This window comes from Colias croceus, chromosome 13 (assembly GCF_905220415.1).
Source record: "Colias croceus chromosome 13, ilColCroc2.1".
Classification (NCBI taxonomy): domain Eukaryota; kingdom Metazoa; phylum Arthropoda; class Insecta; order Lepidoptera; family Pieridae; genus Colias; species Colias croceus.
The window spans coordinates 8095814-8167902 of NC_059549.1; the positions used below are offsets into that span (position 1 = coordinate 8095814).

At 31.6% G+C, this 72089-nt stretch overlaps 2 protein-coding genes and 1 non-coding gene across 3 annotated transcripts; 2 read left to right on the forward strand and 1 right to left on the reverse strand.

Moving 5' to 3' along the window:
- Positions 1–5857: 5857 nt before the first annotated feature.
- Positions 5858–9483, reverse strand: LOC123697058. Its single transcript, XM_045643475.1, has 3 exons — positions 9463–9483; positions 6577–6730; positions 5858–6342 (listed from the first exon to the last, which is right to left on the reverse strand). The coding sequence occupies exons 1-3, from the start codon at positions 9481–9483 to the stop codon at positions 6071–6073; spliced, it is 447 nt and encodes a 148-aa protein (XP_045499431.1). The 3' UTR covers positions 5858–6070.
- A 1775-nt stretch (positions 9484–11258) lies between these two features.
- LOC123696743 (gustatory and odorant receptor 22) lies at positions 11259–18713 on the forward strand. Its single transcript, XM_045643105.1, has 9 exons — positions 11259–11361; positions 11758–11907; positions 13021–13119; positions 13541–13713; positions 14067–14266; positions 14983–15128; positions 16086–16282; positions 18009–18170; positions 18493–18713. Exons 1-9 carry the CDS (start codon positions 11259–11261, stop codon positions 18646–18648), a joined length of 1386 nt encoding a protein of 461 aa, XP_045499061.1. The 3' UTR covers positions 18649–18713.
- Positions 18714–48404: 29691 nt separating this feature from the next.
- On the forward strand, positions 48405–48477 carry Trnav-aac. Its single transcript has one exon. It is a non-coding gene; the product is annotated as a tRNA-Val (tRNA).
- Positions 48478–72089: the final 23612 nt, after the last annotated feature.

Sequence of the window (72089 nt, forward strand, 5' to 3'; positions counted from 1 at the left end):
AGTTATGAAGTAGATATGTGCCTATTTACATATTATACAATATAACTGTGACAGACGTTCTATTTCTCGTAGAGCATGAAACTGAATTTTTAAAAGTAACTTAACTAGGAACCTAGGTAGATAGTAGGTAATTATTCTGATATACAATTTTTTTTCATTCTTACAGTTTCGTTATAATAATACGTAGTTAATCTTTTATATTATACTTATATTAATTAAAGGTTATTGCTTTTAGTCAAAAATTCTAGTTCATGGTGAACTAGGATTTTGCCATATGTCAAATACATAATATTATGTGAAGAGTATTACCTATTCTGTGAGTATTTTCAAAGAACTAAGAATTTTCTAAGGAATTTTCATTATATTATGTACCTACCTTTTACTAGTTACCTACTAGAATTACTCCACCTACGTTACTAGTTACAACACCGCGTGGGTAAAATCAATTAAATATCACACTTGATGACAGTCTTGCTAATAATATGTGAAATTATTATATACTTAAACTACCAACTTTATGCAAAATAAGTAGTAATTTTACGAGATCCTATGCTTGGGGGTATAATTTTGCATGTCATTATGCGTTCGCGCATTGGCTGAGGCGATTGGGCGGCGCAGTGCCACTATTATGTGGCCACTATGGCGTCTAAGATAAAACAACACGAAAAATAAAGCTAATTTAAAACATTTCTTCTTCATTGTAAAGTAGTAATACAGTAATTGTATTTATTATTTTGCAATATTTTTTCAAATCAGTTGCTATGCGTTTTTGATGCTTCTTGTTTTTTTACAAAATTACCTATTCCTCACTCTTATTCGGATTTCAGAGATATAAAAGAAGTATCCGAATGCTATTTTTTATATAGGTAGGGTATGTAGTATGTAAGCTTAATAATTTATTGATCAATCCAACAAGTTGGATAAGGCGTCAACTTTTTCAATTTATTTAACTAAAATTACTGCGGATGATCTTTGTATGGCATTTATGAACCCAATATGTTTCCTTCATATTATCAACTATAAAAACAAAATTATTGTGTAACAATTGTGTGTGTTTTTTACCAAACTCGTCCCTAAGAGTTAACTGAATTTCATGAAATTAAGTACTTTTATATTCGGTGTTTCTGGGAATTATTTGTTGTGCCCCTATTAGGCAAAACATCATTTGAATGAATGAATTATTTTATTTCATAAGCATTAGAACCATATTAGAACCTAAACTGAAATAGGAATTTCATTATTTTTATATAGCATGAATTTCGATCAAAATATATTTTAAATAAAGAGCCATCTAGTGGAGAGTAGCAAAAGTTCATAAATTTTTATTTTTTTTCATGAATTATTAAAATAAATAAACTGATAATTTAATTAAAATTTCATTACTTTTTAACACTTTAATTAAAATTACGAATATTCATATTATTTTGTTTTATTTTCTATAGAAAAATCAAAAAAAGAAAACGACTTAAGCAAAATTAATTAAGACGCCATCTAGTGAACAACTTTTGAACTATTACTAGTATTTTAGTTTTCACTTAGTTAGATATTATTGAACTAGATGGCGCTTCTATGCACATAAATGCATATAATTAAATACATAAAAACATTTTTAAAGTATTAAATAATATTACAATAATAATTTAACGTTTCATTTTTAAGACAATAGCAAAATAACAAATTAACCAAAATTTTATTATACAATACTAACTGAAATTCAATTCAATTAATTCCAAAAATAATCTATGCCTGATGTAATATTAAAAAAAATATATATATTTTTTTCGCGAGATATCACCTTTTTTTTCTAATATGACAATTCTTTTAAATTTGAAAAAAAAAACGAAATGTCTATTTTTTGGTTAAAATTTATATTTACCTACCAACAATAATATATAATATATATTATTGGTGTGTGTTATGTTGTAGCCATAATAATAGAATATAATATCATCTATACCCATTGAGATTATAGTACTACGTATGGAGGGGATACCACGAACAAAATCTGTGCGCTATTTTTTTGCTCTAAGTTTTAAAAATTATTATCTAGTTAGGTACTTACCGATGAAAGTTATTCCTTTGCACTTTTCCGTATTATTTGTATTATTTGTGCAATATCGTAACACACACGAAGGCATATATTTTGATGCGTTTCACTTTAAAACAAATAAAAAATGAGCGTGCAGTTACGCCATATGGCGTATGTTCGACGGAACATAAGTGATGTAGGCGGTGTCGTCTCCATATGTATATCTCAATGTCTATACCTAAAAATAATAAATTAATATTTTCCCAATATGAATATTATAAAAATTGGAAAAACTTTCAACGATTATAGAGGTAATATTATATCATAATAATATTATATTCTGTCAAGTCACAAGTGCTCATTATATTAAGGTATTTTTTTATTAATTAGGTTTTTAAAACAAGTTTAAAACCTACTTATGTAATACATATTTATAATTTATATGACTGAAATTGCAATATAATTTTAAAAATTTAGAGCTTTTAGTGGAACTCTATTATCATCTTTAAAACGCTCTTGTTTGGTTAGAGAGTTTGAACAAAAACTAGCTTACCGCCCGCGGCTTAGCCCGCTGGGTCTAAAACCTAATAAATAATATACTAAAACCTTCCTATTGAATCACTCTATCTATTATAAAAACCGCATCAAAATCCGTTACGTATTTATAAAGATTAAAGCATACAATAGGGACAGAGAAAGCTACTTTGTTTTAAATACTATGTAGTGATGTAGTGATTGATAAAACAGTTTTAGTTCGTTGATTTTAGTACCTAAACAAACTTCGAGTGAACGTATTTTCCAGTAAAACTTCGTAAAACTTTAGTGCAGCTAACAATAAACGGGAAATCCACGTTATTGATACTTGGTAGTAGGTAATAGAAGCTGAATTTAATACACGTGTAACTCATGTAATACTAAAATAAAAGAAAATGAATAAATTCACTTATTTTATTTTCTTATACCTATCTAAAGGTAGGTACTACTATACATATACTAATATACATATTATAAAGCTGAAGAGTTTATTTGTTTGTTTGAACGCGCTAATCTCAGGAACTACCGGTCCGATTTGAAAAATTCTTTCGGTGTCAGATAGCCCATTTATCGAGGAAGGACAGGAGCGGAGCACTACGGGTAAAGCCGCGGGGCACAGCTAGTTATACAGTATATTTATAATAAAAATGTGCATTTGACCATTCTCTATCCATAGAAGAATTGCAAGGTCACGGCAGTAAAACTTCATTAATTGATTTAGCTTTCCTGAAAGCCAATTAACGGTTTTGTTGTGAAAGAACCGCGTTCATAATTCATATACTCGCTTCAAGTGATGTTTATTCATCAGGTACCTACGAGTCCACGGTGGATTGAATTACATGCACATATAAAAGCTATTTCATGCGTAAATCATAACACCTTTCTAATAATAAAAAAATATATCAAATGCTTCTGAATTTACGTTTTTTTTTTTCTTTTTATCTTGGCACTTTGTAGTGATAAAAGCGCAAGACGTAAGCTGAACGTCTAATGTGCATAGACATTACCAAAATTTGCATTTTTATTTGCGAAACAGGTAATATTTGCATTTTATTGGGGATAAAAGCACGAAACTAAAAAAGAATCAGACAATATTTTTAGTAACACTTAAACTGTTATGTTAATAGAATTTCAATGAGAAAGTTTAAAAATATGAGGGTTTTTATAATACTCAATGATAGGTACCTAGGTATACATAGCAAGAATCATTCCTTAATAATATTTCTGCATTCATTATTATAACTTACAAAGTAATATTATTGAGAAAAATAAAACGTTTATCATTTGCACAACTCCAACATTTATTGTGGCTCAAATACGAAATAAACAAAATACGTGCAAATCTATATAATCTTAAATATAAACTCTTAATACTTATAATAATATGAAAACGTCTGATTTTCGCCGGTATATTTGCGGTTCGTTTACGATATCCGCGTCTTTGTGCTACATAAGGGATATATGAATTATTCAAAATCTCAATACGACCTTTTTGTGTTACACTGGAAAAATAGTGTTCACAGAAAAAATAACACGCGATATACTTGATTTTGGATAAATATATTCGAAATCCCTGCAGGCGTATAAATAAGAATATTTCGTTTGGTAACGTAATTGTCCGGGGTGTGTTTTATTACAAAAATTTTCCGATGCTTTAAGGGCCTTTAAATGTCCTCGTTATAATTGTGAGATTTACAGATAAGAAAAACAAATTCGTTTTATAACGATTTTACAAAGTAATCTAATGTCCTTTTCCTTTATCTTCAAATGAGCGAATTTGATTTAAAAGCACTTATTCGTTTGTTAAGTTTATATTTATTAACATTGTTTGTTGCTCATTATCTGGTGTTTGGAATACCTAAAGGGTAATGATGAAAAACAGCACTTAACGAACGAGTAGTTTCCTTATAGTACCTACAAATACCTTACACATTTTATTTATAACGTTAAACTAAGAGAGTATCGGAATATTTATTATTTCTAATAAAGTATACAATTTCTGCCATCAATTTGCACGTGTTTCTAACCAATATATTGCTTTGTTTTAGCGAATAATAATATAGGTCTCCTGAGATTTCTCCTCTCCTAATACGAGATGCTTAGTGAGCCTTCACCGCCTTGGGGATAATCCGATATTTGGGACGGAATCGAATCAATCCTGAAATAATGGGATAAGGTTAGATATCTGATTTAAATTAGATACTCTTAATCTAATTAATGTCGAAATATAATATTATCATTATGGAAAAGCTTGCTGCTTAACTAGCATTAAAATAATTATGTTGCTTATTTGTAATTCATTTAGAAAGTACATATTGGAATAGGTATAATAATAACAAATAATATAGTAATAACAAAGTAAATTTTAGATAATAGTTTACAAGGATATTTCATGGAATAGGTAGTTCAAAGAGCTCAGGATAAAAGCTTTTAAATTAAATCCAGAATGGCAAAAAAACTTTAAAGGATAACTCATCTTGTTCTTAAAGAAAAACTTAGCTATATTCGCAAGAATTCTAGGAACCCTGTCGTGAACCTGTACAAAATGCTTTATCCTTAGTAATAATAACTTTGTAGATGTCTTCTGATGCAATTACGAAGTTAAAAAACATCAGCTTATAGCTTTAATGCTGAATTTAAAAGTTTAAAGCGCTTCAATTTATTTATTTAATAATGCTTCAATACTTTTGACACTTGACCGTGGTAGGTAGTAGTGACTTGGTGCCTTCCTGGTGGGACCACACTCCACTCACAAATTCAGCTTGAAAGTAGCATGTGAATGCTACCTGTATTTCCTTCGGTGAGTGGGGGAGCTGGAAGCCTTTATACTTTTCCTTAGCTTCCCTTGCCCTTTTCTTTAATCCTTTCGTGACTCCTTTCTTTATCCCTTTACCTTTAACGCAATCCATTTGAAGAAGTGGACACAAACTATTTACGCCTCTACAAATGTGCCTCTGCAGCGCTAAGTTCATCTGAAAACATAAAAGATGAATTTAAACTTTCAGAATAAATAGATGTTTATATAATACTTATTTTTTAGAATATGTCACAAATTATAGTACAAAAATGTAAGCAAACATAGAGAAGGGCTCTATCAATACCCTCCTAAGACCCAGATCGGAACTACCAAAGGTAGTCGTAAAAACCCACTGTACAAAATTATGCACAAATTAATTTATTGCTGTCAGACCCAGAGACGTAAAACGTCGTAATTTTGAAGCTATACTTCTATGGTTTCGAAAGTATTTTTACCGTAATACCAGGTGTCTATGGGACATTTTTGGTCACCTTCTGTAATTCTATCTTTTGTACAAAATTTTGTACAGTGGGTCTTAATGTAGCAGAGAAAATAATAAATCAAAATTACAAAAAATAAAGTTTATTATAGAAATTAAATAGAGAACAAAATTTTTCCATTTAAGATCTTTAGACTTAACTTCTATTAAGGCAATATTAAATTACGCGTCCTCGACTTCTTCTCCCACGACTACCTTCTTCCGCGAGTGCTTATAATATTTCTTCCACGACTACAATCACGTGTCCAACGTAGACGAATTCGTGTTCTGCTGCGACTTGATCCTCGCAAAAAGGAGAATCATCATTGTCATCTTCAATAAGCGGCTGTTCATCTTCACTAGAAGAACTTGAAGATGAAGATTCCTCTCTTCCATCTGGCATGTACTCGTCATCTGTCTTATTATATTCAAAAGGGTCCTCTTCAGCTTCTGACTCATATTCTAATTCATTTAGACACTGAAGAATCTCATTTTCATTAGAATCTAAAATAAAAACAAAAATACTCTCTATGAAAAGCAGATACCTAACGTTTAATACTGAGAACCAATGTACAATATATTGAACAAAATAATTGATGACTTTGTGAATCACCTTTATTCAATACAGCAACAAAAAATATTAATAGTGTGTAATATTTACACCTTATAGTATAAAATAACATTAAAAGTGACGTGGGAAAACTAGTGATTATATAAGTATTTTGAGATTAAACTTACTCTTAGCACGAGGGAGCGGCAGGTTTCGTCGTTCATCACAGCTAGTTTTGAAAATATACTTATTTTTTTGTTGGCAGCGTTGATAAGATAGACAATACAAACTATTTAAGTAATTTTGACATGTGAAACTATTCGCGGGAAGATTTGAAAAAAACTACAGTTGTTAAAAGAATAGGTAAGTACAAAAAATTGTACACTGGGCGGTTACTACTATAAACTATATGACAGAGCTGGGTCAGATAACACTATTTTATTTTGTACAAAATTTTGTACGCGGGGTCTTAGGAGGATACGGCTATTCATATGTTTCCGTTTAAAAGTCACATGGGATGTTGTTATTATGAGAAAATCGTAAAAATTATGAGGAAAATAGTAAAAACAACATTTTTCTTTCGCCCATACAGACCACTCTGTTCCCAGTTAAACAAAACAAACGCGCGTTAGGATAATCTTGGCTTAGGATAATGACTGATAAACATTTTAAAACTGACAACAAAAAACAGACCCAGACAGAGCCGTTGCGTGCAGCTAGTTAATAAGATAGGCGAATTAGAATCTGATATTGTATCCATCGATACTAATAATGCATATTTAAATAAGCATGAAAAGCATCCTATGTATTTTTTAAACCTATAAAATTGAAAGCACTAATTTATCCATAGGACAATATTGTATATTAATTTAATTATCGCTTGATGTAAGTAGACATAATGTATCCGGAGCACAGATTCGCGCGGATCAAGTGGCGTCACATGGCACGTTGAGCCGAGTGGAAATATTACAGTATTATGAGTATTTTGTGTTTATTTATTACCGCCCTTCGCAATTTGCTAGCAACATTTTTATAATACGTAACAATTACGTTAAATTTTTATGGGCAAGCGCCCGAAAATGCCTACGTCAAGTGGAGTTTCGAATGTGCGATATTTTATGAAGCAATAAACATCAAATAAGAAGTTGTTAAAGACATAAGAAAGTAAGAGTCAATAACTTTATACCTATATCGTTGGAGTATATATTATTTCCAAAATTATGAGGCAATAGATATTAAAACGCGTTTTGTCTGAAATAAATTTATGTGTTCAAAGTAAGAAAGACTATAGGTACATGTATCTAAAAACTGTTTAAAAACTACAGCTAGTGCATTAACAAGCAGCTTATCGTTTAATCTGTCTAAACCATGAAACTGAAGTTATAACTAATTTCTACAAAAGCATTGAAGCTTGATTGAAACTATAGCAACTATGTTGTAACTTTGTATGCGGTTTGCAATTAGTTTTAGAAGGTTCAGGCACAGTCGGTATTTGTATATGTACTAACATTATAGATACTGATATTCTGATTAATAAATACATGAATTAAATCATGGTGTTATAAAAGTTATGATAAGTAATGTAGGTTCTATCTATACTAATATTATAAAGCTGAAGAGTTTGTTTGTTTGTTTGTTTGTTTGTTTGTTTGTTTGAACGCGCTAATCTCGGGAACTACTGGTCCGATTTGAAAAATTCTTTCGCTGTTATATAGCCCATTTATCGAGGAAGGTTATAGGCTATGTGTCATCACGCTACGACCAACAGGGGTGGAGCCACGGGGATGAAACCGCGCGGAGCAGCTAGTTTCAAATGTATTTCGTCAAAAAAAGCACAAAGAAAATGTTTTCATATTTAGTCTATTGGAAAAAGTTATGACGACGAATATTTATTTTTTTTAATTATTAATTGACGCAGCACTGTTTAAATTCATGTGCTATTTAATGGTACTTATTCATATTATTAAAATAGTAAATGTCCAACGATCTTAATTAAGGCATTTATGCTTTTCTGCTATCGTAAATTTAATTATTTCGTCCTACATTTATAAAAACGTGCGATGAAAATTAATTATAATTATTTGAAAGCATCTTTCCGAACAATTTGTCTGTATCTCATAATTGCTTCCTCGAATCATCGACTGAATACAATATTGCAATATGCAACTAAACTTGTGCGGTATTGTGGAAACTTCTGTGTTCACCCCTTCGACTAATGGATCCCACTGTGTTCATTATTAAGTTTGCTTTCAGATGCTATGAAATATAATGGGAAAACTAGTTGGTTTTATTTTATAAAGACTGTTTATTAGTCGAGAATATAAATTAAAAGACTTGAAATTTTTAAGTGGTTGATTGAATTGTTATTGTCATATTACGTATATTATGTAATATGTAATATATAATATTATATATACAATAATATTATAAAGCTAATGAGTTTGTTTGTTTGTTTGAAAGCGCTCATCTCAGTAACTACTGGTCCGATTTGAAAAATCCATTCGTTGTTAGATAGCCCATTTATCGATGAAAGCTAGAGGCTAATGTCATCACGCTAAGACCCACAGGAGCGGAGCAACGTGGGTAAAATTGCGGGGCATAGCTAGTTAATAGATATTTATCTATTATTGAGATATTCCTATTTCAGTACAGTACAGGCAGTAACATATGCCTTGCAATACTAGATACACATTACACACGTGATAAATAGTTAATTGTAGCCCAACCGAAATGGGACATTAAACTGAATCACATAAATAATCGCAGCTGCAGACTTTAGTATATAAATCACAGTGACAAGACATTGCCGTGACATATGTTGGCCTGTTTACACGACGCCATATCCCAACCATATCCCTCCCAAAATGACAAGAGGCCCACTGAATATTATAATATATGATAGTAAAGTAATTTATGAGAAGTAGTAGATTTGTTAAAAAAGTTTTTAACTCATTGAAATTAAATCTATATTTAAAGTATTATGTCTTATGTTCATTGAAACAACACTTTGTATTTGCGCAGCAATAGCTGTCATATTAATAATGGAAACGTTGATTTGAGTCCCTAGTTCATACTGATGAACCTTTGTCACACATTTTAATTTTCTATATGGACTATTCTACCTCCTTCAGTAATAAAAAATAGGTTTTTAATAATCCATTTATATGTGCCCTGTAAAAAAGTGAATCTGAATAAATCTATTATTTCTAGGTATTGTTCAAAAAAACTCATCAATCATGTTAAACAAACAGATTATGTACGTAGGTACCTATATAATATTTGTTTTATTTCCCATGACATCCGATTTGTTTGCACCACATATAACACGAAATTCGTATGTATTTATGTGATAAAGGTATAATGCAAATAAGCGTGGCGTGTGTACATAAACATTACAAATTTATTGTTGCGGAATAAAGATTTAGGGCCTATTTATTTTGCTTTAGATAAACGTTGACGTGATAATCCTGCAGCTTACTATCTGGGAGGTATTTATTCGAAAACTGACGTAAAAATTAAATAGACATTGTATACCTCTCTCTTCTCCTATACTAGGTTCGTGAAAATCAAAGTGTGATAGTTTAAAAGATTTTATTCGAGTATTCACTCTGCTCTACTTTCACCTCCAAATAATATTTTTGTACTTTACAATCGATGTAATCTACTGGAAAAAAAATATATCTCAACTAATTCTAAAATCTCTAATACTATAATTGTATGAATAAATTATTTCGACTAATTTTAATACGCTAACTACATCGCAGAATAACATTCAATATAAAAATAATAATTGTATCCTACAGAGTTGTTTATAAGCAAGCTTAATTCCAATTCTGGTATGCCTATGAATAGTTAATTCTATGTGCTCGGGGTGAGGCCAACATCTCACTTAGTGGATCGTTAAGTGTTTTTGAAAGTCGCCATTAGTGTGAAATATGAATTAATGGCTGTGGAGCGACACTGCGGCGTCATCGATTCGCTTCAAGAGGTGTCACTGAATAGCAAATTGCATGGAGTGTGCTTCAAATTATTATGCTAAACTTTGTTGTTTGAAATGCTAAATTCTAATGAATGGACAGAATGTTCACGTTTTTCATGCGCTAATGAAATATTTTGTGCAAAGAAGATTTAGTTAGTAGTAGTTAGTTTGCTACTTTATTGCTAATGAAATTTTGCATATCCATACATATAATAAATCTGTAGAAGGGTCAATTCTGTACATTGAAAATATTGAAAAAATAAATAGCATGGGGTGTTACTGGATCGATACCAAACTCAAATATGTGATTAAAAAAAATTTTGTCTGTCTGTCTGTATGTTCAGGCATCACGTGAAAACTAACGGTTCGATTTCGATGAAACTTGGTATAATTATACCTTATTATCCTGGGCATAAAATAGGATACTTTTTATCCCGGAAAAATACGAAGAAAAAAAATAAATCAAATTTTTCTTAATTTTTCCGCGCGGACGGAGTCGCGGCCGAAAGCTAGTTCAGAATAATAAAATAATAAGAGTTCAATAAAATAATTTAGTATCGCTTTCAGGTCAACTTTCAAAAAAATATTTTGTAAATTGAAGCCAATATTTCTATGTACACTTATTTTTTTTTTCTTTAAAATATAAATAATGTAGAGCTCAGAACTAGGAAAAAATTCATTCATGCGATATTCCAATGTTTAGCAATACCGACTCCAATGTTTTTCAGCGGCAAACGCGCATAACTGAGTAAGTTGGGCGGGTACGGGGTAGGTTATGATTGATTATATGCTATTTTGTTATTTGAGCTGCTATAACGCAATTCACCTTTGAGCGTACGCTAGAAAGCATTTCAATTTGAAAATATTAAAAAATAAGCAAAAGATTTCAATATGAACGATTCCAGAAATGGATTTAAAATGTACAATCCAAATCGAATGGAACAAATGAGTAAACGCGATACGTTCAAGGAATTTAATGGAAAGGAAATAAAAGGTTATATGGCGATCAATCATTCGATTTGGCGGAATAGTTTCTAAAAGCTTGATCATAAACAACTACAAATATAATATTTAGTGTAACGTCAGCGGCAGTTGTTATTTTTTCTTTCCGTTGTTTTTTTTTTCGGCTTGTAAATTATGTTAATTGTGTTTAAAACTTTGTTTTCTGAAAACAACCTTAACAATTTTATTTCGTTTGACATATTAGACGCGGCGTCCATTTTTCTTTTACGTCGAGATTACTGAATAAATTTGTTTTATCTGTGAGCACAAATGGCTACATTTGCATTTTATAATTAAATCGTAGAAATTGAAATATTTTTTTAAGCACGTCTTATTTATTTGATACGTTTTCACTTTCAGACGAATTTATTATGATTTCTTTTTATAGAGTACGACGCGAAAGATGTCTACGGACCCCAGATTACTGACAAGGATGGTGAACTTTTGGACAAGCACGATAGTTTCTACATAACAACAAAAAGTCTTTTGGTACTGTTTCAAATAATGGGCGTAATGCCGATTATGAGAGTACCGAAACGTAAGTGCTTATTAGCAAATTGAACATGAATATTTTAAAACTAATCTACTAATCTACATTACTTGTATAATATCAAGTTTATATTTATGTACATTCTAATCTATTGAGCTTATCGGCTTTTACCGTGGAAATTTCATAAAATTTTTGCATGAAATTATATATATCTAAACCTTGCTTCAAATTTATAATATCGTAGATGTTATATTAATCATTTACATTTTAAGCACCAAACCTCAGCTATTAAAATATATCCGTTCAGCTTAAACATTAAAAGTTTGAACCTTAAACGCTTAAAACTTAGAAAATAACTACAAATTTTCAAAGTTAATACATTCCACGTATAGCTTATGAATTTCAGTAAACGTCAGTCAAGATTAAAACTTCGCCTATATAACTTTAATACTTTACGTAAGCGTAAGGTTTTATTCAAGTTATTGCGAAGTTAAATATTTCATTTCACGGAGGAACATTGTTTCTTTTGAGTACACAATAATCACCCCGTGTAAATTGTAAGACTTCACCGTGTAGAGATTATAATACTTTTAAATTATTTTTTTAAATTATTACAAGACAGCGTAATTTTGTGAGGGAAATTAATGTTTTCAAGGAATAATGGCACATCATGATAAATTATTACAAGTCTGAAGCGTTTCTTTTACTTCATCTAAAAGTAAAACAGCGTATCGAATAACTTTCTTTCAGATAACAAATAGCATCTATAACAAAAAGCAGGATAACATTTTTATCTAGCAGGATAGCAGAGTACTGCCTGCACTTTACCAATAAAGAGAAACGTAGAACTTTCTACTCGAAGCTCAAATAAAATCATTATAGAATTTATCTTCTATTTAGTTGAGGCATTTATCTACAGAGGAAAACTTTGTTTGTTTGTTTGATTGTAATGAATAGGCTCATAAACTACTGGACCGATTTTAAAAATTCTTTCACCATTCGAAAGCTACATTATCCACGAGTGATATAGGCTATAGGTATATTATCACGCTTAGACCAAAAGGAGCGGAGCCTCGCGGGTGAAACCGCGCGGAACAGCTAGTTCCATTATAAAATAGTTGTCATCCGCAATTTAATGCTTGTTGGTTTTATTATTAACAGATGCACGGACCACAAAGCGAACTACCTATAACTGGATCTCAAAAGCAACGCTTTGGGCTTATCTCGTCTGGAGCTTGGAGAGTATTATTGTGATCAAAGGTCAGCCGTGATTACGTAGCGAGCTTATGTTCAAGGCTTGAACTTTATCGAATTATTCAGTGTGTTCGTTACTAAGTGTATTATGGTATGGTTGATGCCTTTGAGCACGGAAAATAACATACAAACAATTTTAATCCTTGAATTTCGTAGATGCACTGCATATTAAAATGATGTTTAAAATTATATAATTATTTTTATCTCTTTTTAAATAATACACGTACATAAAGTCTACATTATAATACACATGGTTTATTACTTCTATTTTGACAGAAATATATCATGTTGTCAATTCAATTCAATTCAATTTCAATACCACGAAAAAAACATATTCATGGTTATTCTTTTCAGATAATATAGCTGTAGGAAGGCTGTAGGTACTTTCATCGGTTTTATTAGCTTCAGTTTTATCTTCATATTTCAGTGGGCAACGAGCGACTCGCGAATTTCCAACAAAATTCAAATAAACGATTCGACGAAGTTATATACAATATTATATTTCTGAGCATTCTCATTCCGCATTTTCTTATACCGGTGGCTTCGTGGCGACATGGACCACAAGTCGCTATATTTAAGAACATGTGGACTCATTACCAGGTTGTTTTCTATTTATGTTATAAATAAAACACATATTTGAATTTGAGACGAATTTATTAAAACATACAAAATACAATCAAATATATATGAGTTCCGATGGTTGATTGAATTGATTGAAATAATTAGTATTAGTACATGATAATAATGTAGAGTCATTGTGGTGCATAATATATTTTGTGAATATTTCGACTGCTAGCTTGTCTCGGCTATGTAAACAAAATAAATATAAATTCATGCAACCAGTAACGTCTCTTTGTTTCCAAATAAAACAATAACAAATAAATCCAAATCATTTATTCACATGAAAGTCCCCGCAAAACTTATTGTAGCGTATAAACAAGCGACATTTCCAGCTCAAATACCTCAAAATAACTGGAACTCCGATAATATTCCCGAACCTGTATTCCCTCACGTGGGGATTATGTATATTTTCCTGGGCTCTGAGTTTCGCGGTAATACTGTCGCAGCATTACTTACAAGACGACTTCGAGCTCTGGCATTCTTTCGCGTACTATCACATTATCGCTATGCTGGATGGCTTTTGTTCTTTGTGGTATGTGCCCTTAATTACTTTTGTTTTAATTGTATTAAATAAATTAAATTGTTCAAATTGCGCGTCAAACATTTTACACGAATCCCCCGTTTTGACGCAAAAGATATTTCATTTGCTTTATACAATGTTTCGGCGTTAAGTAGCACCCCCAAAAGTACCATTTCTTTTTATATCTTTCTATTGTTGCTTTAAATTTTGATCAATTCAGGGTTGGATTATTCTATTTTGTTCATTGTGAATATTCGAGCAATTTAGCTGATGAAGGCAAGACAGTATTACTCGTACGATTTAAACACTCTTGCTCATTTAACGCATCTGCGACTAATCTATCTTAGAATAGAAACGCCGACAAATGTAACACACTTCCTTAACGACCCATTTGTGTTAATCGTGCCATTACAATTTCGTGTCATATTCGCCTATTGTATATTTGTTTGTAATTAATCGTAATAAGTAGATTACTTTGTAGTAGATTCCAAATTTTATATGGTAATTTTGACCTACAACTGTAGAATATATAAGGCTTAAAAAAACTCAAGGCAAGGAGATAAGAAACATCAACATGATAAGTACCCCTTTTGACTCTCAAAATAAATTGTTCACGGCAAGAGGGTAACCGCATGTCATTACTAAACTTATAGTTGAGACTTGTATGAAAATGAAAATACATACATTTAAAACTAATTACTCTATTTACAGTGACGTTAAAATTACAGGTATATAAATTGCAATGCCTTTGGAACTGCATCAAAAGGATTAGCGACTAATTTACACAAGGCACTGGAAGCTGAACACCCGGCGCTCAAATTGGCTCAGTATCGCCACTTGTGGGTCGACTTGTCGCATATGATGCAACAATTAGGTAATATAAGATACGTAATTTTACAATAACCAGTATAAAATCTTGTAGAATAAATAGTTCATCATAATATCATGAAATATATTAATTTGATAATAATATTTCACTCCAAGGAAGCCACGAACTCACAAAAAAATAATAACACTTTTTTGTCTTTACGACACTTACTACAAAACCTTGAATGTTTATGTATTTTTTTTCACCCCTGTAAGATATATGAAGTGCCACCCCAGGCATAATGGAATCGTAAAAACGTTATTGTTATTGCACATTATCAAGGTATATTACCCGGTCACGTGTAACCTCCATAAGCCATCTTATTATCCACCCGATTATTGATATTGAATACTATTCAAATAGAACGCTGAATACATTTCGAACTTGGCCGAGTTTCGAGCGCGGGAATAAAAATTCTCATCACAAGTAAAATCCGTTTAAATCTGGAAATTTCGCCAAACGGCCAGGATAGCGGCGTAAAACATGTTTATGTTTATGACGAACGTGTCTCGATTCGACACTCCTAAAAATGGTAACTTTTTCAACCCCCAATGCTTAGGTGTATAATTATTTTTTCCCCACCAATTGCGTAGGCAAAGCGAATCTTTGAATGTTAATATGTATTATATGTACAGTGCAATTGTGTATTGCCTCGTTTCATGATATTACATTTTTCCATTCATTTTCTATAGTCTTGAAATAAATAAAAGCAACTTGTATTCAAAACGTTAATTTAACTGCGACTCTACCATCATACCTATTTGTGATAATATACAGATATTTTCAAACTTTACACGCACATATGTATTTCAATATAAGCAATGCCTGTCCAATAGAAATAAGCCATAAAATTGTTGTCCTCTCCAAAAGTAATAGTGTCCTTCCCTTTGTAAATTGACATTAGCCGAGTAGGTCTCGTGGAGGAAATGAACAGTGTCTAAAATATGACCCAATCGTCCACAGGAAGGGCGTATTCCAACATGTACGGTATATATTGCATGGTAATCTTCTTCACGACGACTATCTCGCTGTACGGCTCGCTATCAGAAATATTAGAACACGGGCTCAGTTATAAAGAAATGGGCCTCTTCGTTATAGTTGGTTACTGCATGACACTACTCTTCATCATTTGTAATGAGGCTTATCACGCCACGAGAAAGGTAAGGCGCAAGATATAATGGTTATCTATGGTTCTTCCATTTTCTTTGATTAACGTTTGCCTAGAGAATGAATGTTATTACAGTTAATGTTCTCTGAGGTAATATTCAGTGTTGTTACCGTCAAGAACTGACTATTTTTAATTAGTGCTATTATTTATATGACGTTTTATTTGGAAGTTGGTAGAGATAATTACGTTGCATTATAACCTGCAAAAGAAATATTGCATAAATTAAGAATTTGTCTTAAATATTTAAGGAGGTTTTAAAAATAATACTTTTCTCACATTTCCTTTCTATGGTAGATATTATATTCTGCTAATAACATAATATATAAAGATATTTCATTTAACATGAATAATTGTCACTTGCAATTGCATGTGGTCTCACAACACAACTCTATTTCCCCACCCCTAGTTACTAATTAACTATTGAATAATTTAATATAAACATCAAATATAACCAAATAATATGCTAATATGGGAAACAGAGCTTATGTAGTATGGATTGGATCCAATTTCGTGGAAAATGTAATGAGCCAGTCCGCAAAATTTCTTCAAAAGACTTTTGGGACCTATTACTGATACCTTGTCCACCTCTATGCGTCGAGAATATATTTTATTTTTTATTAACCGACTTCAAAAAAAGGAGGAGGTTATCAATTCCGCCGGTATGTTTTTTTTTTTTTATGTATGTACACCGATTACTCCGAGGTTTCTGAACCGATTTACGTGATTCTTTTTTTGTTCGATGCGGGATGGTGTCGAATTGGTCCCATAAAAATTTTATTCGGATAGGCCCAGTAGTTTTTATTTTATGAGCATTTTTGTCTGTATTTGTAAATGTTGCAAGTGCAAGTTTGAAGTCGGTTGTTTTTAACGCAGTTAAATAGACTTGTTTTTATAAGGACACACATGTTAGAAAATTCCATTAAAATATAGCACTTTTCCATTCAAATAACGCAAATATTTGATGGAATATACTCGAATAAACATTCTGTAATGTAAATGGACACACGTGTACTATATAAGTTTACTCAGACACAATTCCCCACTCCATCAACAAACACGTTACTAATTATTATGCCAGATTAACCAAAGTTAATCATGTAATATTATGCTACAGAGCACAGGCTTACATAACATATTACATTTTTTATTAAAATTTAAATTGTATATAAATAATCTTGATAGATCTAAATAGAAAATACAAAATGTAGCTGAAAGGTATACTTTATCAAAAGATTGACTAAAATAGATTCGAAATTATACAGCGACACATTTATTTAAATGTATAAACAAATTTTAGTTTATTTGGCAATTTATTTTTGAATTGTGAATTAAGTAGAGGTATTGTGCTCGCCTGTTGCCTGTTAACAAACATGTCAATTCCATAGATCAATTAAAAATATATAAAACTCAAAGGTGACTGATATAGTGATCTATCAACGCACAGCCCAAACCACTGGACGTATCGGGCTGAAATTTGGCATGCAGGTAGATGTCATAACGTAGGCGTCCCCTAAGAAAGAATTTTAGAAAATTCATCCCCTAAAGGGGTTATAGGAGATGAAAACTTATACCATGAAAATTTATCTTTTCCACGCAAGCGAAGCTGCGGGAAACAGCTAGTTAAAAATATAACTCACACTTTATAACATCTGAATTCTTGATAAAGTTAGGAAAATATGCAAATAGCAATGTGGAAGATAATGATGGCTCTTCATTAGGTCGGTCTAGAATTCCAAGTACGCCTGCTAAACGTAAATCTGGGTGCTATTGATCGCAGCGCCCAGCGTGAGGTTGAAATGTTCCTCGTCGCGATTGCCAAGAATCCGCCTATTATGAACTTGGATGGCTTCACTAATATTAATCGAGAGCTTTTTACTGCTGTGAGTTGGACGTTTTTACAATATGCTAATATTCTATTAATAAATTTGTGTTTGTAGTTTGTTTTTGATGAGAGTCAATTATTTAAGCAGGTTGCTTGATAGAGTAGCTTTTAGCCACAAAGTCACCTTTGCGCAATAATTATTAGTAACTTTTTTATTAAATATGTATTTTATTGTTGTTTAATAAACAATAATTAATAAGTAAAACTAAGCAGTTCGGATTTTTTATGAAATTTATACAAATTTTAACGAATATCTTGTAAAAATTTTCTAAATATAATATTAATTAGTACGTTACCTACTAATTTACTTCTTTTTCTAGAACATTTCATTCATGTCCACGTATTTGATCGTGCTCATGCAGTTCAAACTGACTTTACTGAGGCAGGGTTCAAGGAAGATATTGCGTGCTATCACAAGAGCTATATTCAATACTACCACTACAATGGCTGATGATGAAGAGGATGAAGAAGAATAATAAATTATAATTATTAGTATGCTTGTTATATTAGATCATTGCAATAAAAAATAATAGAATGACTAGTCAGCAGTCAAGAATGTTTATTTTAGTTTTATGGAAATAAATTTATGCACAAATATAACAAACCCTCTTTAATTTTAACAACCCACCTTACAGTGTTTACAACACATATTTTGAACAATAGTGCAGTGTAAATTTCAATGACATGCACAAAATATATGGAAACTTATCTAATATGACGTTAATCTGTTTGTATAAACTAGAAACAACAGAAATGCGGGTTGCTAAATCATTTTCATTTCAAGGTTTTATTATATAAGTCGAGTTTACAAGAGGAAATTTTACATCAAGTTTCGTTCATCGCTAATATTACGTATTCTTGGTAGATCCATAGTTTCAGGAATGCTATACCCGAGGCAATAAACTGATCGTAAACAAACGCTGCTGAGAGATTCATATTAATCCTTGTGAGATGCAAGAAACAAGTCATAGCAAACAGAAAAATTGAATACTGTAAAACCTCCGTAAAAATTGAATTTGGCAGACTACTTAGGTATATATTATTGATGATTGTACTCGATGCAATGGTTATCGAGTTGCCAAGCTTGCCAACTTGAAATGGAAAACGTTAATAGGGCATTTAAATTGAGAATGAAGGAATCTCGATTGTGGCTTTATAATAGTTATGCTGGCGGTTTTCTCATAAAAGGGAAACAGAGCACAAACGGTCGTAATTATGATCGGTCCTGCTTTGTCAGGAAGGTATAAACAATGTATCTCCACAAGATTGCAAGTGAACTGACGTTTTCAATAAATTTTATTGTCGCCACAAATGTTTCTATTTGTAGCATATCACAAGAGGAAGCAGACCACAATATCGTGAATACTATGTTGCTCCGGTAAATCAATCCTCATGTAAGTTATATAATACACTTGCCTAGTGTACTGTAGTCTGTATTATTGATGTTATTATCTATTTAAATGTTATGGTATAATGAATGTATATGCTCGCTTTTGACTTTGTTATAATTGTTTTGTTGTCATCGTTTTGTATCTGGGGGCACGGTAGTGCCCCCGCCAAGACGAGCCAAGCGAACAAGCGAAGCGCACGGGCACTACCTACCTTTTCTCGAAGCGCTTCGACGTTTTTTTGAACCCTCATAACTTGGGTTTGGATTATGCTAGATCAACAAAATTTTCGGGATATATTGTCAATAGCGGACTTATTGAATATATTAAGTTTTAATTACATTAGCTTTTATACTTCAGATTTTATTTATATCTAAAAAACGCTAATTTCGTCACTGACTCACTGATGATCATCAAAATTCTTAAGGTATTTCCTAATGTCCTAGAAAGCTGAAATTTTGTATGTAAGCTAGTATTAGCACACAAACAACAAAAAAATTATAAAACTTGTAACTTTCATCCCCCAACCCCCTAAACTAGTGGATGGGAGTTTGTATGAGACCTGTAATTTTAAATTAAATTTTGATGACGCTAGAGGTCTAATCTAATAATCTAAAACTTGGTTCCCCTAGATACATATATGTATAGGTACTCCTTGTTAAAAAAAATAAAAAATTAATCGACATATAAAATTTTGTTACAAACAACTTACAAAAAGAAATGAAATCCCACCAAAAACATTTTCATGTAAAATGTTGCCAAGACGAGACCATATGACTCGCACTGTCAAAAAGTTATCAGATCTCATGTAGAGCCAAGCTTCTAACACTACACGCCCTAACTCTACAAGGCCTAACTTCACAAACTCTACACCTTAGTCAAAATATGTGGCTTGGCCGTTCGTTACTACAAGAACTATTGTATAACACAAAAGTAATGAACAGTGAATTAATTTTTCACCTTACGCCGATGTAAATGTAGCGAAATGGCCAAATGGCCAAGCCACATATTTTGACTAAGGTGTAGAGTTTGTGAAGTTAGGCCTTGTAGAGTTAGGGCCTGTAGTCTTAGAAGCTTGGCTCTACATGAGATCTGATAACTTTTTGACAGTGCGAGTCATATGGTCTCGTCTTGGCAACATTTTACATGAAAATGTTTTTGGTGGGATCAGATATATTCAGTAAATAACTGAAAATTGGCAGATTTACATGGATGGTACCTATGCTCTACTGTATGTATTATATTTATCATTTTTTTTTATTTTTTTTTTATTATTATATTTATCTTATGTGTCTCTTCCTCAAGATAAACCTCCACATGTATTATACTTTATATTCCGAAAAATAAGAGTTTGTTATTTTGTTGAAAATTATTATTCCATAATACATTTTTTCGGACATGTTTTAAAGGATACAAAAATGAACATTCGGGATACATTAACACGAGGGATTACGCGAACAAATACTAGTTTTATGTACTTTTTACTTCCATCAGTCTCGAGTCTAGACTACTAATGCATTTGCTCTACTCTCGTCTAGAGCGAAATACAGTGGCAATTTACTAGAGCTAATTTAGTTTTCACTTCAATATAATTATCGTGAATAATAAAATTTCCCTCTTCTCGTGTTTTTACTCTAGGTTAATTTCTAAGTCTCTCGAATAAGCTGATGCACATTACTCTGCATTAGCGTACCTTCTCGTATAAATGTGGGAAAATAAAATGCACATTTCCAACAAAATCTCACAATTTATGGATTTGTTTGTCTCACATGTTAGATGACTACTTTAAAACGTTTTACTCTCCGTTGTCATGGTATGTATAAATGGATTATTTATGATTGTTTCAGTTTTAAGTTTCAGCTAAATTTTAGAGACTCGTGCTAAAAGGTGGTGCCAAATATTAAAAAAAGGATTGCTTTCCATTTTTGTGTTCAGTAAAAACATACTAAATGTCCAAGAAAAAAGGTGCACAATACAACATCACAAAAATCCAACATGTCAATTCTCAGAGGAACATTTATCTAACAAAATTCCATTATTTATTCAACAAATTCGCACAAATTTGCGAAAAAATTTGCACCAAATATATCAATCATAACGCTCAATAAATTCCAGGCTCATTTCAGTCTACGCTACACTTATAATTATCTAAATGGGTATTAATGATTTGTGGCCACCATTCTGTTGACCATTAATTATCCTGAAAGTGCACACCAGGTTCGCAGCTTCTAACAAATGACTTACCACTCCGCTTATTGTTCCCGTAACCAATATAGAAACTTTATTTTATTTCCAATTTCGTTCCCATTTGTTTTGATATGATTCTGTCTGGTTTGAGATTGAAAAATGTATTCAGATCTACGGTAATGTATTGGATAAAACGTATTTCAAATGCATTTTCATTCGAATTGTTTTAGTCTGCGTATTAGATCAACAAATTGTAATAATGTAAACTTGTCGTATTTATTGAGAAAACATGGTACCTAATGAAAAATAGGATTGCTGTTTACTTTATTTGTATGTGTTAACATAATGTTTAAATATTATTGAGTTTTTTTTCTTATTATTAATCAAAATTTCTTTGACTACTGAAGTTATAATATCTTCTCTACGGGCATTTTTTCTAATCATACATGCGCCGCTCTCGATCGTTGGATAAAAGTAAGTGGAAGTAAGAATGATAATAATACGGTGTACTGAATTTTCTTCGTAAAATGTTAAGTTAACGTCAAAACACTGAAGGCATAAATATGAAATTTCATATGAGGACTATCAAATAACATCTCACATGAAGCGATCCAGGCAATAACTCAGACGCGTCGCTCGAGAAGGCGGTAGGCGCTGGGGACTACTTGTTGCTATGGTAACGGATTAATAAAATATTGTTTCATATTATACTAGCGGTCCGCCCCGGCTTCGCCCGTGGTACATATTAACGTTTTCTCTACATAAGAACCATCCTCGTACTTCAAGGAATATAATAAAAAAAGAATTATCGAAATCGGTTCAGCCGTTCTCGAGTTATGGAATTACAACGAAAAGTGGCATTGATTTTTATATATTAGATAAGTTTTTGTTTATTTTTATCTTAGACTAGCGGTCCGCCCCGGCTTCGCCCGTGGCACATGTTTACGTTTTCTCTACATAAAAACCATCCTCGTACTTCAAGGAATATAATAAAAAAAGAATTATCGAAATCGGTTCACCCGTTCTCGAGTTATGCGCTTACCAACACATTTTGCGATTCATTTTTATATATAAGAAAGATATTTTTATGTAGAAAATAGCTTCGAACATTTAGGTACCTAGTATTAGTCACAAATAAATATGATACCGATTATAAATTTACCTAACATTTGCTTAGATAGTTTGGATAATTTTATGGTACAATTAAAGATCGTAAAGGATTCTGTTGCTAGTTAGCACCCGTGGAACAAGTTTCCTCAACACGTACTTCCTTGAAGTCGGCAACACAGCTTAATTACTATCCCTGTTCCGTATATAAACTTTACAGTTCCAATATACCAAAGTCGTAGCACTCTCTGTTTATCCCTTAACCGATTAGAATTTGACTTTGTGTAACTGAAATAATTAATGTGTTTTACAATGTAGAGTGTAGCGCAGGTAGAGATTATGTGAATAGAATTAATCTAATATATAAAAATCAATGCCACTTTTCGTTGTAATTCCATAACTCGAGAACGGCTGAACCGATTTCGATAATTCTTTTTTTATTATATTCCTTGAAGTACGAGGATGGTTCTTATGTAGAGAAAACGTTAATATGTACCACGGGCGAAGCCGGGGCGGACCGCTAGTTATGTTTATTTTAAAACGTCATATTTATTTTTATAAGGACATTTATTGAATAAAACATATTTATTTTAAAGTATTACCCAAAGTAGTAAGTTTATCAGTACATTATTAAAATTAAAGCTCCTAATTGCCAGTTTAATCCACAACGACATAAAATATGGCAAGCCAAATGCTGGATAGAACCGTGTTTTAATTAAAATACCCCTTCCTGATTGATGATACTGGAAGAGGACGGAATCAATTATAAAATAATTTGGAAATGTCTATGAGTTAATTTCGATGTGCATAAAGTGTTAAGAGTTCTTCACGGAACAGATAGGTGTACATTATAATATTGTTACTTACTTATGTGGAATTACATAATATTTAAGAAAATTTGCAATGAAAATAACTATGTTTAAGACATAGTGAATATTTAATTAAAAAAATCGCAAGTATTAATCAAATAAGATTTGACATAAATTACATTACAAGAGATCATGCTACATTATTGTATTACAATTACGACTGGTTTCATAAACTTAATCAGAGAAGGGTAGTCTAATTAAAACATGGTATTAACTAGCATTTTGCTTGCTACTCACTTTCATGCATATTTTAATATTCTAATTGCGATGATAAATAATGAGTTTGCCGGGACAAACTCCCCCTTTGATATTGCATAATGCGAGCTTCGGCTATCCTTATTTAATGCTCTTAGTTAAACAGTTTTATTACCTTGTAATGATAGTTATCAAAATTGTATAAAACATAGTCGCTTTCTCTGTCTCTATGTATGCTTAAATCTAAGCTTAAATCTTTAAAACTAGGCAACGGATTTTAATGCGATTTTTGGTAAAAGATAGAGTGATCCTCAAAATAGGTGTATAATTAATTCGGTTTTAGACAAAGCGGGCGAAGCCTCGGGCGGGTTAGTTATTATATACTGTTTAATTCAGCCCGAAAGAAAAGCATTATGACTAGTAAAAAATATATAAGTATATAAAAATATATGACATTTATTATCTTACTTTTGAGGTAAAAAATGTAGTTGAAGTTTTTATTAAAACTAAGAAGAAAGCATTCAATTTAATATCAATAGTTTTTAAAGGTGCCTTTACAATTATAACTAACAAAAACGTAAGTACCACCATGTACGAGTTACAAACATGCCCCATGCTACGACACTCCCGGGAAACATAAAGTTAATGTTTCCCATAGTAGAATGTGCAATCAGTCCTAAGAGGTCAGAAAATTACATACAATTTTCTTTAGGTCGCAAAAATTCTAACATTGAGTAGCAATGATAAAATAAATGAATGGGGTTCACAATTACACAAACCATTAATATTTTTTCCAAATTGTTAATATAAGTTATGAATATAAAAGTATTCAATTGCCATTAGTGTTACAAATATGTAGGTAGTCCTTGTATGTAGTCCTATTTATTTGCTAATGCGTGAGAAATAAAAAAAAAATTCGAAACATTTGAATATAGGTACTTACGACTATAATATTATACTTTAATTATCAAGAGACAAAATTAATGTGCATCTTAGTGCAAAATAAAGTAGGTAATAAAGAGCATGCTTAACGTTGTTAACAACTCAGATATGAGCATGTTGATAATCTGATAAGGCACGCTGGCATAACACCAAATCGCTCGTCTTAGTTACGATGCTATTGTGGATGTATCCGTTGATAAAGCTTCGAATATTTTAACATCTGTTTAATACTGTTATCATAAATAGAATTAATATTTTATGAATGCCGCATTTTGTTAGACACACGCATGACACACGTAACTATCTGTTTAATCCCTGTGTAATATTTATGAAAGTTCCTAGAGACCTATCTATTTAACCTATCTATTCAAACATTTCAGTTATGAATAAGGTGGAGACTGGAATGTTAGCCTATTTAAAAATATTGCTTAAAAATAACGTAAAGATTGTCTGATGCCGACTTACATGATAACATCGGCTGAAACTTTCGTAGTACGCATAAAATATTCTATAAAAAATGGAGGTTAAGATAATAGCGAAAGTTATTTACATGTAGGTACGTACTTTTAAGCGATTGAAAAAAGGGAGTTTTCATGCACGCTCACCGTTGAAACCACATGTTAAAAATTCAGCAATTTCCATTATAGCCATTGATTGGGGCTTAAAATTTATTAGTATTCGATTTTGTGATAAAATAATTTGACATTAATTTAAGTACATAGGTACCCTAGGTTCATTTCGTAGAAAAAATGTTTGTTTATAATATTTTTACACGTTATTTATCTAAGCCAGATACAAGACGCGTAATAACTTTGCTGCAAAGCAATTTGTCTCCAAAGTAAACACTCGGCGGCCAGAGACTCATCCTGTCGTCAAGAAATTCAATTAATTCAGGTAACTCCGTTGCAGGTCCTTGCCTTAAGACACATATACCGAGTGACATACAAATTTGGACTTTACTACTGTAACCAATAAGGTTAATTTTAAACGTAGCATAATATTATAAGATTGTTCATGTGATACTTAACATAGCTATATGTTATACACACATGTGTAGAATTCGTGTATCTGTGAGTATGTTCTTGTAATTAGAGCATTTACCTAATGACTTTGCGACCCATTATTTTAAACTTAAGAATTTTTTCTCACAGCGTATTTGAATTTAAATCTTTAGTTATAAAATAAATATTCTTCATGAAAACCTAGATAATTTTTTAACACCTGCACGGCTAGGTTTGGCTATTAGTCATTTATCAAAGATCCTTGGTGGATGTAAGTCGCAACAATAGATTTGTATTTTATTAAGCTTTGATTAACATACTCGTATTGTTGTTGTTCAAAATTGTAAAAGCTTTATCTGTAAAACAAAAGCTATTTCAAAACAACAATCAGGGATTATTCCTCGGTCGGAACATTGAGCACACATTGGCCTACGTAAACATAACTTTGGAGCCAGGCAGAATTTTGGAGAAAGCAACCAGGGCTACAGCGCCGGGGCCTCCAAAAAGGGACCACAATAAGGAATCGCAATGACAAAATCGAATGAAAGATGAAAAAGTATAAGTCAGAATATTCTACACTAGTAAATAACATTGTTTTTGATATTTTATTCGCATTTTTCCATAATTTACTATAGTAGATACTTATTATACCGTATTGCAGCATTGAATTTGGAAAATAATTTGGGTACAAGAGCTTTTGTTACCGTGAAGCCTCTAGACCTCCAAATCCGACATTGTTCAGAACCTTCGTCAACAAAGCCTGCGATCAATCAAACTTTCGATGCGCATCAATTTGTGCTAGACCTTGTTGAGTGGCACTAAAATAGAGTTGCTTATTAGTTTACTGGGTTACATAGTTATCTCTGTACCTATATGATAAAGCCTATATTAATTTTAGGTTGTGTAGGTAAGAGTTTTGAGATTGCTGTACATTGCGTGTGTTTGTCTAACGAGCGTATTAATGTTGTATTTTAAAATATCCTAATGTATTTAAATAATGGTAATAAATTTTAAACGTATAATAATTAAACATTCAGGAAACAGAATACTACCCGTATTTTTATTTCATAATTGTCAACTCAAATATGTCAGGTAATTCAGCTATTATTATTCGAAAGATGTTAACGCTAAATCTACCTTAACCAATGTAAACCTACATCCCACTAAAGGTCTTTGTATTTCGAAATTGCAAAAACCATAGGTAGAGAAAGTAGAGTTTTTCACATTTAATGTTATTGTCACAGAAGATTGAAATTAGGTGAAGTGAATCGAATGGCCCGAGATAAAACTGGATTGATTATCACTGAAGACCCTCTAGCCTAAGGGACTATAAACTGAAGATAACGTATTCTTATTTACTCTTTGAGAGAGATGAACATCTGAAGGATATGTGTAATTGGAAGTTAATCTATTACTTATCGTGAGTTAGCATATAATGTTTGTTAGATCGCAAAATAATATTTTTTTTTTATTTAATTTTTACAGAAGCTTTACTTTTAAGTACATTATTCTTATTAGGTAAATTCAATTTTTAACTTTATTAGAACAAACTTAAGTCACAAATATATTGAACAAATGCTCGAACTGTGGTAAATGTATTTATTATTCGTCATCGGATTTACTTATTATTTTTACGAGCATATAAATTGCATTAAAATGAAGGTTTACATGTATTAATTTTATTATAATTGAAAAGTTGATTGAACTGCTTTGGGTTCAACTTCAACCTTCACCCGCCCAACTATGAACTAGAGGGTAAGGTTAATTGACAAGTACGATAACAAACATTTTATGAGACCAACATTGCCACGAATCCATACAAATATAACTAAATTAAATAAAACAATTGGCAAAGGTCAATTACTCTGACCAACAAATAAGTTTGATCATGCCATAGAGATAGCTATTTATTAAACAAATTTAAATGAATAAATAAACTCTACATCTAAAATGAATAAAAGTAAAGAAATCTGATTCAAGAATCGATACAATCATGATAAATTCAAAATCGGTATTGATTACTCGACATCATAAAATCATAGTTCACAACTTCACAACATACATAAAAGATATTAAGCCACACATTTCACAACAAAATTGAATCGATGGGTATATTCATGCATGTTTACTAAGCTTTTAGAGCAATTTCAATTCGCACTATAAAGCGTAGCAAAATCGATCGAAATCTTATTGGAGTCCGTCAATTTGTTGAGAAAATACGTTTCACGTAACTGCGCAACAAAATTAGCTCTTATATGAATTAAATTATTATTATTTGTTTGTTGTTGTTATTAGGTGAGTAGTAAGACAGAGGAATGCTTTTAAGGGTTTGTATTTATGTATGTGCTATGTGCATGTAGGTATGTATTTATGAATATAATATTATGTGACCATGAATGTCAATTTCTTTGGTTCGCTTAAGCTCGCCCTACACAACCCAAAGGGCTGGACTGGGCTGGACGGATTTTGACGTATGAGATGTCATTGTAATAAATAGGTACAAAAAACTTTTTTAAATAATTCATTTATGCATAAAATGACTTTCGTTTATGAGTTCACTCGAGTTTTATGAAATCTTTTAAACTTTTATGAATTAAGTTATACATTTGCATAAAATAAACATTCAAGCGACTCTTAAACTCTTCTCAACTGCAACTGTTATTTTTCTCAAATTTATTACATTATCTATAATAATTTGATATTATGTATTGTATAATTAACTAGGCAAAACTACACAAATAAAACCAATTTGATTAAAATTATTCCTTTATTTCTTTCATTCACAATAAAATATCTTAAACAAGTCTGTGATTGGAATTACGAAACAAAAGAAATGCTTATGTCCGGAGGTTCCGCTCTCTATAGAAATAAAATAAAATAATTATACACAATACGAAGTTATGAAAGTCCTACAAAATATAGTCTGTTAGTATTTTCTAGGGTTTGATTTTACGCGAGTATTATACATTTAGAAATTAAAGACTTTTTAACGGATTTTAAACGCGATTTGTCTCCCCGTGACCACGCTCGCTGTAAAGTGTTCGAAACGTTGGGAAAATAATATAATGAATAAATCGCGTTTAAAATCCGTTAAAAAGTCTTTAATTTCTAAATAGTCTGTTAGCTTAACAATATATTACATATTACAGGTATATATAGGGTGCACAATGTATATCGAGATAGGATATTCGTATCAATGGGTTGGACAGATTTAGTTATTAGTTTACTCAAGTATAGTGAATGTCCGCATGGGTGGAAGGACTAGATTGCTAATCTATGTACAATATGTGTTGTTGCATTATGTACCTGATATAATGTATTAGTTAGTGGTTGGTTTCAACACTTACTCTTATGGCCTATTTAACACTTTTACACGTTAATTTTATTTTTTTTGCATTATTTGCCATTTTAACTGAGCTATATAAAGCTATGAAGACGGTCATAAGTTCAGATTTTGCATGGTAGAGTAAGTAAAGATTTCATTTTATTACCATTTAGACTTCAAATGACCACCGTATTGCAATATAACACTAGTAAGTAGTAGGTAAGAAAATCCAATTTTTCATGTAATGTAAAATCGTTTATCTAATCCAATTGTGTGGTTTACGTTTGAAGGTTAAACATCAGACAAGGTAATCTGGCCAGGCAATAATATCGAATTACCTTTATATACGATAAGTAATTGTGCATGGCTAATTATTTAAAGGACATAATGTACCTTAGTACTATTGTGCAAACTACATAAGTTAATATAACGTATAGTTTTCATTTCTTATGTGAAACAACAAAATAAATTATGTATTTGATACGATGGTTACGGATTATTTCTCTTTTCTTTTAAGTGATTGTATTAGAAAATTGTGTAATATAATATTATTATACATATCCATACATTATTATGTATATGAGTTGAGATCATAGCGTGGGAGACATTATTCTGACATATTCCGTATGCTTCATTGAATTAGCGGGTAAATGTTTATTTACATAGGGTTGAAGGATTCGCCCTCAGCGCATTTCCCGTCAAAACAACACTTTGAAATCCGAGATCAGCTTTAAAGCTGTAATCTAACGTAACTCAGAACATCTTAACATGTGCCTAATCCCACTATCAATCTCGAACACTTTCACTTAACGATGCCGATGCTGAAATTCATTCCCCTACTTCCTGACATTACTTAATTGATGGGCCGCGCCTGTACATTAGTACTTTTTTTGCCCACCATCGATTATTTGGCCCTTTCACGTTTTTGCGGCTTATTTGATAGCTTTTATGGGCTCTTAAACGTTTATTAATGCTGAAGGTTACGGGTACATCTTAAACACGGGAAATTGCGTAATTGACGCGTAATTTTAAATGCATTTTTATGGTTATTCTTGTAATTTTCGGAAGAATGAACTCATGAGATCGTTTAAGTTAAAAGAATAGTAGAGATTATACAGAGTGACAGTACCATTCCTACTTTTTATGTGGAGAGGAGGAGTTATTATTTAAGTAACAAATTGAATTTAATGCCTAGCATACGAAAATAATGTGAATAATCAGTTCAGAATGAAGAAAACAGAATAAAATATCTACATAAATAATAAGTAAGCGGTAACTCAATATTGTGCGTATTTATAGCTCTATCCCCAATCAAATACAATTACGTTAATAGAATCAAACTAGATTATCCAGAACAGAGTATTGTTCTTTGAAGAGGCAGGTACACAATAGACAATGACAAATGAAAGCGTCCAAGACTATCCTTGAACTAATTATCCTTGACAATAACTCGCTATAATATAATAACAATGAAACATACGCGAGCATTTCCTCGAACATAAAATTACGGCATAGTGCAAGGAAAGGCACTTACAAATCATAAATTGACGTGAGTAAAAAACATATCAACAACGTTTTATCAGGAAATAACTGAAGAGCTATTACCGACAGTGGCGTCTATACATAAAACTAGGTTGTTCGGCTCCACTTGTCTAGGGCGGCGGCCGATCTACTGAGGGTGGAAAATCGGGTGTCGTATCATAGCAACCGACAGCATCCCTGCCAGTGTGGTGCTGACTGTGGATTCGATCACACGTGTGTCACTTTCCCGCCCATCCCGAAGCGAACTTCGAAACGTGCTTAGTGACTGTTAAAAATGTTTATTTTGTTTATCCTCCTCACGGTGTATTTAATAACGTTGTGCCATTAGGCATGCGTGGATTGTAAAGGGTTGTTGGAGTGGTTATATTCAACGATTTTCTTTTGAAAATTAGAGTCGGTAAGTAATTTTTCTAAATGTAGGTATATTATTTATATAATAAATGATAATTGTTCTATTTATCAATAATATTTATAAATTGGATTCTTTTCGTCTCTATATATACCATGTATTTTTCGTAAAAGGATAATTTGATCGGGAATAGAATGTGGGTATTGCGTATTACGTTTTCTTATTTGCAACCGGTATTTATTTAGGCAATTATTTATCATTCTTACGTATATCACGTCTATTGAAAGTAAGTACATCCGGAACCAATAAAGGGATCTCATTACGATTCAAAAACTTTGCCCATAGTAATTACAAACTTTTCCATTGTGCGAAGTTAAGTCGTTGGGAAGGATCGGTTTAAGATGTGGCTTAACATTACTGGAGATTTGTTCTATGACGTCACTCAAGTGTGAATTTAATGAGATACTCGTTAAAACTTCATACTCTTTTGAATTGTCAGTTATATTATGATTTGTTGTTAAATAATGGGATTGTTTTCTTTGATTCTATATTCTCTCTTTACCTTTCTACTTTTACTCAAAATGCGGATTATTAAAATATGTAATAATGTTTTCTTTACACACCTCAATCAAGGTCTAATGTACGATCAATGTAGTCATAAATCTTATTATCTTATGGTATTAATACTCAAAAGCAATGGTACCTCTAAAAACGTTATTTTATTCATTTAACTTTATTTACTAGAGTTATTACTAGTGCCCTATGCTCATCTAGTGTTTTTATGGATAAAGTTAAGGATACGTTTCTTTACTTTCGTGAAAAGGGTTCAGTACTAGATCTGACTTTACTATCGTTGGTTTATTATTTATCTGGGAATAAACCATGAATAATAAGGAACTCCACGACGACTCATTGCCCTAAATAATATCGGAAACAACATTTTCTTATAGTGGCTCAGAATTATATCCTAACACTCATATATGTTCGTGAACGTGAGAATATATGGTGTGAATAAAGGAAATAAGCTTGGATGGTTGAGCACAAAAGGCCGATCTATGGATAGTGTGTTAGTGTGAATTATGTGTCTATTTAAATAAATAAATAATATTTGTATAGGTTAATGTAATCGTTCAATAAAAAGATTATGTACCTATCTCAAACAACAAGAAGGAATGGGACACGTTTTTAAGTATTCAAATATAAAGATCGGCATTAATCCTGGTAAAACCAACCTTTATATCAAATAAAATAGGTAAGTATCTTAAATATTATTAAATTTTTAATTTCATTGTTTAGGGGACGTAATTTTCACGTGATATGATCCGGTTCGGACACGGAAAGGTAGTAATATTGATTTCTTGATACAAATCTATTTAAAAACAGCATACTAGGTGTAAGTCAATTAGGCTGGTCATGTACTACCTACTTATAGCAGTCACCTTTAGATATTGCCTTTTATTATACGATTATTGCGTAAAGGGTTATTTATAACTGAGACTATTTTTCATTTCATAGGTTATTTAAGGTCAAAATATTTTAAATGTTATTAAAGATATCGAAAGTATTTGACAAATTTTAATATAGATTTAAGCAATAATCGCTATGCTTCAGCTCTGTGTGTTTTCGTTCTGATACTTTCGAGGCAAAAAGCATTTCTACCAATAAGACACATTTATCAATAAATAGTAAGAGATATATCTCAAGAGAACCATGCATTTTAGGACAAAAACAGTGTATGCTCTCTCCGGGCCATAAAATTGCTTTATGCTAAAAAAGATATCGACCAAATCCTTTACTCTAGTATTACTAAAAGGTCAAACCGATAAACAATACTTTTGTTCTTACAATATATCATCTAGAGGAGTTTCATGTTTATGTATTTACATTCCACGTCTCAGTCTTAACATCAAATTTTACGCGTAATGAAGTTAATTTGTGAACATGATTAATGACTTACTAATCTATACACATAGTAAATAAAAATCCAAAGCTTTGCATCAGGATTTTAAGCGGATGTAGAGTCAGTATGATAACTCATTTTAAGAAAATCGTTTTATTTAGTTTTGAGCAGTGCAACTACAGCTCAGCTTGTCTCAGAAGTAGGTGTTCTCAGTATATTTTATAGAGATAATAGTAAAATTATTATAAATATTTATTTCATTTGCAATCCTAGTAATTAGAATAGTTTTGTACTACTTGTTGGATTCGTTAGTAGTTATACTAGTTGCAATTGTTGTTGAGTGCTCCGGTAATATGTTTTTATATGGTTTTATATACACCATTCCATTATTAAATCAATTTTATATTCGAGGTATATTTGATGATAATTTTGCGGAAAACTGTTTTATGCAAATGCTAGCTGGCAGTATTTTATCGAACTTACATACATCTTTCTACAATATTTTTTTCCATTTACTTGTATAAAGCAACTATACTTCACGTTTCCCGTCTCACACCGCAGAACACTTGAATGCATTCACAGCAAGATACTCAACAATGATCAAAGACTTCCCTACGTATGTATACGTATTCTCAAGGGATACTACATCAGAAGCATTTGTAAAGGAAGCGTTATATTATGTTTTAATAATAATATGTAATTTTTTATTTAAATCAAAAGCTGAAAATGAGAATACTTAATAGCTTAACATTATTTTGAGAGCGATACAGCCTGCTGTAAAGTGTCCGAAACGGTAGATTAGGTACTTAATCTATATAATGAATAAATCGTATATAGGTACTAACGTGAAATCAAATTCAAAGAAATACTATATTCAAATTAAATTCAAATATATTATATTTCATACAAAAATATCAAAACCAGTAAAATATTATGTATTTTCCCACTCACATCCCCTTAGTGTGAGAAAAAAAATCTTGATATATTTTTCAAGATAATATTAATCGTCGAAAACGCGAAAAATTATACCTCCCGTGTGTTCTTGCAAATTATGTTTACGAGAAACAAACACGAGCTTACGTAAATAACAATTTGAACGAAAAAATAATAATTCCATTGAACAAACAGAACCGAGCGAAATCAGCCAAGTCCGTCAGCCTGGATTAAAACTGTGATGAAGTTGTTATTCACAATTTCATTTCGACGTTGTCGCGAAGCCTTTAGGCGATTAACACACGGTGCCGCGTGCCGCCGCGGTTGGCGGTGAAGCGGTTCTCAAGTTGCATTGGCTTCTATTAAATCCGTTGATACCAAACACACATACACCGCCCGACCGCGCGGTCGAACAGTCCGTTCCTCGTAGGGATTCACTGCCAACCGCCGCGGTGCGCGGTGCCGTGTGTTAATCGCCTTAATCGTGTATTTAAAAAAAAATAAGGTTACAAGGAAGTGAAAGCAATTTGCAAACCGTTCAAACTCCGCCATCTTTTCCAATCCATCAATCCATCATTGCATTACATATTACTTTGTAAAGAAAATTCCGCTTAATCTTTCGAGGGTCGATATTAAATACTTTGTTGGTGGCTCTTTAAAACGAGATGACGTCACGTAATCTTATAACCTTTGGTTATATCTCAACTTAGCCATGATAAAGATCTTTCCAATGCTTTGTTACCTGTTACCACCTCGTAACAAGTTGGAGAAATGTCATGAATTTCGGCAATACTGACAACCTGTGTATTAACATCAGAATAATCTAAGTTAAAATTTATTATGTTTTAGCGTTTTATTCGCAGTAAAAATACTCTAACAATACTTTTGTAAACCTCTACATTCAGTACCGACATTTTTATTTAATGGTTTCCTGATTGATAATAAACGGCAGGATACTAAAATAAAACGATAAACATTACATTTCTAATAATCATAATTTGAAACAACCAATTCTCCACTTCTGTCAATATAACGTTTTCGCAAGATACATAAAACGGAAAACTCATTCAGTCTCCAACCTATTCCCGTAACAAAGGCTATAAGCGTTAAATGTAATTTATTTTTGTATAGTAGGCTAATATAATTCGAGGCGTACGTCAACAATCACCTGCCTACGTGTTAACTACTTTTCAGTCTATTCGCACGCGCCTTATCAGCTTTTCTCTTGAAAATTTTAAACGAAATACAAAATTTATCTCAATATTATAAGGTTCAAGGTTTACAACGTCGAGTTTCGTATATTTTCTTCACGTATAATCTTGATTTTTATGAAGTGACCTCATATATTGAGTTTATAAGGATTTATCGTCAAAAATTCGTATAATTTATTTAATATTGTGTTCGCATTAATATTTTATACTATATTATAATATGTTGTAGAACACGTATATACAATTATTTTAATCGACATAAAATACTTACATATTATATTAGTTTACGTTTATTAATTATGTAGATTTAATTCTGATTAGTCATATTATTAAGTCTCGCGATAATACATTAATTACAATCGATAAAATTACTTACATTATTACCGTATTCATTACTTTAGTACTAATTTCCAACATTACGTAATAAAAACAAATATTGTCTACTGATATTCATAATCATTAAAGAACGAAGTTTTAATTGTATTTAATCGTGCAACAATTTTTAATTTACCTTAATGCCAGACACGTTCTTTGCTCAACCAAATTTTAGATATTGCATTGAAATTCTTATTACGTTTCGTAAAAATAAAGTGTATTTTTTTGTAAAGAGAAGATTATAGAAAAAGCAATTTACGCAGGACTAAAGCGATGATTTAAAAAGCACCCTTATAAACATATACGACACTCTCGGGGCCTATTTTGTATTCGATTATCTTCTTGATAATCTAATCGACCGGATAAAAATTCGATGCTGAGATAAACTACAAAAAGGTTAGGTAGGTGTAAATAAGTATTATTACATGTTATGTATTCCTTTGATAAAAATCGCGTTATCTCATGCTAAGATTTAGTTGTAATTTAATTGACACTTTTTGTAAAATTAAATTAATAGAAACCCAAAGAAACAATAGAAATAATTAACATAATTGTACCATTAAAGGTTGATTGTGAATTAATTAACAATTTGAATGAGAGTTGACTTTCTTGTAACAATCAAGTTGCGAAAAGTTGTATTGTAAGCATTGAGATAATAATACTACGTATGGAGGAGACACCACGAACAAAATCTGTAAGCCATTTTTTGCTCTAAGTTTTAAAAATTATTATCTAGTTAGGTACTTACCGATGAAAGCTATTCCTTTGCACTTTTCCGTATTATTTGTATTATTTGTGCAATATCGTAACACACACGAAGGCTTATTTGATGCGTTTCACTTTAAAACAAATAAAAAATGAGCCTGCAGTTACGCCATATGGCGTATGTTGAGCGGAACATAAGTGATGAAGGCGGTGTCGTCTCCATATGTATATCTCAATGATTGTAAGCAGCGTGTGTTGATATAATTAATGATAATTTAAGATTTCTCTCTAATGGAAAGATCTTCATAAATAATTATAGCAGCATTTTCCGCTTTGAAACTTAAACGAACCTTAATTAACATGCTTATAATATAAGGAATCAGAATCAATACACAGAACATAATAGGAACAACCACCTACCAATACTTAAACATAAATAAAATCAAAACCAAGTATTCATGCTCTTAATACAACAAATACGGTATACATTCAACCTCAACCTTGCCCAGCGGTCAGACTTGCAGTATAAAGTCGCAATATTGATAAAATCTCAATATAACATTCAACCCATACATTCTTATCAAGTCTGTTTGAAACGGTTCTGCAATCTCATCCAAGTATCCACTAGATATGAAGGGCAATGATGATGCAATTTGTTATATAAGACACCCCTATCACTCCCGAGGGACAACTATGAGTCTTGGATTATTTATATGAGTTCATTTGGTATCCCACGTGGCTTTTGCTGCATGGAAGGGTTAGACAATTATTGATTACCGTAGTGTTTAGACGTTTTTAAATTACACTACAGTAATGCTCAGTGAACAAAGTCGTTACATAGAAAATGTTTTCTAGGCTAGATGAGCGTGAAATTTTTAAATGCTTATTCAATATACAGGAATTATCCACATCAGCACAGCATCGATGAAAGAAAACATCAAGGAGAAATCGGATGGAGAAGGACCACAAGTTTCAATTCAAAAAGTCATAACATTGCAAAGGAGGATAAAATGAAAAGAATTGCGAAATTATATTAATTAGAAAAATCATTCACCACCTCAAAAAAATTGAGACAGTCGGTTTAAAAACGACCCATATTGTAGCAATCACATATAAATCCATGCAACCAAGTGCTCGGTAATCCAACAATCGCAAATACATTTGTATAATAACGTCATCAAAAGAGTAATTACGTCCGACAAAGTCACACAGAATATCCGGTGATTTATACCCAAAATTAAAATGCTATATTTTGGTATCATCTCTGGCAGAAACGATTAACAGAATATTTTGTGGAGTGGGTTCGAATCTCCCGGTTTTGCATATCAGCCTCATCCAACGAGCCTTCATTTGAATAATTGTTTAATTCCATTTGTTGTGGGATTGCAGTTATCCGTTTACTGAACTCGTTTGTTTTTTGATAATACTCTACGTGACGTTAGAATTTTTGTTACTAAAATGAAATTAAGTATATGAGTTCTCTCACAGATTTCAAGTGTAAATAATTCGGTATTATTATCGGCAGCATAATAATTGTGATAAATATATGTATATATTATAAATAAAAAAACATACTTTTTGTTTTCGGCTAGCACGTATTATGGTAAAAACAACAAAAAAGGTTTTGTAATTTTTGAGATGAAAAATACAATTTACTACGTAAAAAGGAATATTGCATGACAGAAATTATTTATTTCAAGCTTTCAATGAAATAAATGCGTTGAATTCCCTCGAATAAAACGTGTTAAGTAGCATCAAAAATGCGATTTTACCGTACATATTCTATGAGCACTCGTAAATCCAATTTCGTTCGAAATCTACGATGCAATCGTGCATAATTCCCCCCCACTTAGCTTCGTGTGAATTGTTCAAAGACTTGGCAAAAGGCACAAGTTGCTGAAGTTATAATGCGCACCTGCCAAAAGGGTGAAACAGGTGGATGGAATGCTTTCACTTTGAAATATTTGCATTTAAAAATCGTTTCTTTTCACGAATAAAACGTGCTATTGAAATAACGTTTATAATATTATATAAGCGAAATATTAAAGTTTAAAATATAGCGAGGAATATTTTCATAAAGTGTTCGCTAATATAATTTTACGTTTTCTTTGAAACTTCTGACTCTTTTCAACTTTTTTTTTTCACTGTTCTTTCCTAAAATGTCAGTCAAATACGCGTCCGTTAAGTGGCCCGACAATAATTTATTTCTAAGATTTCTTTATTCCAAAGTTTTGAGCTCATTATTTATTTACTTTGATAGAAATTGCCATAGATGATAAGCCGTGTATCGTTCGTGATTTAATATTTAAGCCTCTTTTATAGTTTTCACAATTAAATGAAGAATTTAAATAAATTTCACTTTTTTGTACCTATAGGTAATAGCTTGAAGCCTACACTGAAGATTCTATAATCTTATTCTACTGTTTCAGTTTGTAAATAAATATAAAAATCTAGTACGTCTTTTAGATTATTATTTATTTGTTATTTGAACACAATTTCAATTGAGATGGTGCGCTTTGCGTATTTAATGCATATAAACGATATTGTTCCTTACACTTAATTGCATTAATCATATAGTGAAAGCAGACCACACAAAGGATCTTAGCTAGTAAATTAACTGCTAAATCAGTGAAATGTTCATGATTCCAGAACGTTCTGTTTCTAGAAATTGCTGTCAAGCGCGAGTTATTCAAATTATGCCTGAGAACACTTATGCGGTTCCAAACATGCTTCAATTATAAGAGGGTGGATTAAGGAGTCAGCTAATGTGTATCACTGGTATGCGAACTAGGTGTTCTTGAATTATAATTCTTAAAACATATTCTAATTTTGAATTAAGTTATATTGTCTTATAACGACAAGATTGCTGTTAGCCTAGGCTGTTAGTTATTTGGTACCAATGTAAAAGCTTACGCCCGAAATTAATATGTAGGAGACACATCTAGGATTAGTAAAAACAAATTTCGTTTATTGCACATTTTCTATCGATCTCTAATATAAAAAATACAAAATAAATCCTAACAAGCTTTCCTTAGAAAATTAAATTTTTGCCTATGGTAGCGGTTCTTGGATTAGGAGAGATTAGGGGCCTTAGTAGGTGAACACGGCAAAATGAACTGTTTTCTATGAGCTATAATTGAAAACATTGAAGTTTTTTCGCACTGGAATTTCTAATATGTATTACAGAACGTATGTGTGATGGGATGACTGTTTCCAAAACACGATTGGAAAAATTTTGCTCGATAAAAAAAAATCCTGAAGTTACCTCTAAAATATCATATAAATGCTCATTACAATCGTATTTTACGATAATAATTCGTATAAAATCACAAATACATAGGTATTTACCTTGTCGATTTCGTGACTGTTTTAGATTTAGAAAATACTAAATATTTTCATTCACTTTTTGATAAAAATGTGAATGGCGCTTACGATTTTTAGTTTCGAGCACGTTGATTTCATACTAAACGCGGACCCCCTCACCGCTTACCTCAGGCCCGAATAGCTGAATTTTCGCTGACCGCCTACGGCCTAACCCCTCTTAATTATATTATTATTATTTCGTCAGGAGATCATCATATTAATGTTTATGCTATACCCAAGGCTATACCTAACAATACAATAAATAGATAATGAAAGAAACAAACATCTCATTACAAAAGAGAGAAAGTGATTTATATAAATCACAAAAAGCGAGCGAGAAAAAGTATAGAATAATTGGTGAAATACAGCTTGACAGCTCATTTTGGCAAAAAGACATCTATCAGAGACGAAATATGTCATCTTTAATGAAAGCGTTTATTTTTGGTTTATTTTATTTAAGTATCTACACCTTCTACACAATACATTTCGTGTTATTCCAAGTTCTTATACTTTACTTCTTCGGCGACTTTTTTTTATTTGTAAACACTATATAACAGAAAAACTTAGTGTATTTTGGTGCATTTTTTCCATACTACATATATAGCCGAAGTGGTCGAAATTCGATTGTTTTATTGATTTTTTTATATATTAGCTCCATGAACTATAATTGTGCCAAATTTCATACTCCATCTGCAGTATAATTTTGCTAAAAAAGGGTAAGTAATTTATTTTTGCTTCAGGTAATAATTTATAAATTTAGCCTACGGCGCTTATTAAAACCTTAGTAACTAGCCTTCCAAGAAATTGAACTACTATTTCAAAGTAAATATATTTTATCAAAGCAAAAATGACAAATTTTTAATTTGTAATTATACTGAATAAAAAGTAATTCTTGGCTAAAACTTTTTTTAGTTTAAAGTTGTTTTAATTCAAAGTTGAATAATTTCAATAAACTGCACTAAAATAATTTTATACGCATAAAATAAGAATATAAAAAACTTCTTTGTACAGGCAACATGTTTAGCTGCAGGTGAATTCATCCAGCATTTATTTCCAAATCATTTAATTCTTGAACTTTTAGCGGTATTGTAGTAGCGGTAGGCATAAGTTTCTTTTCTCTATCATTAAACTGATTATCTACTTATAAATAATAAATGGTTATATGTACATTATACATAGATGGAATTTATGTATAACAACACGACCAAACAATAAATAAATCTTTTTGTGCATTGCATTCTGATTCCATTGTAATTTCCATTTTAAAGAATTTACTTAAATTTAATTAAAGAGCTATGTTTTATTGTTGCCTACTTGTTACTGCTGCTCCTGGATAACACTCTGATCAATAATACAATGATCATTGAACTTTGTACCTACTAAATTCTTTGTACTAACAACGTCCAGTAAATCCGAAATAGTGAGATATGTGTATAATGTATTATACATTATTTATTTATATTTATTTATTTATGCAAGTTTCTGTTATGAAAAATGCCTGAATCTGACTTATGTAAAATGGCTTAAAACTTTGCGTGATTTAAATTGTCTAGACTTTAGTAATCTGCACTCAATCAAGATTACAATTAAGAAAAGTTATTTCAGGTAGGTATTTACTTTTACAGCTCAGGGTTGTTATTTTAAGCAATGGTACATTAATAGATTCAAGTTTTGGTACGAGTGCCTTTTGTTCCTCACATCAATTTACGTCTTTAGTAGGAAAGAAGTCTACCTGCCTTGGAAAGCTTTTTTATCTATAAATATAATTTTAGGATAGAAGGAAAAAAGAAACAACAGAATCAAGATGGAGGTTATATCCCTAGCTATCCTTGTACATACCTACTATTCCTGTAAAAATCATTCGAATATCAACCCAACCCATCGAATTTATAAAATAGAATTTAATTTAACCAGTATTCAATTTTCTGTACTTATTCAGAATATTTATAAGCTCCTAACTACTGGCTAATAAGGATCAACATAATAAATGTACATTGCCACCGCTAACCTCTCGTACATTGAAGTGGTTGAACCATCGCAAAGCCATGTGCATTCCGTTGGAGTGCGCTTGTAATGTGACTTGTTTGCTTTAATTAAACTCTTCTCTGCCGAAGTAATTAGATTGACCACACGCCAATTAGACCTCGAACATATTGGATATGTCGAGTGCCTGTGATAGTATTAATAATTAATTAATTAGCTGCATCAAAATGTTTTTATAATTATGCTTTGATTTATGAAATATAGAGTTCATTTTTCAGTAATGGTTATAATGGTTAGGTATGTTATAGCTTAAGTTTTCAGCAATACGTAGTAGTATAAGATATTGAATGGTGCAAAAATAATTTACATAATATGTATTTCATTATAATATACCTACGTAGAAAGATAATGAATTTTTGCTTCACAATCTGATACACGTTGTATTTGGAAAAGTCCCACAAATGTATTTACAAATGTCACATAGGTACCTACCGTGTGATGATATCAACTTCCTTATAGCAATAAACTAAAAGAACAATACTTCTTCGTGCCTTTTATACCAGAAACTTGCTTGAATACAGTAATCACGAATACTTCCCTACTCATATCATGTTATACTCAAACTTTTACACTTCAAGCAATGAGTTTTAGAACACTTTTTGTTAAATTTAGCGCAGTAAAATATTGTTTGAAACTGCAATAAATCAAAAACCACTTAAGGTTGACTGTCGAACAATCGGATGATCCATCACTGCTAATAGAGCTCTCGATTAAAACAATTGATAATGGTAAATGTCACAAAGGCTCTATAAGCCGATAATAATGGTGTTTCATAATCTTGGTTAAAAACGTTTCCTGATTTTAAACACCCGTATTCATTCAAAGAAGCGTTTTTAAAAAATTATCTGTGCTGTAATATAGAATAATGTCGTTATATTCCTAAAGTATTATAATATTATATATTATTTTCATTGCTAGTTATTTATCATCTTTTATTTCTATCCAAATTTATGCTACACCCAGTTTTCAAAATGCGAAAGACTATTAATATATAATTTTTTGTAGGAATTAAAAACCACGCTTTTACACTCATAGATTGTAAAACTGTTTAACTTGTACATGCTAATAAATATGCTCAATTTATTATATTAAATTCAGTCAGACTTAAATAGTATAAAACAAACCTTCAATATAAATTCCCAGTACTTCATAAGCAGTCGTCAAACAATAAGGGTCTTCGTTACAAATGCAAACTAAAATGTCTTTGACATAACAACTGTTAACAACTTCGTGATCTAGCTATTGTAAATTCGGTCTTAGAATATCTAGAAATTCTCGAATGTCGAGGATATTCAAACGGAATTGAAACGCTGCATAATACAAAGAAAACTAGGACACTTCTGAGAGAAGACAATAGTCATTAAATGAAATACGCATTCCGCCATGTAGGTATGTCTTAGACTTGTTTTTGTTTAGTTTTATTTATATTATTTTTAAATTATTTTAAAAGATATATGATTAAATCATGCATTGCATTTCAAAAATTGGTAATTAAAAAGCAGAAGACAGTCTATAAAAAACAATAGATACTAATACGTATTAAAATTTTAGGTGACATGCGTAAATTAATAAAATTACAAAAGCAATGCTGATAAGATGCGGATAACGATAATGTTTAATCCTTTTTATCTAAGCCATATATATGAGCGAGGTTATAAAATATCCTGCTTGAGCAAAGAGAAAATTGTCTACAGCGCAGGACAATCGATCAACGTCAACAAAGGAATTGCACGGAAGAGCGGAAATATTACTAGCAAATGTCCGCAACGAACCTTTAGCCGGAAAAATTGAATTTTTTATATCGCTAAGACATTGCTAGGCACTTAGTAGTGTAATGCTTAATCATCTGTCCTCGGCAGCTTTGTTGAAATAATTTTTAAGAAAACTCGGGGAAAGAAAGATTTTTCTCGGAATGAATACCAACGCGACAATTGTTTGTGTAAGCTAAGTAAAATAAAATATTTTGTATTTCGTTGCGTGTTTAAATTTATTGTTAAGTTTGTAAGACAGTATTTTATCACCACGTAATTTTTACGAAGCAACTATTACTACTAAATAAATAGATAAATAATTACATAACATTTAAATAAATGATGAATTAATTGGCCTTCTTCATGTACATAATATAATTTTCATATAGACTAAAAGCTTATAATGCAGTAGCCGCCCCGTGGGACCGCCCGGTACATCTACTTTGCCAACCTAAGACTTCTCTCTTAATTAACGTCTTAGAAAACTCTCTGGTGTCCACTATTCAAATATTTTTCAGAGAAAAAATGCTTTAATTTATTTTTGAAAGATATCCTTTGCTATAATATAAGTAGCAATTTTATTATGAGATGATTGTTACTTTCAAGTTTTTGTATTTTGATTGTTCGTGTATGTGTGTTTGTACAGAGAATTATCATATCTGTAATTAAATGAATACACATTTACCTACACACGTACATGAAATTATAGACAAATAAAATTAATATTAGGAACAGGAAATCTGCATTCAATGAATCTAACGATTCAAAAATTTACGCCATGTGCATTTTTACATAATGTTTACACATTTCAGTATTCAAAGCATAAATAAATTTAGTTGCTTATTTAACTTTTCCTGACATCTCGCAATTACGAGTCATGACCTAGCCAAGTTCAGACGGCGTCCTGTTTTTTGTCATTCTTCATAATTTTATTTATTGTTGTAGTAGATGTTATTTGTGTTTTTAATTTATTTTTGTAAAACGTTCAGAGCGCAAATTTGATTTGTTTAAAATAAAATGGTATTATCTATCTTGATGACCAATATATTATTTTCACTTTATTATGTCCGCTTTAGTAAAAATACAATTAGTATTTCATTTTTCATTCCGACATTCAACAGAATGTTACGAAAATCCTATATATCTGGTAACAGACGTAGGCTAATTATTTTCCAAGTGTAATAAAATCGTCAAAGGTCAATCCAGATTTTATGCCAAACCCACAGTACTACCTCAAAGGAATTTTATTACAATAAGGAAATAAGTTGGATCTTTTATTACTACTATATTCAAACTTCTTGAGAATATTGTAATAAAAGTAGTTGTAACTCTTAACTGAATAAAGTTTGGCTATAATGTTTAAAAGCTGGCATAAAATATGTCTGGATATAAAAATACTTTAGTTAACGATTATTATTGTTCTTGTTCCTTGATATATTTTTTATCGAATATTTTAGATGGTACTTAATAATTATCATTCGAGCGTGTTTGGCATTATATAATTTAAGATATAGAGATAAAACTACAATCTGAGTCTTTTTTAAGTTTTGTAATACAGTAATAATGGCCTCTCTTGTAAAACAGAAAACGGAATGTTTCAATACCTACTTATCAAAAGTGTAGTACCGAAATTAGATTTTTAAATTCTCTTCAATTATTCCAAAGAATTACATAATATATCTAATTGAACGTAAAAGAAATACGTAAGAGTGAAGTTTGAGTTCAATTTAACAAAACATACTTAAAAATAATTAAGCAGGAACACATTTCATCGAGTAAATAGCTTTTGTTGATATAACTACGGAAAATTAGTTGTTTAGAGTTGCCCCGGGGAACTGTATTGTAGCATCGTTCTGGACTCGCTCGTTCGTGTATTTTTCAGTGAAGACTGTTTTCTAAATTGTTTTGGTGATTTAAATTTGTAATATCTTGCCAATAGAATATTTTTAAAGTTAATGTAATGTAACTTTATGATGATTTATGATAATGATTTTTTAATAATAATAATTATTAGTAAAGTTAATTTAATGAGCACAACAAACTCAAATTTGGAAAACATTTAGTCTATCAAACAACTAGTTTGCTATATTTTTTTCTCAATGTGTAATTAGTCTATTATAATAAGACCTGAAAATGAACGGAAAAGCTACGAAAATGAATTAAGTATCTTTTAAAAGGATAAATAAGAATAATTAAGGAGTACTAAAGTGAAACAAGCTACGACTTTTAGAGTACTACTCTTTATGTCTGAAACAGAGCTGGCTATCATCCAAATAATGTACTGAGTCCTATGTTATTAAATATTGCTATGACCATTTAGCGGATATATTATACTTAATTTAAAATACTGAATAAATATACAAATGTTTATGAGAATATTTGGATTGTTGAAATTCTCATGAGTAAGAAAATAAAATATTCCAGAGGTAAATTATATTTTAATTTTTAATGAATTGTTGTAGAGAATGAAACGAAATTAGATTCTTATTTGGGAAATGAAATGCCAAATAAGTCAATTGTTTTTTTTTTTGTACAAAATAGTATATAAATAATATACATTAAACATTTAAGACTAATAACATACGAAAAATACATAAGTAGACTTTAAAAATATATGCAAAACGTAGTATACTGCAGCCGTTATATTTGGAAAATCTAATAAAGTGATGGTCTCTTGAATTGCGTGAGGGTCGAGTTCGTGTGGCGAGTCGACTACATTATACAAGCACACTCCTTTCATAAAACCAATTTGCCACCTGTCCATATAATAAATTAAAAACTCACAAACGGCCGAGTTATTTTTAAAATGCTCTTCTCCCCAACAGGACTTTGCTTTAGAATTTAAAAATTAAAAACTTTGGTGACATAATGTTTGTTCTTATACCTCTTAAATAAGAACAAGTGTTAACTGCTTTAAAAACAACCGACTTCAAACTTGCACTTGCAAAAATGCCCATAAAATAAAAACTACTGGGCCTATCCGAATAAAATTTTTATGGGACCAATTCAACACCATTCCGCATCGAACAAAAAAAGAATCACGTAAATCGGCTCAGAAACCTCGGAGTAATCGGTGTACATACATAAAAAAGAAATATACCGGCCGAATTGATAACCTCCTCCTTTTTTTGAAGTCGGTTAAAAAAGGAAATATATTAAGTGTACTTATATTTTATATAATTATGGTTTGTATAATCAAAACATGATAATATATGATTGTACAGAGATAGAAATTTTTCAAAAATAGGGATAAGTTGCTAGATAACTAATGAAAATCGCTACCAAACATTGAGCAAACATATTTACTTGTTGGTATTGACTGGCTAGGTTCTCGATAAATTGTTGAACTAGTACGAAAAGTAACAAAGAGTAGTATCAACGAAATATGCCGGTAATTGAGCGCAAATATGTGCGAAACTGAACTGCGGTTAGCGTGATGGCGGCGTGCCAAAATAGTCTTGTCGAGTGACAGCAAAGAGCAAACATTACGTATAGCACGATTTAGGATTTGTAACTTCGATTCCACACCAAATGTTTGTACAAATGCCTTACAAGAACATTCTGTTTGCACCATAGCTTCGAACTTTAGCAGAGCTGCATTTCTGCGATAGCTTTGTGCAAGTTTGAATCATGTGTTTGATGAAATGTCGAATTGTTCTTACTAGGTACTATACTAATTCCAATTTCATAAAGCATAGCCCTACTACAGTCCTCAGATAATATAATACTTTACTAGGCTCTACAATATTTGATTGCTATTTTTTTTTTGTCACCTGCCAAAATGTGGAGTAAAGGTCTATCTCTATCTCTACTTACTAGATACGTTATGACGCAGTTGAATTTGTTAAAGAAAGTCAATTTTAAAACTTCACTTTATTTAATTTATCAGTAGTATACATCTACATAAGTATGTTGATACGTGAAATAGATATATTGCCGGGGAAAGAGAAAACCACTCCATATTACGTAGGTAACATTAACACTGACCGATTTTTACCTTGCATTTGCAGGATTTGCTGATGTTATTTATGTCGATGGTAGTAAAACTGTCTTCCCGAAGATTTATGTTTACTTTTTGCGTCACACTTAAAGAGTGTAAACTCCTTTGGAATTATTTCAAACGTGAAATAGAGTCACGGTAGAGCATACCAAATCTAGTTGTAATTGTTAGTTATCTAATCATGTGCTTATATTATTAAAGAATATTCTCAAATATCAATCTTTATACTTACATTGCGAATTCCTTATAGTACCTAATATACGACTCATTCATGACTATATTGTATATAGATAGTATGAAAGGTTCTCTACTTTTATATTCGTAACATAAAATCTATGATATTTACAACGACCTTTAACCTAAGAATAATATTTAAACCTAGGTAAATTTTTAATCAATCTGAAAGTTTCCCAGTTATAATTTATTCCGGAGTTGACCTGAATCGTTTTAAAATAAATTTAATTGTGATATTTGAGAAGAATAGCCGTTATTAACGTTATCTTCACGAGCAGGCTTCCACACGTCTGCGCCTAAATGAATTCGATGAAACGGTAGATTTATGCCGACTGAAATTATTTCTTTGGGAACTTTGGTTTGCAGAATAAGGGTTAGCTATAAATTTTATTGAATCGGTGCTGGGCTTTATTTCTGAAGATACCATTTATTACTATCGGCGATAAATTGGGCGTTTTGATGTGAAAACTTGATTGGATGCGCCCCTGGATTTAAATTTATTTTGCCATCAATCAGCAGTGTAATTAAAATATAAATAGATACTCAAACAAGAATAGTCAAAGCAAAATCAAAGAGCAAAGTCATTAGTAGATATCATGGTAGATATTAATAAACTTCATTTCGTGAGCACTAGGTTGTTTGTTATAAAAATGAGATACTCATTAAAATAGTTATTTAGTTATTTATAACTCACTACGATACCGGTTTCTCTTATCAAGTTAATGATTGACTATAAAAAATGACCTAGATTTAATTGGTGCACTGCTCACGTGTTACGTATGATGATTCAATTTTAAGAACATTGAGATATGGTTTCCGTGGTGTAGCGGTTATCACATCTGCCTAACACGCAGAAGGCCCCCGGTTCGATCCCGGGCGGAAACAAATTTTGTTTTTATTTTGATGTGGATTAATTAAATGGAATTCTAGCAGAAAACATTAAATGAAATTAATACATGTCTGTCTGATTTTTATAATATGTTATACAAAGTAAGTTATTCTTAAAAATTCATCCAGTTATTTGGAGCAATGATGTGATTTTTTTGTTATTACACTTCAAACATTATATTATGTATTTAACGCGCAAATGTATCGAATGTATTTTATTTTAAATCAATGTATGGGTGTGTGTGTGTCATATAATAATATAGAGTGAACGGTATAGGTAAACAAATACAGATTATATTAAATTTTGGAGCAATAAACCGTAACCGTAATACCTGGATTAATAAATAAGTGACGAAAAGACAAGGATTCAGATGCAAATCACAAGACATCGCAAAGCCGGCTACTAATGAATGCATATTGATTTTCCCGTTCCTTACTTATGAATATTTATATCTATTATTACTTGGTTACTTGGATCTGGGCTGCAAGTGACAGTGTTTGAACATTTATACCAATATTATACTTGGTTAGTTTCTGAATAATGTTGAATTTGCTTGAACAATTTCGCAATCGAGATTCTATTTTAGAATAATGCTTTTGTAATATTATTTTTATTTTAAGTTGATCCGTTGCCAAGATAGAAAATATGTTTACTTTTATCAATTAAAAATACGATATTTAAATTATTGAATCATATTTTATCTGAATTTTTACTGGATCATCTCAAATTTCATCTTATACGTATTTCATTTCTTATAATGAAAACAAAATATCTTCACATTTTAAATTATTATATTTCGAGAAGTGTAGGTACTATTTCCTAGAACCACAGGGACCTTTGACCTTTCTTATTCCAGAGAAACGCCATACTGTTAAGAAAATATAACTTTATACTCCCACTGATTCAACATTTTATATAAAAATAAATGAAACATAAATTGGTTTTCTTTCTTTGAGGTGGTTGAAATGTATAATAGAAAAGTGGATTCATTGATTTATTTTATTTGATCTAATTCATGGTATTCCTATTATCGCATAAAGGCATTTAATCTCCGGTGGAGAATAATTAGAAAAAGTAAAAGATTGACTAATACGTAAACCGATCAAGGAAACATCTCTTATCTCTTTTAAAGGTAATGAAAACATTGTTTTCCATTTATTAAAAAATTAATGTAATTACCTACTTGCTTTTAAGTTTAGTAGATAAATACTAAATATTGTTCGGCAGCCAATACAATCATGAATATGATACATTAAGATAGATACATAAACTCTACAATGATAAAATATGAAATTGTATTCATTTATGAAAAGAAAGTCAACAAAATAAAGACAAGTTCACTTCACGCAAAACTTTAATACAGAACAAAAGGGTAGCGTAAGGACATTATCCCAAGGTTCAAATTAAACAAGCCTACGTTAAGCAGGCAGTGTAAAGGGCAGATTAAGCTATAGTAAACACACACTTAGTACCTAATCCAATCTTCTCAGCTCCCATGGGCCCGTCTTCGTCTTTATCGCTATAGACATTGCTCCGACTTGGAATAACTATGATGTATTAGGTATGTAATTATAGAAATACAATTCTTTTTTTGGTATTTTCCCTATATTCCTACCTAAATAGTATTTTGAGCTGACTTTAGATTAAAAGGAGTAGGTTGTCAATTCGACTGAAGTTTTATGTTTTGGGTTTGCTACCTCAGAATTTTCGACTGTTTGAAACGATTTTGCTGATTCTTTTTATATTTTAAAAGCTTTTGCCTCCAAAAATAATGCACGGAAACAGGAATGATGTATGTATGAACCCATGATCTAGCTAGAGTAATCGTCGTCGAACTGTAAGGACATTAAAGTTGTTCGCATGCTTTAAAAATTCAGTAACTTTAACACAGGGGAAGTTTCATAGCCCCAGCAGTTGGTGTTAAAGTTTTAACACATTTTATTTACATAAAGAACCTTTATTTAAATCGTATGTTTATAAATTTATTTAAATCGTTGCAATTTCCCTATTCCTTTTGTATAATCAAACTAGCTTTCCGCCCGCGGGTTCGCCCGCATTTTCAAAGGAAAACCGTAGTTCCCGGTCCCGTGGGATTTTCGACATAAAACCTTCCTATGTGTTAATCCAAGTTAACTCTATATTTGCGCTAAATTTCATTGTTATCGGTTCTGTAGTATTTGCGTGAAAGAGTAACAAACACACACATACACATCCATCCTCACAAACTTTCGCATTTATTAGATTAGTAGGATAGGATAGGATTAATTAGTTCATATTCGCTCCGGTTGTGCACAAATTATAAATTTTATATCAACAATAGAGTATTTTAATTTATATTTGTAGCCTCATTTAGGTACATGTGAAGTAGGTAGATACTATATGGATATTGTATGTGTCAGAATACAATCTTGTGATATTAACATCGCACCTCCCGAAATTACAGACAAAAGTCGTCCCTTCTGTTCAGTTATTATTCGCACTTATCAAGATTCAGCACACGTGATGCCTGAAATTAACGCAGCCGCGCCATCTGAAACCTTAATAAACGGGTTGTGTATTATATGTGTACATTTATAACTCGCACTATTATACTATACGGTGAAACACATGTTTCATTAATTAAATCGAAAAAAGTATTAGAATTTGCATTATCTGGCTTTTTAGAATCGAAACATACTCAAATTTACAAATGGGAAACTGTAATGCCTGGTTCTGCTAATTTCATTATCATGATCGGAAATACCACTGATTATCATGATATCTATTAATGAACTCTACTGTCGTTATTTCATATTTATTTACCTATAAGTAGGTATAAATATTATATACTTTTCTTAAATAATCTTGTAATATTTCTTGGAAAGGTACAAACAAATAATAAGTTTCCATCACACCCCGAATGTTCTAACCTATTTTTATGTATATGAAAAAAAACGAATAGAACTAAGTATGTATAAATAATTATAGTAATTACATGGACAATGACTGATTTTATTCAGGGCTTGACTACAATAGTTTTCCGGCAAGTCCTCACAAAAGGCGCGCCATAACGTCGCCACACCCATGCAAAAAGCTTTTTTAATCAGTCATGCTGTATAATATAATAATGTTCGTAATACACTGTTATAAGTAATGGAATATACCCCTAATATGTGTATTTGATTTAAAAGGACTTTTCTCATTTCAAAATAGTTCAGTACACTTCGAAGTTAAGTTTCCTCTCCACTTCATTCTAAAGCTTTTATAGATTTGAAATCGTTAAATATTTTCAAAATTATATAATTTTACTTCTTACCCATTAAATGTGTCGCATCATACGCTAACCTAATCATTTCATTTCGTTCTTTATTCCCAAACTAGCTTCCGCCCGCGACTCCGTCCGCGCGGAAAAATTAAGAAAAATTAAGATTTATTTTTTTCTACGTATTTTTCCGGGATAAAAAGTATCCTATTTTATGCCCAGGATAATAAGGTATAATTATACCAAGTTTCATCGAAATCGAACCATTAGTTTTCACGTGATGCCTTCACATACAGACAGACAGACAGACAGACGGACAGACAGACAGACGGACAGACAGACAGACAAAAATTTTTTTAATCACATATTTGGGTTTGGTATCGATCCAGTAAAACCCCCTGCTATTTATTTTTTCGATATTTTCAATGTACAGAATTGATCCTTCTACAGATTTATTATATGTATAGATAGTACCTACTTACATAATAAAATATTACAATATAATATAATTATTCGTAAATTCAATTAGCTTTAAAGTTTCTAATAACCACAAAACAATTAATATAGTACGAGGGACGATCCGCACGCAACGCAATCGATCGCGTCTCTACCATAAACCTAATGAACCCATGACTTAGTGCTCCTCGCCAATTTCATTACTTTACGTCAACCCTTGGAGAATTCATTAATTTATTTTTACGCCTTTTTACTGGAAACCTAGTCGTAAACAAAGAGAATATAGGCTGCTATACAAAACTGTGTCTAATTGTTTAACTTGACGATCCAAAAAAGATTCTAAAAGATATTTAATGGAGTCCTGAAAATCTAGTACTAAAAGTACTAAAAATATTCAAACAACATTATACATATTATTATGATTAAAATTGAAGTCTGCACTACTAAAAGTAGTATATAGGTACTACGTTGAAGTCCTATAACATATTTGAAATAAAATAATCTTAGGTGTATTTGTGTTTGTATACGTAGTTTATTTTGATTATTCTCAAATCGACAATTGGATTCATATACGCGTATTGATTATATTGGGTCCTCGTCATTCCTTTGTTAACAAAGTTATTGGTAGGGAACTTCCCTATGTACTTAACTTTTTTATTATATTTCTTCCGCATAAACTTTCATATACAGAACCCAGCAGACCAGTCACTCGAACTGAATTGTTATACATATTGTTATGGATGCCTTTGTATGGAAGAACTGATATCATTGCTCTATTATAAACATGTCTCCATGTTTTGATGTGTTTTGACAGTGCGAGGCGTTGTTTATCATTCATTTCAAGGTTAGGTTAGTTTAGAGACTATTCACTTCATTATTGTAAAACAATATTAAAAAGCCATTACAGAAACTACAAATTATGTTTTATGAGAAGAAACGTGAAAAGAAGGTTTTTATCTTCATTTTATAATATTATAATGCTTAACATTTAAAGATGTCAAGAGTGAAAGGTCATATAAATAATCCCACCTTTCCTTCCTTCCTTGCTAAAAGGTCAAAGAATATTCGAGATGCTTATTCAAATCTGGCTCTAAACATAAGGATAAAATGTACGGCTTGTATTTTGAAATTACAATGATAATAAGTTGGAATTTTTTATATTCATTATACTTTTCGCCGTTTTTTGTATTACTTATACCTAATCTTTATAATTCTGTATAAAAATAAAATTATTATAGTAAGGTCAGAAGGAAAGATTATTAAAATGTTTCGGATTTAAACTGACTTTTAAAGCAATTTATTGCTTTAAACAAGTGCTATTAATATTGAGAAACGCCCATAATGGTTTAAGGATGAACGAACCCTCATTTTTATGCATAGAAAATCACAAGTTCATGTTTAACAATAATTTGATATAAGTAGATATTCTGCTTTGAATATTTTTTTCATTATATTTGTAATAAAGATACCGTTCATTCATTAAAATAATGAAAAGTTAATTTTGTACAGATAATTTTCAATATGTCATGACTTAGAAATGAATCTTTGAAATATATTTACGACTAGCTTCCGCCCGCGACTCCGTCCGCGCGGATGTCGGTCTTTGCGTGGATGGTTTATTTCTCCATTTTGAGTAACTCGGACAATGACATCTTATAAATATCTATTAGACCCAAATACGCCTAGGTCTATAATAATACGCAACGTGTGTTCGCGGTACCTACTACAGAACAACGTCTATGGATAACTGAAAAATTGAGATAAATTTTTTTTCTACGTATTTTTCCAGGATAAAAAGTATCCTATTTTACGCCCAGGATAATAAGGTATAATTATACCAAGTTTCATCGAAATCGAACCGCTAGTTTTCACGTGATGCCTTCACATACAGACAGACAGACAGACAGACAGACAGACAGACAGACAAAAATTTTTTTAATCACATATTTGGGTTTGGTATCGATCCAGTAACACCCCCTGCTAGTTATTTTTTCAATATTTTCAATGTACAGAATTGACCCTTCTACAGATTTATTATATGTATAGATATGTATTTTAATTATAAAAGATGATGAAATCATAGACATACCTATAACAGTGTATGCAAAATTAATAAATCTATAAGTGGTAGACTAATTAAGTATTTTGAATGGATATGTAAAAAAAATCAAATATATAAATTTGTAGTTACGTACCTACTTTTAAGGTACCCACATAATATATTAAGGAAATTAAATTTGTTTATGAACTATAGTCTTTTATCTAAACCTTTTGTAGATAAAACAGCAGGCAAAATAACAAGATGATGTATTGCTGTGTTCACAAAAACTCAGATAAATATTCAAGCGATTCCATATTTCTTAATACGGGATAAGTCTGTCCCATGTTTTCTTTTTACCTTCAATTCAATCAATCATTTGCAGAAAATGAATGTACTTGCCTGTTTGTACACGCTTATTTTGTTGACAATTGAACCGGGTAGTTAAATAATTAATTTACATATGTATTCAGACAATTTGTATCCTTTGTCCACCTTATAACCAGACCCTCTCTAAATAAGGAGATTACCTACCTACGTTTATTTAATACATTTATTTAATGCTTAATATCCGTAAGAAAATTCACACTCGATTCTCGAAAGTCGACAGTCGACACATAAAATGAGACCAAAACATTAGGCGCGCCGCACACCAGCGCCACATGCTACATGCATCGAACATTTACGTCGCCACAATCAATGCGCTACAATTCAGCTTGCTACAAATGTATTGTATATGCGCACATCGGAAGCACAGTTGAACAATAAGGCGCGCCGCATACCAGCGCCACATGCTACATGCATCGAACATTTACGTCGCCACAATCAATGCACTACAATTCATCTTGCTACAAATGTATTGTATATGCGCACATCGGAAGCACAGTTGAACAATAAGGTGTTTTGAATAAGAATAATTCGAATAACGAATTACACACGAAAAAAGAAAATAGCTGAGGCTATGTTACATAAACTGTAAGAAAAATGAGTGTAGTACAGTTAGTTACAAAACTAAAAAAAATATGGGCCTTAGAAAAAAAAACTTTCAGAAAATATTACACAGAATAAAGTGAGTGTTATAAAAAAGTTTTCAAGGTAAAGAAGATGCCATCGCAAATGCCATCGCAAATGCGTTCGCAGGCGCGTTCGCAGGCGCGTTCGCAGGCGCGTTCGCAGGCGCGTTCGCAGGCGCGTTCGCAGGCGCGTTCGCAGGCGCGTTCGCAGGCGCGTTCGCAGGCGCGTTCGCAGGCGCGTTCGCAGGCGCGTTCGCAGGCGCGTTCGCAGGCGCGTTCGCAGGCGCGTTCGCAGGCGCGTTCGCAGGCGCGTTCGCAGGCGCGTTCGCAGGCGCGTTCGCAGGCGCGTTCGCAGGCGCGTTCGCAGGCGCGTTCGCAGGCGCGTTCGCAGGCGCGTTCGCAGGCGCGTTCGCAGGCGCGTTCGCAGGCGCGTTCGCAGGCGCGTTCGCAGGCGCGTTCGCAGGCGCGTACGCAGGCGCGTTCGCAGGCGCGTTCGCAGGCGCGTTCGCAGGCGCGTTCGCAGGCGCGTTCGCAGTCGCGTTCGCAGGCGCGTTCGCAGGCGCGTTCGCAGGCGCGTTCGCAGGCGCGTACGCAGGCGCGTTCGCAGGCGCGTTCGCAGGCGCGTTCGCAGGCGCGTTCGCAGGCGCGTTCGCAGGCGCGTTCGCAGGCGCGTTCGCAAATGCCTTCGCAAATGCCTTCGCAAATGCCTTCGCAAATGCCTTCGCAAATGCCTTCGCAAATGCCTTCGCAAATGCCTTCGCAAATGCCTTCGCAAATGCCTTCGCAAATGCCTTCGCAAATGCCTTCGCAAATGCTTTCGCAAATGCCTTCGCAAATGCCTTCGCAAATGCCGGCGGCTGTGCCGCCGGCCGTGCCACCGGCATTTGAGGTTCGAAGACCTGGATATGACTTTGGGTACTTACAGTTGCTAGTTACATATTATTTTTTTATTGTTGCCCCACCTTGCCCATGGCTAGCTACGCCCATGAAGAGGAAGGTTTTAGTATATAATTTATTAGGTTTTAGACAAAGCGGGCGAAGCCGCGGGCGAAGCCGCGGGCGAAGCCGCGGGCGGTAAGCTATTTTAAATTTTAATCATAGTTTATATATTCCACTCTCTCATTGAATTCATCCTACGAAAGTGTAATTGCTATGTGAAAATAATAATATCTTCCCCTTTAATTAATAAATTGAATTACGGAAAAGAGGTACCTAAATATAGATAAAATTCTTTGTTTTAATTTTAATTTGACTTAAAGCGTTCGTAGAAGTTGAGCTTACATTGTAATGCCTGAACATTATATCACATAATTATGTTAAACGTAGACTGCTACGTAACATCTACACATCATAAATTTTTAATAACGCAAAACTTTCGGTACATTAATTTTGGCGCCCAATTTTGAACTCCCCCTTTGTCCAATAAATTAAGTTTATTACTAAGAGTTCATACAGAATTATAAATTTTGTCACGCTTTTAAACCTCCTATTAGGTAAATTAAATTATGGGGGTGTTAACTACCTTACGTTTCATATTGTAATGGGTTGTCAAAATTAACAAAATGGCACTTTATAATGAGAAGCTAAACATAAAAATATTACTAATTTGCTTGACTGAATACCTACCTTGAAATACTTATGACTAAAAAGTTAAAAACCGCTTTCTTCATCAAAATATCAAGATAAATAATTAACGTAACCTCATTTCTGTATTATATCGTCTACATCAATGGTAATGTTTAAAATATGCATTAAATGCAAGTTTATTTCAATTCAGGTCACACGCAATGGTCTGATCTTCTCGACTTCAGACATTCTTATGCTAACTTTTCTTTCAATCCTTTCAGCGTCGCCGGATAAAAAGCAAATAAAAGCTTTCTTTGTTAATGTAAAATTGTGATAATTTCAAGCAAACTTGAAGTTTCTCTAAAAGCTTATGAATCTATCTGTAGATATCTACTATGTTATCATCACTGATTATAAGCACATAGCATTAATATATTATTAGACAGTAATAGAAACACACAATTCAGTAGTTTAGATCTTGTGAATTGTGTGTTTCTATTACTATAAAATGCAGTTCCATCAAGAACTTATACACCTAGCAACTGTAAGCAGACCAGACATTATGTTTGCAGTCAGTCTGGTAAGTCAGTTTTTGCACAATTATAATGAGTCTCACTGGAATGCTGTAAAGAAAATATTAAAATATTTAAGAGGAACCATTGATTTTGGTCTATGCTATCAATGTAAGCCACAGACCTCAGATTTAATTGGCTATAGCGATGCTGATTATGCTAATGATGTTATATCAAGGCGTTCCATGACAGGCTATGTGTTCATGAAAAGTGGAGCTGCGATCACATGGTCCAGTCAACGCCAACATAGTGTAGCCTTGTCAACTACTGAGGCGGAATTTATGGCTGCCTGTGCGGCCACCAAAGAATTAATGTGGTTAAAACAATTATTTTGTGATTTAGGAGAATACAAACAAAGTTCTGTGTGTTTAAATATTGACAATCAAAGTGCTATAAATGTAATTAAAAATAGTGAATTTCATAAACGCTGTAAACATATTGATATTAAGTATAATTTTGTGAAAGAAAAATATAATGAAAAGATTATTTCTTTAAAGTATGTTAGTACAGATCATCAATATTTGCTGATATTTTTACTAAAGCGTTACCTCGAGATAGATTTAAATTGTTAAGATGTAATATTGGTATGTCAAATCTAGGAACTTAAAGTGTTTGTATTCCGATATAGATTTAAGTTGAATAAATGTAATATTGGTATGTTTAATTTGAAAACTTTGAATGTTTGTATAGCAAGATAGACTTAAGGTGATTAAAAGTAAATTTGGTATGTTAAATAAAATGTGAATATTAAGTTCTGTTATAATAAGAAGTAAATTGTTATGTTAAACTTATGTATAAGTGAAGTTGAAACTTTTTGTTTATATTTTCTTTGTGGAAGGCTCTTATTTGAAGGGAGTGTTAAAGTAAATTTATTTATTATCTGTGTTATTCTAAATTGCGTGCCTTCCATTGCGGTGTATAATCTATGGTCTCTCTCTGCTCTGTGACATTATAGCGACTGCATGTGTTCCCGGTATTCTTACTTAGAAATAAACTAATTTTGAAGTAATCAGTGTTTGTAACTCATTAACCCCATCAAGGTTACAATACAAAGTATATGTAAATTATAAATATATTAAAATGAATTCATTAGGTATCCAAACTTAATATACTTACAAAAAGTTCTATATTTTTTCAATAGGTACAAATTTACTTTATATAAACGAACAGTGTTTGTTTTAGTTAAACTTTCCTAAAGGAAATTACCTAATCTGATTGACTTACGCATGATTTACCATACTTGACTTCATTATGCTATAATAATAATCTGTCTTTCAGCCATGTAGTACGTGACAATACTTCACATGTGAGGAAAGCCTCCACGGCATTCAAATTCATAACTTAACTGCGGTAACGGAGGTAATCAATCACGTTCGTATGTTCGATTATTATGAAAGCTTAATGTTTTTATTTATATAATTGATTGAAGTAAGTCTTGAAAATCAATCTTTGTTAATTATGATAACATCGTGCACTTTATTTCTTTGGAAGATTTAGAAAGATAAAGGTTTCTTAAAGTTTGGTTGGGGTCTTTAGATAATGTATTTTAAATAATATAATTTTTACAGTTTTCTCCCTCTCCATAATGTTTCTAACGCAATTTTGTTTCAAAGGATAATCAAACATAAAAAAGACAAAAGATTTCATAATTGAACGAAATAAATCAACCCCAAAAACCTCAGATTGTTCTCTGATAATCAAATCGGTCCAAAAGGTGAATTGACGTTATAAATGCTATTTTCATTCAACCTGACAATATCTTTGGCCATTTATCTTGTGTGAGTTGAGTTTAAAATCGAATCATTCTTTGTTTTATCTGTAACAAGGTTGGGCGCGACACCATTTTTTATTTGGGTTACATCCATTTATACGAGTTAACTGCCGACTGTACTAATGTAATGAACTTTGACGCCATTCTTGCCAATTTTACGCCACGGTACTTGCACAAAGATTTCATCATTTAGAAATAGAATAGATAAATATAGGTAAAACAAACCAGTTAAGTTGTATCAGTTTATTTCAAAAAGCAAAGCAATAAAAATGATTTAATTAATTGCGATGCATGTTTCACTTGCAAAAACTAGTTTGTTTTAATAGAAAAAATACTTCACATATCCACTATCCAGTCTACAACAATTTGAAAATGTTATTTAAAATACATTCGGAAAACCAATTGAAATTTATCTGCAGTCATTTTCAGCGATAAATAGAGGCACTCTTATAAGTGGGTGTGGCTTATTGTACAATAGAATACCATCTAACAATACATATGAGTAGAAATACCTCATAAAACCACTTTAACGATCCTTGCTGGACCGCAAAAGAAAATCGTAAAATTTAACACGCCTATAAAACGTGACTGTATAAGACTTATTTAATATCGGCTGAACTTTCTATCAAAACAAATTGTAGGGAAACGAATAAAAAGGAATAAAGGCATATTGAAAAAGTTAGTGGTAATTCACATCACGAATTGGCAAATAATGATATGGTAGCTTACGTGATACGGAGCGGGAAATATTGTACGCTACGCTTTTTAAAAAGAAAATCAAATGTGGAAATATACATAAGAATAAAAATATAAAAACATAACGTTAATAAGTAATATTGTTGTCTCTTTTCATTGAAGAGAGAAAATATACAATTATATTTCACGCATTTTATTACTTTATTCTCAATTTTAGTCCTGTGGTTGTATATTAAGTGTGAATGAATATCATATTCGTTAAGGTCATAAAACAATGAACGACTGTACAATTTACGTGCTTTATGTAGAGTAAAATTTACTTATTCGAACCCAGTAGTGATGTATCTGTGCATCGCAGTTCGCAAACAAGATTTATTTTTAATCAAAGCAGATGCAGAAATAAAGCTGGATTTCTGAACTGTATCAGGCTTCCGTTTAAATTAAACTCCAATATTGAATGCAATATACGAATTAAAACAAGAAACTGAGAAAATCTAGTAAATCTTAAAAGCCCTGACCGTTAAAAATATTTTAATAAAAGTTTCTGCGTTATAATTAAAATGTCGTAGTTCTCACTTTATAGATCTAAAATATCTTAACGTGAAACAAATGAAAACATTCATCTTATACATATTTATTTGAAGATTAAACACAGCTTACTAAAAATTTCCTTTTTTTTCATTTCTATGATATAAATTAATGCTTTGTATCGCTGAAATATTCTGTAACATTCTAGTATTTATATTCCGATTATATTTGAATATATTAAAGTAGAAAATATAGCATAACTAAATCAGACCATACTCCAAATCACTTAAGTCCTCAAAAATCAAATACATTGCATGAATAAATAATGACGCTTTTATGATTGATGTTTACTGTACAGCCAACAATGGTCAATTTTCCCTCTATTTTAAATACAAATAAAATTATCAAAATAGTTTGTTTCTTTATAAAAATGTATGGCTAAATATTTTAAAATACTTTATACCCATAGGTAATTTACAGCTCAACATAACCAACATTAATTGCATGGTAAAAGTTTAATAACCTTAAAAGAAAAAGGAAGGATCAAGGGTGAACCCGTGAATCAGAAGGAAAAGAATTTTGGGTTCCATCCCATGGCTCTCTCACAGAAATGTTGTTATATACAGAAATGTTCAGTTTGATATAACCTCAGAGTGAATCCGACCTAATTTATTCGAGGCACGACGTATCTTCGGCAAACAGCATACAAGAAAAGAGTATCGACAGATACTTAGCCGACTTCTTGGAAAATAACACTGCGTACGCGGTTCTAATCCCCAAAAAGTTCCAATAAGGCAATTGACTTAGATTTCCGATTATACTCAATTCTATTACATATGTAGTAGGTCCGTTTTTTAATTCCCTATATCCCGCATAATACGCGTTTTTGGTTGAGTCCCTGTGAAATGGTCTTAAACGGGTTTTACTGTATCTCTATATCTAAAAGGTCTATATGAACAACAAATGTCGTTATAATATTATTAGACGTGAATGTGGTGTGATTGTGAAGTACCTCTAGAGCTAAATAAAATAACAATTGCAATAGTTCACATTTCTCGCGGAAACTTAGTAAAATCCTTTAATTCTTTCCACGAGGGGCGTTCGTGGCGCGCCGATTAATCCAGATTAAGGATTTCTTTGTCGTTGAATGAAGTTTTCCATCTGCGCTTAATTTATTGCTTTGCGACACTGATTGACTGAGTACATTTACTTAGTTTATCGAGTTAGTGAAAGGTCGAAGATAAATCGCTATACGATTTACTCTCATTTATACGGTTTAAGTTTGTATGATTTTTTTTTTTAATTATAACAACTTCTAGGCGAATTTTTGTGAATGATTCTCTAATTTCAAAATGCGAAATTATAATCACACTCGTATATTGAAGTCGGTGTAGGCAACTTAGTATTGTATTTTCCGAAAAACTTCTGAAGTACTTAGTATTGTATCTTCCGAAAAAATTAGAACTTCTGAAGTTTATCGTAAATGCTTGCCCTTGCGCATAGAAATATCCATAAATATAACTATGATGAGTAGATAACCATTACGTACAATAAAACGACAGATATATTTATATACAACTTTAATCCTGACAAAAAAAATACATACGTTTTGCAAAACTAAACAAAGCAACAGTTAAAAATAAATCTCAAAGCATTTCGTACCAAAACATACATATAAAGCCCACATATTTTAAGGCATCATCAAAAAATCGACACGTTATTGACAGTTTTCTATTCCGAACTGTACTCAAACACTATTTACAACGTACGGATATTCTGCCAAACGTAATAAACAAACGAGTCGGAAACGATATATCTCGATTTTTATTTCGATTCTTCGTTAACTTGGGCATTCATCAGTCAGTTCTCGGTCGATCTGGTTTATATTTGGGTCAACAGTGTATCGGTGTTTTAAAGAATAATCATAATTAAGGTTCAACGATCTCTCATTGAGTGTTTTGTCAACAGCCGGTACGTATTTTTGGTCGTATCGATTTCATGGATACCCGAATTCCATCCAATAGGCGCAGGGTTTTGTCCGACTTAATTGAATACTCGTTTCAATTCAAACGATTATTTGAATAATTTAATCCTCGTTTTAAATTATTTGACAATTAAAACCACACCATCTTGCAGAAAGGAAGAGACATTCAATCCTTTGCTTAAAATATTTAGCTGTCTATCAATGAATCAATGCGCAATAAGCAAACATTTAACACAATATATAAATGAAAACATTGATAATTACATCCTAACAAGTTCTTACCACATTTATCGCTAATATTTCATAGCATTTACAATAAAGTAGTGTATCATTGTATGCGACTGCACTTTGATAGCCTTTGTTTAGTTTTCATTATACAATAACAATAGAGCTTTAACTCGGTTTTATTTCCAACTTTATGACTTCAGAAGGAATATTTTCCAGAAACATCTTCGTAGATATTATAAATTCTACATTCCTACTTTTATCATCCTTTGATTATTTATGGTGTAAATAAATAATAATTTGTGTCATACTAGTTTTCCTAGACTTCGGCCGCTTAGTGAAATGAAAAACACGCATAGTTCTCATTCCCGTGGGATTTTTGGGATCTTTCTCCGATATCAAACTATATTCGTACCAAATTGCATCCAAATCGGTTCAGTGATTGAGCCCTGAAGAAGAAACAGACAGACAAAAAAAAGTTATTTTCGCATTTTAAGTATATATTTTTATTCACGTAAAGACTAATTGTTATATAATGTTATTATAACAATTACAATTTTTTTAATTATATTCCTAAATGTGTCATAGCGAAGGCATTCTACAAAACTATAAATTTGACTTGTTAAAATGAAATTATAAATTTGACTCTCTATTTAGAGAGCTCAAATTTATAATCTGTTTTAATTTATAAATGTTTATTTAAACAACAACAACACATTATGTAAAATATTATAGGTACACATATCAGGAGGTTTGCAAATATAGATCTTCCCAATACAATCGTTACATAGTTGAACAACTTTATCAATGAAGACGAATTATAGATATAGTAGCAAGAATACTGAGCTTTGGGTTTTTGCTGTGTTTATTTTACATGTATAAATATTTCAGCATTTCTTTAAAATGATTACACGATGTTTGCCTTCTACACAAGGTCATATTAACCACATCAATCAGTCCCCGTACAAAGCTTGCTTATATCATGTGTAACTAAATAAAGTTATTTTGAACCTGAAAAAATCAGTGAAGCGTGATTAGGGAGCGCCGCGCCCGCCCTATTTTATTGAAAGCCTTTTTTCGTTCCAAAACCGTTACCTACATTGTGAATTTTGTTTTATTTTTACCTTTCACAAGAGGGTTTTTATTTTCTTTAGCGCTTGGAAATTTTTGTCAACTCTACAGTTTGTTACGGCGAAACATAAAACTGTGGATTTAACAAAATAGAGACAACTTTATTATCTAGCTTTATAGTCAGTGGGATGAAGGAATAACATGCTAGAAACTGTTTTAAGCTTTATGTCTGAAAATATTAAAGTAGTTTATTACTTTTTCTTCTTGTTTATTTATTTCTTTATGCACATTTCTTGATGCTTTACCAAGAAATTTTAATTAATAAAGACGTAACGAGTAAAAATATTAAATAAGTAGTAATCAGTTGCAGTATAGTTTATTGTTATATTATCTTCTATTAAGGGCCGATTTTTCCATGCTTGGATTAAACTTATCCAATAAAGTATTACACGATAATATTAAAATGTCACATAAACTGTCAAATACGGGCAATTAGAATACATTTTTAAAATAGTAGTTTTATACATTATTCGACGAATAAGTTTTATCCAAGCATTGAAAAATCGGCCCTTAATCTCAAAATAAAATATTGTTTGTCAATACAAATTGCCAGAAATTAAAACACGTATTGACGTGTAAATCTATCATGATATTTCTATACAGTAAATTGAAATGGCATAATTAACGAGCTGCACGCAGTGATAATAGGCTGAAAGATTTTAATATGCATGCAATAAATTAAATATTCACAGCGCAATCAATTATATTTATATGTCCGCCTCTACACGTCTGCATTACGAATTCCTTTCAACATTTTAATGGAGCTCGGTCAATTCAAACCAATCTGCAATACGAAATATCAAAAATAAATGTAAGCAATTTTAAAAATCCACATTATATTTTTTAGTTTATTTTCCTCTGACTGATTAAACAAACTATAATCTGGCAGTACAGTAAATATATTGGTTTTCAAATAAATTGTATTGGTTTGAATGTTTATGTTTCATAATAACACTGCAAAAGAATTTGTAATGAAATCTGAAATGTATGCATGACAAATTGTAACCACTTTCACGAGTTACGAATGATTGATGAAATTACTTTACAAATACAAATACAATAAATCATATTTTCCCCAAAAAAACTCTTGAACAAGCAAAAAAGAATGCTTTGAGATTGTTTGAATTTCATAATATAACTATAGCTGCGCTCCGCGAATTCACCTGCGTGGCTCCGCTTCTGTTGGTCTTAGCGTGATGATACATAGCCTTCCTCGATGAATGGGCTATCTAACAGCCAAATAATTTTTAAAATCGGACCAGTAGTTCCTGAGATTAGTGCGACCAAACAACCAAACAAACTCTTCAGCTTTATAATACTTCGTAACAACTGAGATGTGTTTTGAGAAACACTTAAACATGACCTGGGTATGTTAGATTAACCTCAAAGTATAAAACCAAGACATACGACCAGTACGTGATATCAAAAATGTTTCACGAAGTTTTGAACGTGAGCATTTTACTCGGAAGAGGGTTTGCTCGGTGATTCAACAGTTTAGTGCTAGTTGAAAGTTTCTATAGCAAATGCAAGAAAAATAACGAATCTTGCAATTTTATGTGTGACTTTATATGTACTGTTTATGTTCTCCCATAAATTTTATACGAAAAGTTTGTTATATTATGCAGATATAAAATAAATTCTTAAAAATTGTCACGTTTCAGCAAAAGCAAGTAAAAGACGTGATGTAGTTTACTGTAAACATTAATTTGGTCTGTATATTCCATACGCTTTTAGGATACCTATTCTTTATCACATGTAGCGTTTTAGTTCTTGTCAAAAGTGCACTTTTGTAGGTTTTTTATTTTATCATATTCCTATCGTTTTAATAAAAATATGCAAATGTTGGCTGTCACCCTAAACGAGACACAGATAATATCAAAACATTTCGATCTGCTATCAGATATCCCATAAATTGCGCAAAATAATTCCACCAGCACACGCATTGCAACTGATATTTACATACCAGTAAATTCATATACGAATGCATCTAACCAATACAACAGTATAACAAAGCCTGGATATGTGTGCCGTTCACGCTTCGCCGCTTTTACGTCTAATATTGGATAACATTTGGTGTCCCAGCATTGCCTGGAATTTGAATATTAAACGTTAAACGAGGTACACGTACATATAATTAAACTAAATTTCGTGCTATAACGCAAATATAATTTATCAACGAGAATGCTGTTATGACCAAGATAGAATCATTTTTAATTGAAGCACGCTGCAGCTTTGTCGCATATTTTTTTTTATAGGTTCTGTTTATTTAACGTAGTCATTTGATATTTTTGGTATTATTGCATTCAAATGCTTTATAAATCTTTATAAATTTATAACGTAGTCGTTCGTTGTTTATTTTGATAGAACTGGAACTATTCTTAGGAGCTTTTGATTGTTCAATTATTACAGATAGAAAAATACGACTGAAAGAAGCAAGAGTCGGAAAGGCTTAACATCAATTATTATTCGCAACATATTCAGAAATGTCTCTCACTCCTAACATTAGCGTTACAATGTCGACAATCGTTCGATAGAAGCTTTGTGTCCATATTACGGTGCTTTCGGACTTAGTAACTCGAGTGTGGGCGTTCATTTTGACTGTCAGTTGATTACGGCGAGGACAATGCCACTGTGGACGAAGTTCTGCAGTTCCAGTTGCGATTCATATAATCCGCACGATTATGTATGCTTTTGAAACCACTTTGTTGTAAGCTGTGCTAATTGAGGGGTAATAGTCATATTTGACTGCAGATCAAGTTCTTAGCTTTGAATCGTGCGTCAGGTGAAAAAAATTGTATGATATTAATTAGAATTAAAAATGAAATCAATAAATCAGTTTTATTCTGGACTAAATGAAAATAGAATTTTATCTTAGATAATTAAGTTTTTTTGTATAATAAAAAACGCAGATTATTATCCGTCACTTTTTGTGAAAGAAGTTTGATAAAGAACGAAATAACCTTTTAAAAAATCTAATTTGCCAAATTGCTTAATTTATAATATCTTCTGATACGAAGCAGTTTGTAAATCAGCTTCATTCTTTTATTACAGTAGATATTAAAATTTATTGTTCTCTTATCTTAGATACGTTATCTACGAGACATTTTGCTCAAAACGTTTCTGAATGAATTCAAACATTTTATTTACAAGCAAGCTATAAAGAGGAAATTAAAGTATATTTATCGTTTTCGAATAAGAAATACACGTTGAAATTTTTCATAAAGACAAAGATATTGCATTATAAATGTAACAAACTGGAAGAGATTTAAAGATTCTAGTTCTAGAACTAGACCGTAAAATGGTCCGTTCCGAGATTTAATTAAAAAGCTTATATTCATTTAAGCTTTTAAAGTAAAAGACAATCAAAATAAGCTTAATGCAACGTTAAGTTAACCGCTCTGTAAGCCTAGCTGAAGGCTTCGACTATAAACTTGGGACAGCTCTAATCTTTATCTAGGAACTTAAGTGATACTTTAACTAGACTAGTTCACGTTTGCTTTGCAAAAATAATGAGAAACCCAAAATAAAGTCATCACTAATGTTTCACACTCATACTATGACGCTCTGGCTTTGAATCAGTAATTAAAAACTGAATTTTAATTAAAGATTTTTATTCGTATCTTTATTCAGAAAATGTTATTAATGTTATATAAATAAACACAAATGAACTGAATTGGTATTAATTTTCACGACAAAAAATATTTTTCCGTTACCAATGTTTAATGTTCGATTAAAATTATACATAAACAAATGAGAGTTAGAACGGACTCGTATAATTTATCGTCCTTCCTATTAACCTCTTCAATCATTCTAAAGCAAAATGTTTTTTTTTTTTTTATATATGGAACGGAAAGGAACGAGTATTGCTGATATTCAAAAGGTTTTCCTCTCCGTTTTCCAAATTCAAGAACAGAATATTTGAGTTCTGAATGGACCGTCGCTGGACAAGGCATCGATTCGAAAGATCCGGTCATTACTGTGATTGCATCCTTTCATAGCCGGCGTACGAAGAGAAGACAAACAAACTGTCATTGCGATATTTGAAACCCATTATTCAGCTGTTCCATTGAAAAATGGCTTCAGAAACATATAATCCTCAGTTCCAGAAAGGTTTTAGAGTATGCAACTAAAAAAGCGGCTATGGACTATCGGTGATTGTAAAAAACAACTAAAAGTTTGGACATCAGTCTTGTTGAAACAAATTGATGCTATTGTATTTGACGATATTTGATTTATGTATTCAATCTATGTTTGTTTTAAATATAATGTTTTCAATTGATGTTTGCTTTAAATACTTTCTGGGCTTTCATGCTCGGTTTTATAAACAACCAAATTCAATTAAAGAAACTAAGTTCTGACTTCTGTTTCATTAGAATTTCATTGACGAAATTTCACATAGCATTACCTCGTTATTTTTGACTATCGCATACAAAAGTTTAATGAATAAAAACTGGCACTTTGATCATGTAAAGTGTTGATCATAACATAACTTTACACACATTTATTTCACAAATTTAACCCAGTACTCATTACTTCTGTGCACAAAAGTGTGAAACCCGCGTTATAATGAAAGCGTCTGCCAACGAAACGCGGGAACGGGAATGGAAAAGAAATACAAGACAACTCGCGATATTTTTTTTTTTCGTTTTCATGTGTCATTTTGCTCCTTTTCATATTTTTAACGCTGTGGGAAATGGGGGCGTTAATTATAACTGAAATCATTAATTTAATTATAAGTTTGTTCGTTTTAGAAATGTATATTTAGAAAGCTAACAAACAAGAAATATAATATATTATTTAGAAAGACTTTTTTATTATATAAAAGAACTGTAATTTACGTATAGCTCATGACGTTATAAACTAAAACAATAAGAACGACACAATATTAACAACAAAATAGACATTTAAATTGGAAAATGAATAATGAAAATCCAATTTAATAAATGTAAAAGTATCAGGGAAATATCTGAAATATTGAATAAAACACTGACTTAAACAAAATTAAAAATTAACTTCGTTGAGAACGGTTGGACGTAGAATAAAAAATTGCACGTCACTTATGTCAGAAACCGTCATACATTGTGAAAGAATTCAAAAAGCACCGAAAATGGCAAGCTTGCAAGATGAAATTGTTTTAATATTGTTACGTACGGAAAGTAGGTCACGTAGATTTTTAAAATATAAACCATTTTAAGTAATTGATACCCAAAATATGTTTTATTTTTTATCAAAGAATATCTCAGCTTTTTTATTGATTAATAAAGCTCTATATTACAATAACTAAGTTATTTATCATTCATTTTATTATTATAAAAATAATCTAATGTGTGGATACACATAATAAATAAACTGTATTACATAGTTCTTGTTTCTGCAATGATCAAAACTATATCTACGTTTTACATTTTTAAATGATATTAAATTAATTCCTTCCCTCTACTCGTTTATGAATCACTATTCGTAAGCACATTATACTATTTTATTCCAAATCCCTTTGCCATGAAGGATCGAGTATATAATTAAGAGGATGCTAAACGAAGCGTTCCTTCCGCGTATAAAGAGCCACGTATTCAATATTATTACGGAGCTTTGAGACCTAACAGTGCGATATTGCAGTGCTTTTGTAGAATATACACATCAAGTCGAGAATGTATAAAGACTATATGCGGAAGAGTGCTATTAATTCACATAGATTAAAATGTGTTTATTACTTGGAATGAAAACTTCCATTTGTCGACATCATTTATCCTGATTTCTGTGAAAGAACCGAACTCATATATGTATAAACAATGTTAGAACGTTTATAGGAAATATTGAACAAGAGTAATAAAACTAAATAAATCAACATGTTCTCACCTCAAAGCGGTTAATAATACGATCACAAGAGGTGGCGTTAAATTTTTTTTCCTCAAATAATTGTGTTTCCATAAAATATATAAGATTAAAAGGATATCAATAAAACTGAACGAGTAAGACATATCACTAAAGAAATAAAAACCTACGGTTATTTACAGTAAAACGGTATCGTTTAAGTTCTTGAGACGAAACACTGAATAAATAAAACGACAGAGGAACCTTTTCAAGGCAGTCTTAAAAGCACGTCAAATACTCTTAAAACAATTGTGAGTGTATTCGAAACTGAACGTTAACTGTTATATTTTATTTAGAACCCATAATTATTGATGACCGACTTTATTTCGTCTCTAATGTATACCTACTTAACAATTTAACGTAACGTTTAGACTGCCATTCGTATATAAATCTTGAAATATTTTCAATAAAATTTTATAATATGCTTTATTTCATTATTACAAATAAGCCGTCCATTAATGAAATGGTAGATTCTTATTTAGAGCTGTAGCTTATCTATACGTGACATGTGATTTATACACGTGGCGCTTACTGCACGCGTTCGCTTTTTCAGACGCGAATGATAAGATCAAATCTGAGTTAAGCATCCTTTACAACTTCTCTCCGTTTGTGTGATACACTTAATGCATATTATTAAAGTCACCTGATTATTTTCGTTAGGTTAGTAAGTCAAAGTGAATAAAACAAAGTCGCTTCCCGCTCTATATCTCTATGCAGGTATGCTTTTAAATCTTCAAAACTACGCAGTGGATTTTGATCCTTTTTTTTAATGGATATAGTGAATATAGAGTAAAATTTTCCTAAACAATTAGTTAAGTTAAAGACAGAGCGAGTGAAGCCGCGGGCGGAAAGCTAGTTCTAAATACGATTGTGAATATAGGTAATGCAACTCAAATTAAAGCTACACAAAGTGCCTGGTCAGAAAGAAGTCTCATAAAAGTATCAACATTGTACATTATTTCAAATGTAACAGTACATGCACCTCAACTATTCCATTAAGAAGTTAATTATATTACTGCGAGCGAGTAAAACTGTGCAATGCTGTTGTAATCCGTTTAAGCAGCGACCGTGAGCTTAGCATAATTCTAATGACGTAAATTTACATTTTTAACCCTCCCTAGTCTGAAATTATAATATTCAAGATTTATTCAATGCCATTATTATGTGCTTGAATGTTAAATATTTTAATTTTTAACATATTCAGAGTTACTCTACTTAAGTACGAACATAAAAAAATATTATTAACATATTTGATTTGGAGTTTATCAATGAAGGGATTTTTAATCGCCTGATGACGTTGCCTGATGATCTCTTAACCTGAAATAGTGGTCTATAAAAGAAGAGGAATTATTATTATCAAACAAAAATTGTCAGCCAGTTCACAACAAAGTATCGCATATGTTGGAAAAAACATTTGCTTTTTAAAATAACTACGTGCCTTTGCCGGCGATGCCTCAATGAAACATCTCGGAAACCACTTGAAACCACTACATGAGCGAACTTGGCGGTTTGCCGACTCCCCTTTGTCACCGAATGATACCAATTTTCAGTCACATTTGTCAACGGTGATCCAATACTTAGATAGCGTGGCATTATTGGATTTTATCGACAATGTTGTATCGTATTTTAAAAGTGCAGCGAGATTTATCGGACAAGTTTATCCGTTTTGTCGGGGTATTTTTATTGCGTTGAAAACGCAATGTTCTTCTTTAAATTTTTCCCTTACTTAGTTATTTTTTTTCTCTATTTAAATATTAATATATAGCTGATAAAAATAAAGCACAGTACATATTCGCGACTGATAACCATTATTACAATTCACAATTGAATTTTCAACAGAACTAACTGCCTACAGACATTAACATTGATTACTCAACAATTCGAATTGATCGATGTATTGTTATAGAATGTTTCAATCTATGTATATATTTTTGTCTATTTTACTACACGTACTAAGGATCTGCAGTGCGCGAATTTAAAAGCTTTTATTCAAAATATATTTTTATCAGCGCTCTTGTTCATCATTGTATGATTATTTCGTGTTTGTGTTTATCTCATTTTCTTATTTTAATAAAAAAATGTGCTATTTATATTTTATAAAATTAGTTTTAATTCATTTTTTGACCCATTTTTCAAATTCAATTAATTGTTGTTTTTAAATGGTCTCTATAAAAACAACTTCTAACTGATTGGTCTATTTACATAATTGCTGATGGCCTAACATTAGAGATGTACCTAATCTGTGATTAGGGAAAGAAAAAGTGGATGTTAGCCACATGCTACCAGTTACAAAATGAGCGGGTTTATGATATCTCATTAATTTTAGTATGAATCTCGTTATAACAGCCTGCGAACACTTATACATCATGTTTTGGGGTCTAGACGGAAAATTATTAATGTTATTGTTATACGACAACGGTTCTGGACCTAAAGTGTATGTAATTTGCATACCGTGCCTGAAGTCCTCGGTTTGTTGATCAAGTTGGTAGATTGAAATTGTTTGTCGATGAATGGTT

Coding starts and splice junctions, on each gene's coding strand:
- LOC123697058 (XM_045643475.1), bottom strand. CDS start 9,483: ATGTGTGACAAAGGTTCATCA. Junction 6,731..9,462: donor TGTGTGACAAAGGTTCATCA/GTATGAACTAGG, acceptor TAACAACTGTAG/TTTTTTTCAAATCTTCCCGC. Junction 6,343..6,576: donor GCCGCTCCCTCGTGCTAAGA/GTAAGTTTAATC, acceptor TTTTTATTTTAG/ATTCTAATGAAAATGAGATT.
- LOC123696743 (XM_045643105.1), top strand. CDS start 11,259: ATGAACGATTCCAGAAATGGATTTAAAATGTACAATCCAAATCGAATG. Junction 11,908..13,020: donor GATTATGAGAGTACCGAAAC/GTAAGTGCTTAT, acceptor TATTATTAACAG/ATGCACGGACCACAAAGCGA. Junction 13,714..14,066: donor ACATGTGGACTCATTACCAG/GTTGTTTTCTAT, acceptor CGACATTTCCAG/CTCAAATACCTCAAAATAAC.